This window comes from Leopardus geoffroyi, chromosome B2 (assembly GCF_018350155.1).
Source record: "Leopardus geoffroyi isolate Oge1 chromosome B2, O.geoffroyi_Oge1_pat1.0, whole genome shotgun sequence".
Classification (NCBI taxonomy): domain Eukaryota; kingdom Metazoa; phylum Chordata; class Mammalia; order Carnivora; family Felidae; genus Leopardus; species Leopardus geoffroyi.
The window spans coordinates 57544740-57605687 of record NC_059332.1 but is presented as its reverse complement, the minus strand read 5'-3'; the positions used below and the strand labels follow the sequence as shown (position 1 = coordinate 57605687).

At 38.5% G+C, this 60948-nt stretch overlaps 1 protein-coding gene and 2 pseudogenes across 5 annotated transcripts; 1 reads left to right on the top strand and 2 right to left on the bottom strand.

The window, feature by feature from the left end:
- The first annotated feature begins 6288 nt into the window (after nt 1-6288).
- On the top strand, nt 6289-6721 carry LOC123609751 (annotated as a pseudogene).
- Nucleotides 6722-15211: 8490 nt separating this feature from the next.
- LOC123609750 lies at nt 15212-16817 on the bottom strand (annotated as a pseudogene).
- Nucleotides 16818-45178: 28361 nt separating this feature from the next.
- On the bottom strand, nt 45179-54490 carry PTP4A1 (protein tyrosine phosphatase 4A1). 5 transcript variants are annotated; one of them, XM_045498661.1, is made up of 6 exons: nt 54241-54490; nt 50152-50696; nt 48833-48925; nt 48308-48438; nt 47041-47115; nt 45179-46593 (listed from the first exon to the last, which is right to left on the bottom strand). In XM_045498661.1, the coding sequence occupies exons 2-6, from the start codon at nt 50254-50256 to the stop codon at nt 46392-46394; spliced, it is 606 nt and encodes a 201-aa protein (XP_045354617.1). In that variant the 5' UTR covers nt 50257-50696; nt 54241-54490; the 3' UTR covers nt 45179-46391. The 5 variants fall into 5 exon arrangements, with proteins under 5 accessions (XP_045354617.1, XP_045354613.1, XP_045354614.1 ...); XM_045498657.1 differs by having other exon boundaries at nt 45179-46597; nt 54241-54488; XM_045498658.1 differs by having other exon boundaries at nt 45179-46597; nt 50152-50693; nt 54241-54488.
- Between the last annotated feature and the right edge of the window lie 6458 nt (nt 54491-60948).

Genomic DNA, 60948 nt, shown 5'->3' with positions numbered 1-60948 from the left:
CAAGGAGGGGGATAGAATGGTAGCAGTCTGTTGTTGTTGTTTGTTTCCCTAGAAGGGAGAGAGATGAATGATCTAGAAGAAGCTGCAGTTGAGAAAAAGAAAGCCTAGTTTAAGGTAAGAGGGTTGTGAAAAATATATAGCCTCTACTTGGAAGGGTTGCAGAGCAAATAAGGTTCTCAGGGAATATCAAATTTCAGTTAAATCAATGACAGTGAAAGGTATCTGCTAAGAGGCAGTTAACTATAACTTTCAACTAGTTAGAAACTGATCTCCCAGTTGCTAGAGTTGTTATTTGTACTCTGAGTACATACAGAACCAGATTCATCAGGTGCGATTAAGATAAGATTAAGTTTTGGGGCGCCTGGGTGGCGCAGTCGGTTAAGCGTCCGACTTCAGCCAGGTCACGATCTCGCGGTCTGTGAGTTCGAGCCCCGCCTCGGGCTCTGGGCTGATGGCTCAGAGCCTGGAGCCTGCTTCCGATTCTGTGTCTCCCTCTCTCTCTGCCCCTCCCCCGTTCATGCTCTGTCTCTCTCTGTCCCAAAAATAAATAAAAACGTTGAAAAAAAAAATTAAAAAAAAAAAAAAAAGATAAGATTAAGTTTTATGCTGCCTACACTAGGCCCAGTCACAGTGGGAAGGCAAAAGGGTAAGTACATAGCCCAAAAGCACAGGAAGGTTTACAGCTCTCTACACACCAGGCACAAGATAAAGAAGGGGGTGGTAGTCATTTCTGTACCTTGCAGTTTCCAAAGATGCACTAAGTCTATGTCACTCACTCCATCAGTGGAGAAGCAAGTTCAAAAGGAAGCTCAGCAAATTACGGCAACAACAGAACATAGGTCCATGAGGCAAGACTGCTTTGGAATGAGGTCTAAGAGACCTTTCTTATGGGACTAAATGTAGTCATGTAGGGACCAGTCCTAACATTCCTAGGCTAGGTTGCCCATTTATAACTTTTTCAAATTATAGCACCAAAAGCTAATAACTTGTTTATAATTTATGTTTGAATTAAAATTATTGCTGAAGAACAGAGTTACAAAATATTATAAACAACTTAATGTATACAGACACAGAACCTCAAGAAAGTGTAGCATTTGCTAGAAGCATCCAGGCTTTATGAGAAAACTTCTCTCATGTAGTCCCATCAATTGTAGGAAAACTTTGTAGGAAAAAATATGTAGGAAACTTTTAAAAAGGGGAGGGGAGCTCCTGGCTGGCTTAGTTGGTAGACCGTGCAACTCTTGATCTTGGAGTTGTGAGTCGAAGCCCCATGCTGGGTGTACAGATTACTTAAGAAACATAATTTGTTTAAATTAAAAAAGAAATATGTCGAAAACTTTACTGATCCCAAGTTGGAATTTAGAGCCCATATTGGAAAGTTGGAAGGGGGGACCAGGGAAAACGATTTCACGAGACTAGAGAAAGTAAGGGGATGAGACTGTGTGACAATAGACAACTAAGGAGGTCACAACTAAGGAGCTCTAGAGAACAAAAATGTTAATTCAAGACTGTGATAGTAATGAATTTGGGATGCTCTAGAAACAGAAAAGGCTAGTGTGAATAGAGCATACGGTGCAAGACAGAAAGCCAACAGATTGGCAAGAACCTGGTAGGCTAAAGCAGGGAATTTAGAACGTATTACAAACAAAAGTAGATGCCACTGGGGAATTTGTTACGCAAGGAATGACATGATCTGTTTTGTTTTGTTTTGTTTTGTTTTGTTTTTTGGTAACAGGTTTATTGAGATGTAATTCACATATCACACAATTAGCCCATTTAAAGTATACAATTCAATAGTTTTTAGCACATTCACAGTTGCATACCATACCACAATCAGTTTTAGAAGATTTAGATCATTTCAAAGAGTCATCTCATATCTTTTAGCCATCACCACTGAACTCCCATCCTCCCACAGTCCTAAGCAACCAGTAATCACTTTCATTAATCTAATTTTTCTGTCTCTAGATTTGTCTATTCTGGATATTTCATGTAAATGGAATCATGAAACTACACAATTTTTTGGTTATAGCTCAAACATCACTTCAGGAAACCTCCTCTAACTCCCTATACCACAGACCCCCCATTATTTTCTCTTGGCTACCCCTCAGCTTTTTCTAACTGTGCCCACTTGTAATTATTTTATTAAGCATGTGTTTACTAATTGTTTAATGTTCCTTCTCTATCCTGGATTGTAGGTTTCAAAAGAGCAGAGACTATATACTGCTCAAATCTTTATCCCTAGCCCTCAGCACAATATTTGGCTCATAGTAGTAATTTAATAGATTTTCTATGGTGGCGCCTGGTGGCTCAGTTAAGCGTCTGACTCTTGGTTTCGGCTCAGGTCATGAACTCACGGTCTGTGAGTCCGAGCCCCACGTTGGGCTCCATACTGCTGGTGCAGAGCCTGCTTGGGATTCTCCTTCTCCTTCTTTCTCTGCCCCTCTCCCACTCGTTCTCTCTCTCTCTCTCTCTCAAAATAAGCAAATAAACTTAAAAAAAAAAATAAACATTCCATGACTTGATGACTTAAATATGCCAGGAATGGATTTGCAGAAAGACTTTAGCCTCTACAAAAGGATTTTTGTTGTGTCTCACAGTCATGCTTTCCTCTGTCTTTATCCCATCAGTACCACAATCACCCCACTCCAACATCCCCCAGGCCAGGGGTCAAAAAGAGTGGAGTCTGAACAGTATATTGTCTCATGAGCCAAGGAGAGTATAATTCTGTCCCAATGCTTCTGCAGGCAGAAGCCAAAGGAGTTGTTTTCAATGAAGGAGTTCATAAAATGTGAAGATACAAAGCACTGCTTCTTTGGTATCCATAAGACTAAGTGTGGTGTAGAAGGAGGTGAAGAGTATTCTTCCATGCCTGGAGTAGAACATAAACAGTTTTGGCACCTATCTTCAGGTAATGTGGTTTTTTGTTGGTACCTTAAGTGTCACAGGTTTGTATTTTTTTTATTTGTTTGTTTGTTTAGAGACACAGAGAGCAGGGGAAGGGCAGAGAGGGAGACAGAGAATCCCAAGCAGCTTCCACGCTGTCAGTGCAGAGCCCTATGAAGGGTTCAAACTCATGAACCCATGAGATCATGACCTGAGCAGAAATTAAGAGTTGGACGCTTAACCAACAGAGTCACCCAGGCTTCCCCTTATTTAGATTCTGATTTGAACAAGCTAATAAATGGTTGAACAAACTAATAACTGAGCCACAAAAAAGACTTTTAAGGTAATTGGTGAAAATTGAACACATACTGGGTGTTCATGAAATTTAAAAATATAAGTATGATAATTTTTTTTTCTTTTTTAGAGAAAGAGAATACAAGCAGGGGAGGGGCAGAGAGAGGAAGACACAGAATCTGAGGCAGACTCCAGGCTCTGAGCTGTCAGCATAGAGCCCAATACAGGGCTTGAACCCACAAACCATGAGATCATGACCTGAACTGAAGTTGGACACTCAACTGACTGAGCCACCTAGGCACCCTTGATACTGGTATTTTTAAAGAATCCTTATTTTTTAGAGACACATGTGGAAATTCATATGGATGAAACCATATGATATCTGGAAATTTATTTATTTATTTATTTATTTATTTATTTATTTATTTATTTATTTATTTATTTTAAGTGGGCTCCACACCCAGTGTGGGGCTTGAACTCATGACTTTGAGATAAAGAGTCGCATGCTCTACTTCCTGAGCTAGCCAGGAGCCCCTGGAATTTTATTTAAAAGACTCTAGAAAATATAAATAGATTTAAAAGTTAGTGAATGGAGATTAGGTAAGAGTAGTAACATGCTAGTAATTGTAGATAATTAGGTGACCAGTCCTAAATGGTTTCTTCTACTGTTTTTTCTTATGTGTATTTGAAAAGTTTTAGGATAAAAAGTGAATTAAAAAAAGCTTTCTTTTACAGATACACATTTAAAAAATATATTTTTGTGAACTACTTCCGTTCCACAAAAATTTGGTCTGTATGCTTTGGATTTAAAACTGTGGCAATGGAAATGGATTTGGTTTTAAGGAAAACAGAATCACCATTGAATTTCCATTTCCTTCTCAGCATTCATGGCAAGCATACCAATTCCAGAATGTTCTTGGAGTTAAATGACAAGAGGATCTTTACACTAGGTATCATGTGAGAAAGGCTTGCCTTCTCCAGGAACATCATTTTATTTCTTCAGCAGCAAATGAACTTCTTCTACAGGCAATTAGTGGGTGTTAGTAAACCCTGCTATGCTTGTATTTTAATCTGAAAAGTATGGGAAAAGGCTTTATTTGGTTCCATCAGCCTTTTATATATGTACTACCAGATATTCCATCTTGCTTGAATAGTTTGTAAACAAGCAACTCCAAATCTGAGTTGACAAAATTAATATCCTGTTTAATTCTGCCTCACAGAAATAAAAAATTCTCCAAAGGGTTTTTTTTTCTTCAAAGATTTTTTTAATATAAATCAAATTAAATAGCTAAAAGTAAAATTCAATTCTTGAAGATTATTTTGTTTGACGCTATGAATTCTAATATGTCAAATGGTTCTACCAAAGTTCTACAAAGATTACAACTATCATGATGATAAAATGCAATCTCTATTATTTATTATTATTCACATTTTTAAAAGTTTATTTATTTTGAGTAAGAGAGAAAGCACGATTGGGTGAGGGACAGAGAGAGAAGAGAGAGGAAGAATCTAAAGCAGGCTCTGTTCTGTCAGTGTGGAGCCCAATGAGGGACTCGAACTCACAAACCATGAGATTTTGACCTAAACCAAAACAAAGAGTTGGACGCTGAACTGACTGAGCCACCCAGACACCCCATATTATTCACTTTTTAATTAACATTTGTTAGCTAAAAATTGATATAACATTCTTCTTAAAGTTAGCAAATATTTTCTCTTAACAAAATTCAGACGTTGAAGCCCAAACTTTCAATGGGACTGTATTTGATTAAGGTCTTTAAAGAGAGAATTAAGGTTAAATGAAGTAATAAGGATGGGACCCTAATCCACTATGACTGAGTCTTTATAAGAAGAGGAAGAATCCCCAGAAATGCGAGAGCACAAAGAAAAGGCCATGTGAAGACACAGACAGAAGGCAAACATCTGCAAGCCAAGGAGTGAGGTCTTAGGAGAAACCAATCCAGCTGACACCTTAATCCTGGATTTCCATCTTCTAGACTGTGGGAAATTAATTGCTGTTGTTTAAGTCACCCCATCTGTGGTATTTTGCTTTGGCAGCCCTAACAGACTAAAATATCTGACGTATAGTAAGTGTTCAGATTCTGCCAGCTCTTGCTAATATCTATTATTTTCTAAGCCCCTTAGGGGTCTAGTACCTCTCTTGTTAGGTTCTCAAGATTAAAAGGCTGCTCTAGGATGGAATTAAGATGACGAAGTAGTATGGGGACCCTGAACTTGTCTCGTCCTAAAAGGCTGCCCGATCTTCCATACTGACCTAACCCCGGGTATCACTTTTTACAGTTTTCTACTCTCTGAAGATATCTTTGATTCTGTATTCATTCCTTTAAATGGTCAGTATCATGTTTTTAGAGTCTCCATGTGGTAATTCCAATATCTGAATTCTCTGAGGATCTGCTTCTTGCTCATGGTAGTTAATTTTTTGAGGTGCTTGGTTAAGTACGGTTCCTGGGCATTATGTTTGAAAATAAAATACTTTGAAGTTATGTTCTTCCAGAAAAATTAGTATTTGTGTGCAGGCATGTTATAAGTCCTGCTCAAGTTCACGTCTTGACTTTTTCTGGACTTACTGGGGAATCTGACTGGGCTATAATTCTACATGGGCTCTTTCTCAGTTTGAAAGAAGTCCCTGTTTATTGCAGGGATGATCCTTTAGAGCACAGCACAACCTCCAAACCCTTGTTCCAGAGCTGGTGGATTTATCTGCCATGCAGTCCATAAAAATGTCAAATTCTACTCTCACTCTTGATCTTGGGAAAATGTTTTTGGCCAAAAGCAGCTTCCTTTTTAGAGTAACTGTAGATTTTTACTTTTTCCTTCAAATTTGGCCTAATAATTATTTTCAATAGCTTGCTATTTATTCCATATTTTTAAGAATATGTGGAAGCCAGACTGGAAAGGAAGGTCAGGGTTCTAGAAAGGTAACAAACACCTAAAGGAAAGGTAGAAGGGAGAGAGAGAGTTTGGCAGCTGGTTCAGAGAGTTAATCAGCTCCATTGAGTTTTTCTTCAGGGGAGCTGTGGTTAGGAGGTAGGCTACAGGGCTCTTTGTGTCTCACACACATGAAATAAGAAGAAAAATTGCCCCTGGGCTGCATTCAAGATGTCAAAGCAAGGACATGATGGGTCTTTGGGTGCAAAGTTCCAGATTTCCCTGGGTCTTCTGGTAGGAGCTGTGATCAGCTGTGCTGACAACAAAGGAGCCAAAAATCTATGTATCATCTTTGTGAAGGGGATCAAAGGATGACTCAATAGACTTCCTGCTGCTGGTGTGGGTGACATGGTGATAGCCACAGTGAAGAAAGGCAAACTAGACCTCAGAAAGAAGGTACATCCTACAGTGGTAGTTCAACAATGAAAGTCATACCAGAGAAAAGATGGTGTGTCTCTTTTTTTTTTTTGAAAAGGATGTGGAGTTCATAGCAAACAATAAGGACAAAATGAAAGGTTCTGCTGTCACAAGACCAGTTTCAAAGGAGTATGTGGACTTGTGGCCCAGGATTGTATCCAATGCTGGCAGCATTGCATGACTCTTTGGTATATTTCTTTTTAAAAAATTAAAAATGATTTGCTCCCCCAAAAATGGCCTTCCAGGAGTGAGAAAATCTACAGCCCAACAAACCAATCTTATGTTAATACTGACACCTGATATACACTCAGTAAATATTTGCAAAATGAGTAAATAAAGCTAATAGACTGATTACACTTATTTAATGCTCCTCCCCCCCCTCCATTATCATCAACTAAATGACAGTAAAGAAATGCATAACAGTAAATAAAATGGGAAAGTGGTTGATTACTTAACCAGAGTTTTCAATGAACTTCTGAAAGATGGGAAATGTTTGGTAGTTTCTTGACAAATGATACTTGGAGAAGCTTTACAAGGAGTAGAAAACTATAGTGTGATGGAATCTGAACTTTCCAGTGGAAACTAGAGAGGCTCTAGTTGTGGAATTGGCATGTTCTATCAAGATAGTTGTAAGTTCACTTCTGAAATAGATGTTCAGTTTGTCCTGACTTTACTCTCCCTGTAGGAACAGACTAATTAAAAGCCCTGAATTTACCAGTAGGGCTGAGTGGAGGCAGTTTTCTAAAGAAATTTAAAAAACTTCCTAGGGAGGTCCAAGGCTTCTAGTATAAGAGTTCTATCCCAGAGCAAAGTAACCCCCTTCCCACTTTTTACTCTTTAGTGGTTCTCCAAACTGTCTTCTTGCTCTCTATGTGAAAAGCCTAAATAAAGTTGGCCAACGAATACCTTTAACTCATCTGCATATACTAGTCAGGCCTACTGGAGTAACAGCACACAGCAATAGAAACCCATGCAGGCATGTATAAATCAATCTACGCTTTCATAAATATAAAAGGACAAATCTATATCCCAGAAATAGGAAGAAAATTAGCAGTCTAAATGCAAAAGGGCAAGATGAACAAACAAACAAACAGAAAAGCTGGCAAAAACAGAGCCAGTTTGTGATAGAGAACCTATAACACTAATAAAACTTGGGTATGGGGGCACCTGGTGGCTCATTCGGAGCCTGCTTGGGATTCTCTTTCTCTCTCTCTCTCTCTCTCTCTTCCTCTCTTTCCCCCTCCACCCACTTGAGAGCGTGCTCTCTCTTTCTCAAAATAAACAAACAAATAAACATTTTAAAAATTGGGTCTGTACTCTCTGAAAAGTTCAAAATGATATTTTATTCATAAAACTACTATGGACTACGCCAGAAACTATGAAAAATAATCAGAAAACACAAAAACTTTTGAAAAAAAAATTATTTTTAAAAAATCAGTAGAAGGACTGCAAGAAAGTCTCCCAGAATGAGAAGGAAAAAGATAAAGATGGAACGATGGTATTTAGAGGCTCATTCCAAGAACTCCAACATTTGACAAACCTATATTTCAGAAAAAGAGAATTGAAGAATTAGGGTGGAGGAAATTATAAAAGAAAAGAAATGTTTGGGGACTGAAAACAAAGTTTTTATTTTATTTTATTTTATTTTATTTTATTTTATTTTATTTATTTATTTAAATGCTAATTTACTTTGAGAGAGAGAGAGTGTGTGTGAGTAGGGTGAGAGGCATACAGAAAGAGAGGAGAGAAAGAGAGGAGAGACAGAATTCCAATCAGGCTCCATGCTGTCAGCACCAAACACTCAGGACTCAAAGTTGCATCTAACAAACTGAGATCATGACCTGAGCCGAAATCAAAATTTGAACACTCAACTGAATAAGCCACCCAGGTGCCCCTGAAAACAAAGTTTTAAATAGAAAATACCTATGAAGAATTGAGTAAGCTACATGTATATAATATATATATTATATATAATCTATATTATGTATAGAATATATAATATGTATATAATACAAAGTTATATATATAATTACATACACATATGTCCTCTTTATATTTCAAATTACCAAGAATAAAGATAAAATTCTAAAAGCCTCCACAAAGAAAATCCAGGTTCACTAACAGAGTAATGAGTATCCAACTGGGATCTGTCTTCTAATTAGCAGCACTGGATATGAGCAAATAATAAAGAAATACGTTTATAAACTTCTGGGGGAAATGATTTTGGACTCAGTATTTCATGTCCAGTTAAATTATCAGACAATTATGAGGGCAAAGAATACATTTTCAGACATGCAAGACCTCAGAAAGTTTACCTCCCAATCATCTTTTTTTGAGGACGTTATTTTATGTACTTTAGCAAAATAAGGAATAAAGTGAAAGATGTGGAAAGCATTAAAACAATGAAACTAAGCCATAGGAAAATCAAGACAAAGTTTGTCCAGATGGAAGCAGGAAATCAGAAGATTCCTGGGATAGTAATACAACAGATAGTAGTACGTACAAGGTGGGTAATCTATAGCATATGGTGGAAGGTTATGTTTCTTTTACCAGCAAGGCAAAAGGAAAGCAATTAGAAATAACAGTGAAAAATAAGAGCCTTATTAGAAACAATGGTTTAGGGGCACCTGGGTGGCTCAGTCAGTTGAGTGCTGATTCTTGGTTTCTGCCCAAGGCATGATCCCAGGGTTGTGGAATTGAGCCCTCTGTGGGGCTCTGCACTGACAGTGGAGCCTGCTTGGGATTCTCTCTCTTCTTCTCTCTCTCTGACCCTCCCCTGCTCAGGCACGCATGCTATCTCTCAAAATTAAGAAATAAACATTAAAAAAAAAAAAGATTCTCTCCTTCTCTCTCACTCACTTGCACTCTCTCTAAAAAAACAAAACAAAACAAAACAAAACAAAAAGAAAAAAAAAAAAAACAGAATCACAATCCACCCCCAAACAAAATAAAACAAGTTTAAATATAGTAAACTAAAATACGGAATGATTTGAATATATGATTGAATGTGAGAAGAGGAAATATTTTATCAATGTTTGGAATATCATTTTTTGATTGGTGCATGGTAATGATTTTGGACTTATAAAGATGTATATCATCTAGTTTACTGTTTAGTAAACAATGTTCACATCACTACCATAATGTAAATGCTGTCTTTTGCGGGGAGGGGTTCAATTTTTAAGATCATTCCTTACAAAACACAGAAACCTCAATTGGTTACAAAGCAGAATTAATTATTGGATTAAATTAACACATTTAATTAAATTAATTATTTTAATTCCTATACACTTGGAAGGGCAAAGTCAGAGGCCAGATGGAGGAAAATGCAAGAATAGCTCATTGAGTAGGGAGCCAGTATATATTTTCTAAACTGATGGAATGAGAAGTCAATATTTCAGAATATGGGGCGCCTGGGTGGCGCAGTCGGTTAAGCGTCCGACTTCAGCCAGGTCACGATCTCCGGTCCGTGAGTTCGAGCCCCGCGTCAGGCTCTGGGCTGATGGCTCAGAGCTTGGAGCCTGTTTCCGATTCTGTGTCTCCTTCTCTCTCTGCCCCTCCCCCATTCATGCTCTGTCTCTCTCTGTCCCAAAAATAAATAAACATTGAAAAAAAACAATATTTCAGAATATAATGTTAATTATAAATGTAACCATTTGAAGGAAAACAGCAACAAGAAGTCATTACTTATCTAATATTTACTGTGTGCTAAACACAGTTCTTTACATATGTATTAACTCATTTAATTTCCACAGCAATTATATGAAGTACTCAGATTTTCTTTATTTGGGAGTCAGTAAAACAGAGGCAACAGAGGGTTAAGTAACTTACCCATGTTTACCTAGTAATGGTGGATCAATAATGGAAATAAAGCAACAACTTAATTTGGCAGAAGGTGTGGATGGGAAAATTAGTATGATAAGTAATTTGTATTAGGGGTCAAGATGTAGTGCATATTAAACAAAGATGATAAATCTAGAAGTAATGAACTATTTAGAGCTATGGAGCTATAAAGGCAATTATTAGAAGGACTGGGGGCAGAGCAGCAGAGTATTTTCCATTTTAAACATTTACTTAATATGTGCATAATAAGTTTTTCTTTAAATTTAAACTCATCGCTTCCTCCCAAACTTCCCACTCAGTCACATTTAATAAAATGTCTCGTAACTGAAAGACAGCTTCCTCTCAATCTTAAGTATTAAATTATGGTCATACTTGGGAAGATTGCAAATAACAAAATAGAGCTCTTTTGTAAGTGGCCATGTGTCTGCATAGAATTCGTTTTATGTTCATAAGAGATGACATTAAAAATATATTACAAAGCTATGAAAGTGTGTCATCATATCACAGCAGTTATAAAGGTAGCGTAGAGAAGATCTCATAGCCTTAGAAAGTTAAGATGATGGAGGCATTATAGCAAGAGCCATACAGTGAAACTACTAAAGAGTTAAAGATGCCAAATGAAAGAGAAACCAAAGCAGTCATCACAGAGTTGTAGAAAGAAAGAGAATGTTTATTCACCCTCTTTTTCAACCAATATTTCTTTATTTATATGTTCTTAATATTGATCAGATGTCAAGTGGTGGGCTTATAAAAAATTAAAAATACAACTTGTTCTTAGCTTACAGTCTAGCAGAGAATATGAAGGACGTGTGTATACATACCTTTTTTATATGAGGGAAATTGATAAGTACCATCAGGTGGTAAAAATTGGGTATGATATCAAAAGTAAGGGAGAGATGATCCAGGAGATAATAAAGAGAGCAATTTAGCAACTGTGTTTGCATTATGTGCTCCATGACACTCAGAAATCAAGGTAAGGTCTATCACTGGGGTGGACAAATATGAGTTACGAGATAAGAAAATATTATGCGATGCTGCTAATAAACCAACCACATGCAAAAGTAACATGTATTCTTGGCAAAAGACTCTATTTCCTCCCATTCTTTTTCTAGGACAGGATAGTTACCCACAACTCTGCTGGAGACGTGGCTTACCCAAAGCAGGGATACTATAAAAAGAATAAGGTAGGAGAAAAAAATACTACTCTTTGGCAAAATTACATACTAGATTCTGTATTAAGGGAAAGATTTGGTGTTTTCATGATTTTCATCTCAAGGTATTCAATTTTCCCTCTTCTCCATTGTGTGTAGGGTTTGATAGCCTGTAGTGCTCACAAACCTCCCACCCTCACTTTCTTTTCTCATTCTCTAGCTCAGACAGTTAGTTTGTCAGATTCAGAAGGACTTTGAGTCAGAGAATAAGGAAAAGGACGTAGGATGGTGGGACTGGGGAGGGAGAAGGTGGGAAGGGGTGAAGGACTGTATAAGGATCTTAAGGGAGGAGAGGAAGAGAGAGAGAGACCATGAGAAGGTAGCCTTAGTGCTCATCTGCAATAGACTCAGGATGATCTGGCTAGTAAGAACTCGACTCCTTGCAGGTTTTTGCTCACTTATCTGTAAGACTTCCTTTCTGGTAGTGGCTCAACTTTCTTTACCTTTCAAACATGGTTAAAGCTTTCATATTTTATGGTTCAATTAGTTGCATTCAATATTTCAGAGGATTTTGGAAATTGTAAGTGTGGACTTTAAGTGAGGAGGGCAGTATCTGCTCTCACTGCATGGATTGTTTAATTTATACCCTGCTGTTCTTAGGGTGATAAAAGCTATTGAGCATACCCTCCACATTTTGCACTTTATAGAAAGGCAGAACTAAAATTCATCAGAGCATGTTAAGAAATTGTTGTGCAAAGATATTTTGAGTTTCAATTAAGCAGCTGTCTTATGATACAGAAGGTTGGCTTTGGAACAACAAAAAGAAGTGGTGTGGTGTGAAAGCCAAAAAGCATATCTAGGTAAGGTAGCTCCGCTGAGTTAAAACTGATTAGTAGAGTAGCCTATGGGTTTTTCGGTCAGTTACTCATTGTATTTACTCCTTTCTCTAAATTACAATTTAAATAGCTGAAGACAGTTAACAATAATTACCAAATTCAATAATTATGAATATATTTACTTTGATGTTGTCAATTCTGGCCATTTATCTGTTCAAACAGCCAAGTCCCCTTTTATTTCTGTTATTATCTCTCACAGATAGATTTCTACATTTCCTAGTAGGACTCTGGCTATCTCATGGTTTTATAAAATACAGCCATAATCAAGATACATAGTTTTACTTTAATTTACAAGTTTGTATCCATTTAACATTTATTTTAGTTTTAAAATAAAATTACAACAAAAGCCAACTTAATACATATACTTATTATATTTTCGTGGGCATATTTCTCACTTATTCATTAATTTATTCATTTAAACACTGTGTCAGGTATCATGCTAAATTCTATAAGTTGTCACATTTGCTAATTTTTAAAAATTAGCTCAAAGCCCCTCTCAATCTGTATTTTAATAACAATCTCAGGGCGTCTGGGTGGCTCAGTCGGTTGAGAGTCCAACTTCAGGTCAGGTCATGATCTCGCAGTTCGTGGATTTGAGCCCTGCATTGGGCTCTGTGTTGACAGCTCAGAGCCGGGAGCCTGCTTCCAATTCTGTGTCTCCCTCTCTCTCTCTGTCCCTCCCCCACTTGTTCTTTCTCTCTCTCTCTCTCTCTCTCTCTCTCTCTCTCACTCTCCCTCTTTCAAAAATAAACATTAAAAAAATATTTAAAAAAATAACAATCTCACCTATGAGGTAGGTAGGAGTGGACAGGCAATTCACCACGAGCCTTGAGCATCCATGTACATTCTTGCTGGGTATGCCAGAAATGCAAGGCTCTTTCTGTTCCTTCCCTGGGACATTTCTCAGGGTTGTGTTCGCAGTGAGTAACCCTGAAGGATGAGGTAATGTCTCCCCCAGACAAAGAGTAGGTTTGCTTACTGCTTACTATAAAAGTGATGAATTCCTTATGCTCAGTATTCCTCAGCCTCAGTGGAAACTCACTGCATGCATAGCATCCACCCAGAGCTCATGCAGCTTACTGTGCTGTAAAGAACAAAGTCCTTTCTTTCCAATCCATTAGTCTTGAGTTTTGGGCCAGGATCCACAAAACAGTAACATACTAACTTATTAGTTTGTAAGAAGAGTAAAAACAAATTTTGCAAATCACTTTCTAGGTCCTCAAAACACAGACACCATTGCTTGGACTACTCAATTATGGATGAGCTTTAAGGAAAGGGCAACCAAGTTGTAATGACTTATTCAGTGCCTTCTACGTTTGAGGTGCTGAAATAAGCACAAACAGTTGCTATTATCCCTACTTTAGAAATGAAAAAACTAAGACTTATAGAGGTTAATAACCTTCCAGATCAGGGGCACCTGGGTGGCTCAGTTGGTTAAGCATCTGACTCTCCGTTTCAGTTCAGGTCATGATTTCACAGTTCGTGAGTTTGAGCCCCGCATCAGGCTCTGCACTGACAGTGTGGAGGGACCCTACTTGGGATTCTCTCCCTCTCTTCTGTCTCTGCCCCTCCCCCAGGTTTTTCTCTCTCTGTATCTCTTTCTCAAAATAAATAAACTTTAAAAAATTAAAATGAAATAAACTTCCAGTTTAAATAGCTTATTAGTAATGAAGCAAGGCTCCAAATGCAAGACTTTGTAACTCTAAAATCCAGGTACATGCCATATATTTAGAAGAGAAAAGATATTGCAACATTATTAATTGCATCAATGTCCTATTTGAGATTTGGTAAGTTATAACTACAGAAATTATTTTGCAATGTCAGCTTGAGATAATTAAACCAAAAGAACAGTTAAAGAATATTAAAAAAAAAACAACCCCTTTGTTAATTGGCTTAAAACACTTAACTCTCAATTGCATTCAATCTAGTACCTGTTTTAGTGGACATGAAAAGGTTTTATACCTATAATTACAAAATACCGAGTGGAACCTAAATGTTCAAAAGCATACAAATTGAGAGCATAGCTGAAGCTTCTTAAAGTGCTCTCCTCATGCTCACTCAGAAAAAAAACATTCCAAAATTTTGGCATCAGAAGTTAAGGATGTCCTCCTGAACTTTCTCTGGAGGTTGGGCTCCAAATCTGTGGTTACCATGGCAGTGGAAAACACGTTCACCACTTTTCATTGTGAAGTTTTAGCTATCTTACTCTCCCAGCAGACAATGGGTTCTGACAAGGTTAGATTCAGGTCTTACTTATTTTTCTAATATTATTAGTTTGTGCTATACCAGATTTCTTTTCTTTTCTTTCCTTCCCCTTCCATTTCTTCTTGCTTTCTTTTTTTTAAAAGAATGTAATACAATGTTCCTCAAAGGCCAAAAAAGCACAATAGGAAGATCCCTTAATTAAACACAAGCCTTCATTTTGTATTCGTTGCGTCATTGTTTTCATTTTCTGTGATGCCAAAGGAATTTTAAGTAGAAGGCTATAAGACAAAAATTTTATAAGTTAATGTTACTAAAAAATACTATAATATTGTGTAACAACTAATAACTGCTCCAATCCTATAAGGGGAATTATTCTACCTAATTCCCCTTACATTTGTCACTGTAAAATTTCAGTTTAGTGATAGCACAGGGAAATAGTTACAATTTTTAAAAGTAATGAACTACATATGCAATAAGACAAAACGTTTACCAAGTCAAAGTCATTTTATGCTTCATGTAGTTAACACCACTATTTGGGGCAGATAATTTTATGAATTCAAAATAAATAAGCATTCTTTATTTTTCATTTAAGACAGGGAATTCTTTATTCAAATTCATCAGAGAAATGGACAGCTTGGATCTATAACAAAGCGTTGTGTTTTAAAGCATAGGTCAGTAATTGTATATGAGAATATACACTGCTACATAAAAATTAACTGTTCAGAGCACAACTTCCCAATATTCAAAACAGAATAAGCTTCCCTGTAAAAGCAGCACCTTGTGACATTGTTAATTTTAGTATTCCTCTCCTTCTTCTACACCCTTTCCCTCAACAGAATCCACACCAACCTCCTCATAATCCTTCTCAAGGGCAGCCATGTCCTCACGGGCCTCAGAAAACTCTCCTTCCTCCATGCCCTCACCCACATACCAGTGAACAAAGGCATGCTTGGCATATATTAAGTCAAACTTCTGGTCCAGGGGAGTCCAGGCCTCAGCAAGGGCTGTGGTGTTGTTCAGCATGTGCACAACTCACTTTACTTTGGCCAGGTCTCTATCAGGTACCACAGTGGGCGGCTGGTAATTAATGCCAACTTGGAAGTCAATGGGTCACCAGTCCACAAACTGGGTGGTACTCTTGGTCTTGATAGTGGCAATGTCAGCATTGACATCTTTGGGAACCACATCACCACAGTACCACAGGCAGCAAGCCAAGTATTTACCATAGCAAGGGTCACGTTTCACCATTTGGTTGGCCGGTTCAAAGCATGCCTTGGTGGTGGTGATCTCTGCTACAGAAAGCTGTTCATGGTAGGCTTTCTCAGCCGAGATGACAGGGGCATATGTGGCCAGAGGGAAGTAGATGCGGGGATAGGGCACCAGGTTGGTCTGGAATTCTGTCAGATCAACATTCAGGCTCCATCAAATCTGAGGGAAGCAGTGATGGAGGACACAATTTGGCTTACCAGCCTATTCAGGTTAGTGTATTTTGGGCATTCAATACCAAGGTTTATTCGATAGACGTCGTAGATGTGGCCCCATTGTCTAACATGAATCAGAGTGCTCCAAGGTGGTGTGGGTAGTGAGGATGGAGTTGTAGGGCTCAACAACAACAGTGGAAACATGGGGGCGCTGGGTAAATGGAGAACCCCAGCTTGGACTTCTTGCCATAATTGACAAAGAGATGTTCCATCAGCAGGGAGGTGAACCTAGAACCAGTTCCCCCTCCAAAGCTGTGGAAAACCCAGAAGTTCTAGGACCTGTGCACTGGTTGCCCAGTTTCTGAACTCAATCCAAGACAAGGTCAATGATCTCCTTGCCAATGGTGCAGGGCCCTCAGGCATAGTTATCAGCAGCATCTTCCTTGCCTGTGATGAGCTGCTCAGAATGGAAGAGCTGGCAGTAGGTGCCAGTGCAAACTTCATCAATGGCCATGGGTTCCAGGTCTACAAACACTGCCATGGACACATGCTTGCTAGCATCTGTCTCACTGAAGAAGGTGTTGAAGGAGTCATCTCCTCTCCCAATGGTCCTGTCACTTGGCATCTGACCATTGGGCTGGATGCCATGTTTCAAGCAATAGAGCTCCCAGCAGGCATTGCCAATCTCGATGCCAGCCTGGCCAGCGTGGATGGAGATGCATTCATGCATAGTTGCTGCTTTGCAGCTGCTGAGCAGATAGCAGAGAGGAAGAAGAGAGGTTGTTGCTTCTTACAGCACAACTCAGGCAATCAGTGTAAGAGAACCTGCCTCTTTTTTTTTTTTTAAGTCATCTCTAAACCCAACATGAGGTCTGAACTCACGACTCCTAGATTAAGAGTTGAATGTTCTTCTGATTGAGCCAGCCAGGTGCCCCTAAATAAGCATTCTTACCAGATTTATAAAATCATATTTGAAAGCAGTGTATCAGGAGAGTAGGAATCTTTAACCAACATTTCCAAAAAAAATGTTAAGACAGCAAACTCATGTTCAGGTATTAGTTTTTTGTTTGTTTACTTCGTAAAACAAGTAAGCAAATATTTGAACCACGCTGCTGATTGCAATATAAGAATATAATATATATTATTCCTAAATAAATTATATGTACATAGTATTTTTTATACTATGTCTTATGTTACATGTATGTATATACATCTATGTGTATATACAAATGCATTTTCTCTTATAATGCCTATGTTTTATGTGATTAAGATAAATCAAATCAAAAGTAATAACACAATTATCGTGTACTCCTTTTACAATTGGATTGATTTTTTGTATAAACTTATATTGTAGTATAAAAGTTAACCTATTAGGTAAGGAGAACTTAGCACATTATGGTTATTAATATTAAAACAAAAAATATTTCGGGGCTCCTGGATGGCTCAGTCGGTTAAGTGTCCAACTTTGGTTTACGTCATGGTCTCACAATTTGTGAGTTTGAGCCCCACATCGGACTCTGCTGACAGCTCAGAGCCTGGATCCTGCTTCAAATTCTCTCTCTCTCTCTCTCTCTCTCTCTCTCTCCCTCCAAAATAAATAAACATAAAATTATTTTTAATAAAACAAAATAAAAAAAATATTTCATGTATTTAATTTATGCTTACCATCAGATTCTTTTCAGTATTGTTGGGATACCTTTGTGGGCATTGACCTCAAGATGACATCCAATCTGCTTTACTTCAATTTTTTTTTTTTTCTTCAACTTCTTTTTAAATGATTTTCATCTTAAATTTTCATTATTAAATTTTCTTAAATTTTCAAAATCACTTAATAATAGCAAACTGGAGTTAGGATTTTTCCAATAGTTTTTATCTACTGAGACCATAACAAATAGTATGAGACCAAATAGTTGAGACCAAACAAATAAGTATGATTTAATCACCACAAATCATAACTCAGTTAAAGGAGGGCTAGTTGGAAAATTTGCTTTATACTTGACCCCCAAGTTAAAAAATATCAAGCTCAGGGTGCCTGGGTGGCTCAGTTGGTTAAGTGACCAACCATTGATTTCAGCTGACGTCATGATCTCATAGTGGTGAGTGGTGGCAGAGAGTGGAGCCTGCTTGGGATTCTCTCTCTCTCTCTCTCTCTCTCTCTCTCTCTCTGTCTCTCTCTATGTCACTTCCCCGCTTGTGCTCTCTCTCAAAATAAATAAATAAACTTAAAAAAAAAATTGAGCTCATGGGATGCCTGGCTGGCTCAGTCAATAGAACATATAACTCTTGACCTCAAATCCATGAGTTTGAGCAAGGCACGGGGTGTAGAGATTACTTAAAAATAAAAAACATCTTAAAAAAGATATTGAGTTAATTTTCAGGTGACTGAAGATTGGAATACTTGCTATTCTGGGCAGTATTACTGGTATTTGGTGGCAACATATTTGTGGAAAATGAGTAGCTTGATTAGGGAAACAGAAGTGTGGTTGTCAAGCCTTGGCTTCCCCGTGGAGGAGGATGTTAATTTCTTAAGAGTGATATAATCCATGAAGTGTATTCTTCTTGATAGGAAAGGACTTCATCAACCAAGAATACTAACTGCTAATGGTGATGGGTCTGGGTAGAGTTATTGGGACTTGAGACTTTTCAAAATTCATTCTTCTATCAGAGCCTAGGTTCAGTCAGGGTCTTGGCAGACCAAATTAAGGAAGGTTGGGTCCCAAGCCCAGGTAGATTCAGAGGTTAGAAAAATCCTGGCCTTGGTGGCTCATTCAGTTAAGTCTCTGATTCTTGATTTCGGCTCAAGTCATGACGAGATTAAGCCCCATGTTGGGCTCTGTGCTGACAGTGCAGATCCTGCTTGGGATTCTCTATTCTCTCTCTCTCTGTCCCTCTCTCTCTGCCCCTCTCCCCACTTGTGCTTGCACTCTCTCTTTCAAAATAAATAAATAAAATTAAGAAAAACTTAAATGAGAAAGATACTTAACCAATACCAAAATCCTCTTATTGGGGCGCCTAGGTGGCGCAGTCGGTTAGGCGTCTGACTTCAGCCAGGTCACGATCTCGCAGTCCGTGAGTTCGAGCCCCGCATCAGGCTCTGGGCTGATGGCTCAGAGCCTGGAGCCTGTTTCCGATTCTGTGTCTCCCTCTCTCTCTGCCCCTCCCCTGTTCATGCTCTGTGTCTCTCTGTCCCAAAAATGAATAAATGTTCAAAAAAAAAAATCCTCTTATCATAGAGGTGATGATTTTTTAAAATCAGTCTGTGAAGTTATTGCAATTCTTATTGTACTTCCAATGGAACCTGAAAAACCCAGTCTAAAACTCAAATGGAAAAAGCCAAGAAGAACCAGGACAATTTTGAAGAATATGGAGGATTACCCTTACCATTTATTGAGTCTTATAAGATATCTATAATAATTACGGGGTGCCTGGGTGGCTCAGTTGGTTAAGCGTCCGACTTTGGCTCAGGTCCTGATCTTGCAGTTTGTGAGTTAGAGCCCCGCATCAGACTCTGTGCTGACAGTTCAAAGCCTGGAGCCTACTTTGGATTTTGTGTCTCCTCCTCTCTCTGCCCCTCCCCTGCTCACGCTCTGTTTCTCTCTCAAAAATAAATAAACATTAAAAAAAAAAAAGAAATCTATAATAATTAAAACATGTCCTTGTTACAATCAATTAGATAAGCAAAAGACCAATAAAAAATAAATAAGAATCTAAAAACAGACCTGTGCATACATGGATTTTGATTTATGACAGAGGAGGTATTATTAATCCGTGGGGGAAAGGTGGACTACTCAATAAATGATGCTGGAACAATTGACCCTCCATACAGGGGTATAAAAGAATATTTGGCTAACCCCACCCCCAAAAAGCAAATTCAGATGGAATAGATGGTGAATATGGAAAAGGAATGCTAGCATATTTATCTGAATATTTTAGCCACTGTATACTTGAAGAACAAGTTTAGTTTAGAGGGATTGTATATATTATGGCCCTGGGACTTCTTTCTGTGTATGGTTATTTTTCATCCTTCAAACAGTGGAATAACGGCTGAAGAAAGGTTAGGAAGCAGGATTTCCAGGGATTAAAAATTAACTTTAAAATAATCAAATCGCACATTAAAAAAAATTGAAACATTAGTTTAACTGAGATTAGTTAACTAAGATGTAATTAGTAACCGGTAAATTTCCAGAGTATTTGCCTTGTTTATAAATAGAAGAATCCCAGTTTAGGGGCACCTGGGTGGCTTGGTCGGTTAAACTCTGATTTTGGCCTAGGTCATGGTCTCGCGGTTCCAGAGTTTGAGCCCCGTGTCAGGCTCTCTGCTGTCAGCATAGAGCCTGCTTTGGATCCTCTGTTTCCCTCTCTTTATGCCCCTTCCCTGCTCATTCTCAGTCTCTCTCCTCTCTCTCAAAAATAAATAAACATTTAAAAAATTAAAAAAAGAAAATCCCAGTTTAGGGGATTAATTTAGGCAAAAAGGGGTACTTGTCGGCTTTTGTAAACAGACCCTAACAATATCAGCAATACAACTAGCATCAGAGGTATCTGGAACCAGAGACTCAGCTGACATTAGGGTCTCCTTCCTACCCTTTCTTCCTTTTTCTTCTCTCCCTAATTCATTTGTTTTTCCCTTGTTTTTGATCTCCACACCATCCCAAAGATTGACTTTCTTCTAAGGGCCGGGAAAATAGTTCTTAGCTCTTAGGCTCACGTCCTCAGAGATAAAGGGATTCTCTTTGAATAGCTCCAATTCCAGAAGTTGTTTCTCTCTCATTAGGTCATACCAGATTCTTCCTTTTGGAAGAAATAGTTTTCGTTCTCTTTACTTCTACAGTACTTCATCTGTTCTTCTAAGACACTTTATCATTCTGCCCTCTACTGCCTCCCTAGAGAGCTTATCTTTCTTAGTAGACTGTAAATTCCAAGAGGATGGTGATTATGATTAGGTCTTGTTCTTTGTTTTGTTTTGTTTTCTAGTTATTATAATCTATAACACTAACAGTAGTTAAGAGGCTTAAGAATATTTCAAATGAACATTTATTTCTAAGGCAGTATTCAGAGTTCAATCTATTCATCCAGAAGATAAACATTCTTCACATAGTTTTGTGATGCAGCAACTTTATTCAGCAGCATAGGGTAAGGTACATGCAGCCCATTGAGTATCTCACTTCAGGGAAGAGTACAGCAGAGTAACAATTCACCACTATGTGGGGGATGGGAATGTTGGTGGGGAGGGATACATGTAGTTAATAGGGCAAGAACACCACGAGTCTATAGTTAGTGATATAAGAGGTTCCAGCAGGCAGACATTTGGTATAGTGGTTGAAGTCACTGAGACCAGAGCACCTGGGTGGCTCAGTTGGTTAAGCGTCCTACTTCGGCTCAGGTCATGATCTCACAGTTTGTGAGTTCGAGCCCCATGTCGGACTCTGTGCTGACAGCTCAGAGGCTGGAACCTGCTTCGGATTCTGTGTCTCCTTCTCTCTCTGTCCCTCCCCAAATTGTGCCTGTCTCTCTATGTCTCTCAAAAAATAAATAAACGTAAAAAAAAAAAATTAAAAAAAAAAGTCACTGAGACCCAGAAGCATCAATACAGATCTTGGAAAGGGACTGACAATGAAAAAAATGACCTAAGAAAGAATGAAGATGCCAGAGAGATAGCCAAGGATGACCTAAACTGGTAAAATACTCTAGCAGAAAATCATCAAAGGGGATTTACCAGATATTAGAGCTGACAATGCTAGAATACAGTGATTGGTGGTCCTGTGAACCAGAGGAAGGATTGAGTTTGAAGCTGGAGACCAAGGGACTTCACCTATGTAAAAAAGACAGAAACAAGCTTGGGCCCTACGAATATAGTGTAGAGGCAATATCCAGAAACATGTTTGAGAAACAAATGGGTGAACACAGATGCCACCTCTCATTCCCCTCTATTACACCTTCAGGAATTTACCTTTTATTGTGAGTATGGAAACATCATGTGTGGTGAAATAAAAGGGGAACAAATGATACTTCTATCTTGAGTTGTTTTTATTCTTCAGGATAATTTTTTCTCCTAATCACAAACTCCATCTTGTGAAAATTTATCTTCAATATATTGAAAAATTCTTTTAATGTTTATTTGTTTTTGAGAGAGAGAGAGAGAGAGAGAGAGAGAGAGAGAGAAAGTGGGGGAGGGGCAGAGAAAGAGGGGACAGAGAATCTGAAGCTGGCTCTGTGCCGACAGCAGATAGCCCAATGCGGGGCTCGAACTCACGTGAGATCATGACCTGAGTTGAAGTCAAAGTTGAATGCTCAACAGACTGAGCCACCAAGGCACTTGACAATTTCTTTTTTTTTTTTTTTTTTAATTTATTTTGATAGAGAGAGAGAGAGAGAGAGCACTCACATGAGTGGGGGAGGGGCAGAGAGAGAGGGAGAGAGAGACAATGTCAAGCAGGCTCCTCACTGTCAGCATGGAGCCACTAACCAACCTGAGATCGTGACCTTAGCCAAAATCAAGAGTCAGACGCTTAACCAACTGAGCATGTAGGTGCGATATGTTGACAAATTCTAACTAGAAAATATCAAACTAAATGACACCATTGGCAGGTTTTTTGGGGGGGTTATTTAATGTTCTTATTGCTTTTTTTGATTCAGGGTTTAGTACAGTGCTTTGCAGAGGCTGGTAAAATGTGTCACATAGTACCACCTTCAATGATTGAAGCTTAACTTGAATTAAGTTCTATCAATCATTGGTCATGTGACACAGAAAATATTATTTCATGTCTCTGACGTGGGATTCTTTATCTGAAAAATAGGACTGATGCTAAATATCTGGTGGTTATGAAGGTGAAATAAAATGTTATTTAATACCATTGATAGAGGACCTGTCTTACAGTAGATGATGTGAATGCCAGCTACAAATAACTGTCTATGGAATTTAACAATTGTCCTTGTTTTTATCTTATTTTTGGAGATAATAAATTTTAACACTTGTTGGTTAACATACTATATTTACTAAATTCTTGGTAACTTGGAAACTGCAATGATATTTCCACTTCCAGTACATGAGGAGTGGTCCTGGGGGAAGTTCTGCTTCAGGTACTGATAGACGAGACCATTATGGTCCATCCTTCTGACTAAAATTGTTTTTAAAAGCTGAGGTTGACAGATAGTCAGTTTGAAGTCATTGGAGAGCAACCAAAGAAGTAAATTTTATGGACCAAGATTGAGGAGAGGAGGGAAACCAAGAGCGGTGCCTGGCGCTGGAGACTGCTTTCTTCCTTAAGGTGGTTGTCAATTTCAGAAGCAGAAGCTGAAAATGTGAAAAGTTTGGTTTTAAAATTATTTTTGAAAAGGTAACATATTCGTAAAGTACAACATTTACAGTATACATGGAGAATAGTGAAAGTTTCCTTTTCATTCCTCTTCTTTAGGTACTATTTCCCTTTCCACAAGGCAACCAGGATTACGCACGGTATATCCTTGTGTATCTGAAAATTAGATTATTCTTATAGTAAAAAGTGCTATATATATTTCCAACGAGTGGCATGGCAGATCCGTCAGTATCTGTTTGAAGCCAGTTTACTACTCAGATAGAGCTATTGCTCAGGTTAGTCACCTTCAACCAATATTCTTAGATATTTGTGTAAAATATATTGAGGGGAAACTCATTTCAAAGTAAATATTGTATGTAGACACTAATCCACTTATTTATTTCCATTTGTAACTTAGCCAATGCTCCAAAAAAAAATTGTAGAATACTTTCTGTAAGTTTTGTAGTTTTCTTCTGTCTCCTGTTTTCTTTTATGAATTTTCCAAACAACATAAATTTGTGAGAGCCTTGATAGGCATTGCGTGTGGGTCTTGCAAAAATACTCAATGGTATTTGACCAGCTGATGCCTGAGTGGCTCAGTTGGTTAAGTGTCCAACTCTTGATTTCAACTCAGGTCATGATCTTCCGGTTGGTGAGATAGAGCTCCACACTGGGCTCTGCACTGACACCACAGAACCTGCTTGGGATTCTCTCTCTCCCTATCTCTCTGCCTCTCCCCCTCTATGCATGCTCTCTCTTTCTCTCTCTTTCTCAAAATAAATAAACATTAAAAAGATACTCAATGGAGATATGTTGGCACAATAAAACTTCTTAAAACTTCTATAACTGTTGTACAATACAGTGGGGTCCATTTAACTTTTTCTTAGTGTTAGTTGCCTAGGAAAACCTGAATTAATTATAATTTATTCTATTGATGACTTAATCCTGCTCAAGTTACTCTCCTAATGTTTTAATTAATATCCTTACCTAAATTTATGCTGTTTTTTGTTCCTCTTTTGTATTCTTCTGTTTTACCATCTAGCTTTAATATTAGGAGCCTCCTGTTTTAATTTCCCACCCATTCTAATTTGCCCACTTATTGAGTGCTTTTAATTTTTAATCAATCTTTATTTTTAATATCAATCTGCTTCTTTAAATTTTAATTTATTTCACTAAAAAAATTCTTCTCAACATGATAGACACTTTTCCAAAGAAAACATCCAGATGGCCAACAAACGTATGAAAAAATGTTCAGCATCCTCATCATCAGGGAAATACAAATCAAAACCACAATGAGATACCACCTCACACCAGTCAGAATGGCTAATATTATTAACAACACAGGCAACAACAGATGCTGGCGAGGATGTGGAGAAAGAGGAACCCTCTTGCACTGTTGGTGGGAATGCAAATCAGTGCAGACACTCTGGAAAAAAGTATGGAGGTTCGTCAAAAAATTAAAAATAGAATTACCCCACAACCCGGTAATAACACTACTAGGAATTTATCCAAAGGATACAGGAGTGCTGATTCTTAGGGGCACATGCATCCCAATGTTTATATCAGTGCTACCAACAATAGCCAAATTATGGAAAGAGCCCATTGTCCATCAACTGATGAATGGATAAAGAAGACATGGTATACACACACCCACACCCACACCCATACCCCCCCACACACAATGGAATATTACTCAGCAATCAAGAAGAATGAAACCTTGCTGTTTGCAACAAAGTGGCTGGAACTAGAGGGTATTATGCTAAGCGAAATTAGCCAGTCAGAGAAAAGACAAATATATGACGTCACTCATGTGTGGAATTTAAGATACAAAACAGATGAACATAAGGGAAGGGAAGCAAAAATAATATAAAAACAGGAAGGGGGACAAAACATAAGAGACTCTTAAATATAGAGAACAAACTGAGGGTTGCTGGAGGGATTGTGGGTGGGGGGATGGGCTAAATGGTTAAGGGGCATTAAGGAAGACACTTGTAGGGATGAGTACTGGGTGGTATAGGGGATGAATCACTATATTCTACTCCCGAAATCATTATTGCACTATATGCTAACTAACTTGGATGTAAATTAAAAATATAATACATAAATAAATAAATAAAACATTTAAACTTACAAAAAAAGAAAAGAAAGAAATTCTACAATCCAGTGTGTTCAAGGGATTTTCTTAGGAAAATGGTGCCATGAATAAATATGTTTGGCAAACAATGACTGAAACCTAGATATTATTTACTGCTATATCATTTAGTGCCTTTAACATCCTAATGTGAATTTTGAATCTTTCCAAGAGTACAATATAATATGTAACTATTGAATAAGTCAGTTCCTGGAAGGAAATAGGTGGTACATTCACAGTGGGTAACTGAGAAACATTTAATAGAAGGAAGCCAACATGGGAGAATAGAGTACTGTTACCATCTCCAGGCCTAAAGAGGCAACTAAATGGAGATGACTGTCTCACAGAAGCTGTGACTCTGGTAGGAAGACAGCCAACTAACTAGTGGCAATCCAGCAGAAGGGAAATAAGAGAGTCAGGAATAACTGGCTATCTTCATTTCCCCATCTCCTTTAATGTCCAGCTTATCTCCCCATTTTCCTTTAGCCCTCCTCCCCCTTAGCCAAATCCAAGAGGAAGGCAGAGAGGGCAAAGGAACCTATAGTCCATACAGATCAGCTCTTTGGGCACAGAGCAGAAGGGAGACTGGTAAAGAGTGGGAAGCAAAATATTCTGTACAACTGCGGATTCCTTTTTTTCACAGATGACTGTTTGGGACTACAGTATTCTGCAGAACACATTTTCAGAAAACTTGACATTATCCATTTATAAAGATATCCAAACTGATACATATGAACACATGTTTTAAAAAGCGATGACGGAAGGTGCCTGGGTGGCTCAGTCCATTAAGTGTCTGACTCTTGGTTTCACCTCAGGTCATGATCCCAGGGTCAGGGGATGGAGCCCTGCAAGGCTTGCTCCCTGTTAGGAAGGCACTGTGCGTGTAGCTTCTTTGGGATTCTCTCCCTTTCTCTCTGCCTGTCTCCTGCTCACAAGCGCTCTCTCTCTCTCTCTCTCTCTCTCTCTCCCTCTCTCAAAATAAATAGTTAGGGGCACCTGGGTGGCTCAGTTGGTTAAGCATCTGACTCTTGATTTTGGCTCAGGTTGTGATCTCACAGTTCAGTAGTTCAAGCCCTGCAAGGGGCTCCACACTCACAGTGGGAGAATCCCAGCTTGGGATTCTCTCTCCCTCTCTCTCTGTCCCTCTCCCACTAGTGCTCTCTCTGTGTCTTTCAAAATAAATAAATAAAAATTTTTAAAAAGGCTGTTGGGGTGCCTGGGTGGCTCTGCCAGTTGTAGCTCCGTCAGTTAAGGGTCCGACTGTCTTGATTTAGGCTTAGGTCACGATCTCACAGTTCGCAAGTCAAAGCCCGGCATCAGGCTTTGCACTGTCAGTGCAGAGCTTGCTTGCGATTCTCTCTCCCTCTCTCTCTGCCCCTCCCCCACTCATGTGCACCTGTACACACACATTCTCTTTCTTTTTCAAAAATAAATTTCAGGATGTGAGGGCGATCTGGCTGCGACATCTGTCACCCCATTGATCGCCAGGGTTGATTCGGCTGATCTGGCTGGCTAGGCGGGTGTCCCCTTCCTCCCTCACCGCTCCATGTGCGTCCCTCCAGAAGCTGCGCGCTCGGTCGAAGAGGACGACCTTCCCCGATAGAGGAGGACCGTTCTTCGGTCAAGGGTATACGAGTAGCTGCGCTCCCCTGCTAGAACCTCCAAACAAGCTCTCAAGGTCCATTTGTAGGAGAACGTAGGGTAGTCAAGCTTCCAAGACTCCAGACACATCCAAATGAGGCGCTGCACGTGGCAGTCTGCCTTTCTTAAAAAAAATAAATAAATAAATTTCAAAAATATTGACCTAGAACTTAAAAAAACAAAAGGCTGCAAACAAACATTTAAAAAACACTCGTATAGAAAAAGTGACAATGGAAGAATCTACACTAATATGAAATATTCATTCAATTTCACTTTAATGAATCAAGTGATTTTGGAAGGAGCAGAGTATAATTTCTCCAACAAAATGGTAAGATAAACAACATAATGTCCATTTCTTTTGACTTGTGAACTAGGATCACAGAGTTGGTCATTTTTGCAGAAATATTCCAGGGCTTTAATTTTCCCAGAGATCTTTATTAAGATCTGGTTATTCGGATAATTTGTCTTGAAGCATCTACTATGGCATCCATATAAATTTTCTTTTTTCCAGTTTTTAATTGATTTAACTCTACCAGAAACTCATCTGATAATAACTCTTATGGTGATTTGAGCAGTTCTTCAACAACACTTTCACTGACTTCAGGCAATCCTGAAACTTAAATTTCACTTGCATATGTTTACATTGTGTGACTGGCTACGCTGGCAAGAAAATGACCAACAAATGGGTTTGGTTCTAATACACAGCACTAATGTTATTTAGGGAGAAATACTCATAGACTAATTTTATAAATGGATGTTCATTAATGAAAATACTGCATTTTGCTTCCCTAGAACTTAATTTATATAGGGGATCAAATAATGAATATACATCTTTAGAGCCCTTAGTCCAAAGGAATAAGTAAGAGTTCAGCTTCTATCTGATCTAATGAGATCTGGATAGGTGTGACTCACTATAATTCTGTTCACACTAGAAGCCCAACCATACTGTTGATAAGACAGAGAACTTCACCAATAACTCCCATTTCTTGTCAGCCAAGAATTCAGTCTGAGGGAAACAACCCATCAGTTGGTTTCTCTGATTGTGACAGCGCAAAACCTATCCTCCCCCCCACCCCCTTTTTAACGTATTTAAATATCTATTTCTTTTGCAAAGGACAGTGTTTCAGGGCAATATCTGCCAGGCTATTTTCCTAATTTGAAGTCAGTCATTAAAAAAGTTAGCATACTAAGAAAAACAGTCTTGTAAGACAAATTGTTCTGTTTTACTAGTTAGTATTTTATGACTTATTATGTTTGCTGGGATTTATTCAAGTATTAAATGCCAAATATGATTACTAGGTGCTTTTTGTCAATTTAATACATACATATTCTTTTAAGAAAGAAGCGGTTGGTTTGTTTGTTTGTTTGTTTGTTTTTAAATAGAGATTCTTCTAGTTTGTTGGCAGGGCTAGAGGCAAGGAAGCAAAATTCTCCTAGCCTTGAGAGAGCTATTGAGTCTTTCAATTGACTAGAATCAAGAAATTGTGTGTTAACTCCATAGACATTCATGGAGTGAGCATTATGTACCATGTGTTTGGCACTGAAGATGAAGTAGTGAGGACCAACTTGGTCCCTGCCTTCATGGAATTTAGGTAGGCAGATCAAAATTTAAACCTGAACTTCTGGGTATAGCATAATAAAAAGTGTTTCTAAGCAAAAACAACCCCTCCCTAAAGATTCTGTGTTGCAAAAGAAGTATATTAGACTGCTTCTGTTGCAAAAGTATATTCAAATAATTTTCATGGGTAGCTATCAGCTGAATGTCATTAAAACACAGATTCAAAGAAAGCAATATATTTAAACATTAGTGATAGTTGTAGTTATGACTGATACATATGCTGTGCATGAAAATTAATACTGCCATGCTTGTTTGATAGGACTTTTTGGTGCATCTAAATACTCAAATCCATCACAGAAGTGCAGCTTAAACAGCAAGAACTTGATCGGATGAACTTCCAACTTGGCATTGAGTTGCTTAACAAGTTGCACATACAAAGCAAGTTGCTCTTTATGGAGAATCTAAAATTACCAATGGTTTCTATTTGAAAAATGATTCTGCCCACCAATGCTACCTCTTGATGGATAAAAACAGTTCATTCTGACAGTGTAATCAATGCAGATCATTTTTCTGACTATGTTTTCTTCCTTTGAAAATTTCTTTTATGCCTGCACAACATAGGCAAAGCCATTACTAGTAACTTTTCATTTGTTGACAATAAGTGGTATCATCAATCCCAAGCATTTGTGACATATTGGATGTGAATATTACAAATTTACCACAAGAGAAAAATATTATTTGTTTGGTGACTTACTTTATTGAAATCCTTCTCACTATTCTCAGTTTTCATACAGGTTGCTTCTTAGTACTTTTTAGGTTTTGATAAGTTAAAGAGAAGCAATTTGCCTCACTTACTGCTTTGCACTCACCTGAGAGAACTAATTTCCATGATAGTATGGAAGGTACAGTTAACAGCGTTCACAAAACTAAATAATATGCTGTTCTTTTGAAATCAGGCCTTCTTGGGGTGGTCTTATTATCCTATCTGAAATATGCAAAAAAAAAAATTCCCAGACTCAACAGAAAGTAAAATAGGGGTGTCTGATGGGCTAGGTAGGTAGCACGTGTGATCTTGATCTCAGGGTTGTGAGTTCAAGCCCCATGTTGGGTGTAGGAATTACTTAAAAATAAAATATTTTTAAAAAAGTTTATTTATTTTGAGAGAGACAGAGATAGCACAAGTGAGGAAGGGGCAGAGAGAGAGGGAGAGAGAGAATCTCAAGCAAGCTCCACACTGTCCATGTGGAGCCCAATGCAGGGCTCAAACTCACAAAACCATGAGATCATGACCTGAGTCAAAACCAAGAGTCAGACACTCAACTGACTGAGTCACCCAGGGGAACCCAAAATAAAATATTTTTTAAAAAGAAAGTAAAATAATTTTTCTAGCCCTCTCAACATTTTGTTTCTTTCGCCTCTTTGTACAGTTTTCTTATGTTTTTAGGTTTTACCCAAAATAAGTGAAAGCAAATAATTTTTGAAAGCAAATAATGATACAAGAAATCTTCAGACATGTTGAAACTACAGTAATCAAGTGGCTTTTCTACCTTACCTGTATTCACTAAGATGAGGATTCTCAAACAAGCCTGCATCAGAATCACTGGAAAGCTTGTTAAAAACACAGGTTGCTAGGCCCTATCTCCAGTATTTCTAATTTAGTAGATCTAGAGTGGTGTCTGAGTATTTAAATTTCTGAGGAGTTCTCAGGTGCAGCTGCTGATCCTAGGAAATCCCTTTCAGAACCACTGCCTTAGAAAAAGCTATTTGAATGTGTAAGGAAATGGGAATGTTGACATGGATCTATTATATGCAACCTGAACCATAGCTTCTATGGTAACCCAGAAGACCTGCCATTTACCAAGGCATTAAGAAATAGGTTGGGGAGGGGCTGATTTCAGCTGATCTCATGGGTCATGGGATTAAGCCCCCTGTTGGGCTCTGCACTGGCAGCACGGAGCCTGCTTGGGATTCTCTCTCTCCCTTTCTCTCTGCCCTTTCCCTGCCCATGCTCTCTCCCCCTCTCTCTCTGCCGTGAGTGCTCTCTCATAAAATAAGTAAATATTTTTTTAAAATGAAGAAATAGGATGGGGATGATGACATCACTTTCTGTAATGAGCCCTGTGGTAGGTGTCTTCTGTATACAAGAAATAATATTGTGGGGGGCACAATATTATCAGTCGGTTGAGCATCCTACTTCGGCTCAAGTCATGATCCACAGTTCTTGGGTTCAAGCCCCACGTCAAGCTCTGTGCTGACAGCTCAGAGCCTGTAGCCTGCTTCGGATTCTGTGTCTCCCTCTCTCTCTGCCCCTCCCTGGCTCACACTCTGTCTCTTTCTCTCTCTCAAAAATAAATAAACATTAAAAAAAATATTTTTAAAGGATAAAACCAAAAAAAAAAGAAAGAAATAATATTGTGGGATACCACAAAGGAATTGGATTGGCCAACTCCAGGGGAACAATGAGATCTTGGAGAGTTAGAGGTCAGGTGACAGTGCTGGATAGATAGAGATAAAATAGGTGAAATTACTACAATAAGCCACAGGGATGAAATGGTAATTAATATTTTGTTTCTGGGTTCTATGGTGGTGACTAATTCATCATGGAATTCCCAGAAACAAAATGGATGGGCACCTTACCAAGGTGCCACCTGACATATAGATATAGGTCTTCTGGCCAGAAGACATAATTCAATTCCCTGTAGTGGGATTCATGATCTCTTTCAGTTCCCAAATCTAAGCCAGTTCAGAGTCTGAGGGAGTCCTGGTCTCTTTAAGAAAGGACCTTGCCACTCTTCTATCAGTGTTTATGGTGAATTTTCCTTCAAACCTTCCCAAGAGTCAGTTTAACAGTTGACTCTGCACTGAGGAAAGGGAAATACCCCAAAATTCTGGGAATTATATTAGATAATCACTCTGAACTTACACTGAAACCAGAAACCAGAAATACCATTATGGTCCTCCAGTCAGGGTTTGGGTTTATGAAGGCCAGAGAATGGATGGAAGGTAAGCCTAATCCCATAAAACATTGGGTCAATGTGGTAGCCAGTTTCTAAGATGGCCCTAATGATCCTTATCTCTTATTATTTATTCCCATTAGTGATCCCTTTTTATATTGTGTCAGGGTTGGTCTCCATGACTAATAAAATATGGCAGAAGTGATGATATATCAATTTTGAGATTAGATAATAAAAAAAGACTGCAGCTACCATCTTGGGCTCTGCTCTTTGGGAAACCAGCTGCCACATCTTGAGGACACCCAAGCAGCCTATAGAAAGGAAGGAAAATGAGGTGTTTAGCTAAAGCCAGAGAAATTGAGGTCAGCCAACAACCACTGAGTAAACTTGGAAACAGATCCTCCAGTCTTCTGATGACTATAGACATCCTGAGCCAGAGCCACCAAGCCAAGTACCTAAGCTACTTCTGGATTCCTGACCCACAGAAATAGTGAGATAAATGTTTGTTGTCTTAAGTTGCTAAATTTTGAGGTAATTTGTTATACAGCAATAGATATACTTAAAACAACAATACCCTACTGGGTTATTTGAAGCAACTGCCTGATAAAACGTCATTATATCCAAATATATTTTGACGTGCATTGCTAAATGATAATTTATCTTTTTGAAACGTACCACAATATTATTACCGTACCTAAAAATTGGCAATAATTGCCTAATGTTATCCATTCAATCACTGTTCAAATTTTGCTGATTGTCTCCTGAATTTTTTCTTTAGTACTTTAGAGAGAGGGTCAGGGAGAGAGGCCAAGGAAGAGAATTATTTTAAGCAGGTTCCAAGCCCAGCATGGATCCCACCTCAAGGCTCGATCCCATGACCCTGGGATCATGACCTGCACAGAAATCAAGACGCTCAACCAACTGAGCCACCCAGGGACCCCAATCTCATGAGTATTTTTTAAAATTGTTAAAGATTCACATAAATTCCATGCATGGCAATTGGTTGGCTTTTTTTTTTTTTTAATTTATAGATTCTCTCTCAATTACTTTCTTTTCCTTTGTAATTTATCTGTCGAAGAAATTGAATTATTTGCCCTTATTTGAATTTTCCTTATTCTGAATGCTGCCTACTGCATTCACATGGTATCATTTAACATGCTTATCTGTTTTGTTTTTTGTGTTTTGTGTTTTGTGTAAAGTGTTAGTGATAAAGATTTGTTCAGATCAAGATTTGTTTATTCATTTATTTACTTTGGTAAGATGTCATCATAGGTACTCCTTTTAAATTCTGAACCATGTCAATATATTTAAAAATAAACATATACAATTTTAAAACCAGTTTTCTTTCTATGAAAAAAACCAATCATGGTGCTCGGGGCACCTGGGTGGCTCAGTCGGTTGAGTGTCTGACTCTTGATTTCAGCTCAGGTCACGATCCCAGGGTGCTGGGATTGAGCCCTGTGTCGGGTTCCTCGCTGAGCATGGAACCTGCTTAAAATTCCCTCTCTATCTCTTTCTCCACCCCATGACCCTGGCTTGTTCGTGGACACGTGCTCTTTCTAAAAAATAAATTAATAAAAATTAAAAAAAATGTTTTTTAAATCCTTAAGAAAGAAAAGCAATCACGTTGCTCAAGTAAAGCATAGCCTGAAACTTCTCCAATTTATTTGCAGACACTGATTAAGCATGATTTCATTTTAAAAAGGTGAGATTTGCTTGCCAATCCTTAGAAAGCTGGTCTATTGAAAGTTATGATTCTAGGGGTGCCTGGTTGGCTCAGTTGGGAAGGCATGTAACTCTAGATCTTAGGGTTGTGAGTTTGGGGCCCATGTTGAGTGTAGAGGTTACTAAAAAAAGGAAAGAAACTTGAAAAAAAAGAAAGCTATGATGCTAATGAGTGATACGGTAAATAAGCCAATACTTTAGATTTGATAGATTTCTGGAGTGAGCCTTTCAGGACAAATATTCTTCCTCTCCCCCCTTTTTTTATTTTTTTATAAGTGTTTATAGATTTGTAAAAGAAAGAGGGAAAGTGGGAGAGGGGCAGAGAAAGAGGGGAACAGAGGTTCCGAAGTGGGCTCCCCTGACAGCAGCAAGCCCAACTCAGAGCTTGAACCCACAAACTGTGAGATCATGACCTGAGCTGAAGTCAGATGTTCAACCGACTGAGCCACCCAGGCGCTCCTCAGGAACTAATATTCTTAGTAGCTGGATTTGATCCTAAAATGAAAGGCCCTATGTGTTTTCTTTTCTTCAAGTCACCTGCATATCAGAACACACAATTTCTTACAAAGTTATACTTTTTTATTTTCTTTCTGTGAGTCTTAACAAAAGTATATGTGGCAAAGATATAGCTGGTCTGAGATCAATATCAACCTCAAAAAGCCTTTAGCATTCTATGGTTTATTTAACTGGAATATCTTGTCAAATCTTTGACAAGACTAAATGAAAATTCTAGAAATCACTCAATATTTTTCCTGATAAGGGATGTGTATGTTTATTTAGATTTTTTAAAATGTTATGTGCCCCTCAAAGGAACAGTTATTTCTTGAGCCCTGTGAAATATAGTTTGGTAGTGAATTCAAGATGGATTTACCTCAAGTAACTAAGGAATGGAAGAATAGCTGCCCTATTTATTGTCTTTCCTAGAGTTAATCAAAATGGAACATATGCATTAAATAACATATAAAATATGGTAGTGCTTAAAAATTTTATGTGATGCAAATGATAGAGATTTTAGTCATATTTCTGTCTATTCTATAGATATCGTTAAGTGAAATAATTTAGATAGTAAAAAAATACAAAAAAAAAACCTCACAAAAAACAAAAAACAAAACCTGGAGTGCCTGGCTGAGCATACAACTCTTGAACTTGGGGTTGTGAGTTCAAGCTCCATGTGGGTGTAAAGATTACTACAGTAAATAATATTTTTAAAAATCCTAAGACACTCTTGATTGCCTATCCTACAGCCACTTCTGTGAACTTTCTTGTACAGAACTCTTTTTTTGTTTGTTGTGCAACAGCTCCAGAGAATGAATCATGTTTGATCTAAGCCATGGGAGAATTTTACAAATACTAGGGCACAAACCCAGAGCAATTAAATCAAAATCTGTGCAAGTTGGGCACAGGTGAAGATATGTTCTAAAAGCTTCCCAGGTTATCCTTATATGCAGACAGGAAGTAGGGCCACAGGGCCAAACCAATTATGGCAATCCAGTCTCTTTTTCAGTGGCTAGAGGAAGATGTGTAAACGCTGTTTTGTCTGAAGAGACTTAAGGAAGACTCTGCTAAGGGCTTCTGGTAAAATTTTTCCCTGAAATAGGATAAGAATATAAAAAGAAAGATTTTTGCGTGCCAATACTCCTGCTACTTGCTTGTGGTAATGTCATGTGAGAGCATAATGGTTGGTTGGTGGCCATTTGCAGCCATGAGGAAAGATATTATTGAAACAATAAAGACAACAGAGCAGAAAGATCAAAAGATTCCAAGTGTATCAGTAGGAAAACAGACGCAGTGTGAATATAATGAGGATTGGGTATTAATTATAATAAATCTGACCTTACACAAATAGAAGAGTTTCGAAAGTAAAGGTTTGGTAAGGGAGTCAGAGAATCAGAAAAAGAGATAAGGTGTGAGTGGACAGATTGGAGAGAAATCCAACAAAGCAAGTTCAATTGCTTGCCAAGGTGAGACTGCACAGGGAGAACTCACAGAGAAGTCTCTTCAACTTGTCACCCTATAGGAAATAGTAGCGTTTGTGTAACTATCACCTCTGGGTCTGCAGCTGTGTCCAGTGGTGGGTCAGGGGCTCCTATTTGTTAGTAGGACCAGTAGGTGGCAAAAGAGGCAAGACACTGATTGGGGATTAAAAAAAAAAAAAAAAAAAAGACAAGGTAGGACTCACTAGGTACCTCTACCATCACCGATTCTGACAGCAATGACCTTCTGAGCTTAATGGTTTCAATTCCATGCACTTTGATACAAACTCTGCTTTTGTCCAATTCTAACCTGGAACCATGTGGGAAAAGGGATTCTGGGAAATACACTTCCCAGTCTTAGCCAAGAAATGGGATAAACAAGCTGTAATCCTTCTGGAAAGTCTAAATTTAATGGTTCAAATCAGTAATATAGACAAATGTCATTTGCAAATGACGTATCCCATTACATCTGTTACCTTTTAGTTTTGCTGATTGTTTCCTTAGCCGTGCAGAAGCTTTTCATATTGATGAGGTACCAATAGTTCATTTTTGCTTATGTTTCCCTTGCCCCTGGAGACATGTTGAGTAAGAAGTTGCTGCAGCCGAGGTCAAAGAGGTTTTGCTTGCTTTCTCCTCTAGGATTTTGATGGCTTCCTGTCTTATGTTTAGGTCTTTCATCCATTTTGAGTTTATTTTTGTGTACGGTGTAAGAAAGTGGTCCAGGTTCATTCTTCTGCATTCTATGTCCAGTTTTCTCAGCACCATTTGCTGAAGAGACTGTCTTTATTCCATTGGATATTCTTTCCTGCTTTGTCAAAGGTTAGTTGACCATATGTCTGTGGGTCCATTTCTGGGTTCTCTATTCTGTTCCATTGATCTAAGTGTCTGTTTTTGTGTCAGTACCATACTGTCTTGACGATTACAGCTTTGTAATATATCTTGAAGTTCGGAATTGTGATGCCTCCAGCTTCTGTTTTCTTTTTCAGGATTGCTTTGGTTATTAAGGGTCTTTTCTGGTTCCATACAAATTTTAGGATTGCTTGTTCTGGCTCTGTGAAGAATGCTAGTGTTATTTTGATAAGGATTGGATTGAATATGTAGATTGCTTTGGGTAGTATCGACATTTTAACATTATTTGTTCTTCTAATCCATGAGCATAGAATATTTTTCCATTGTTTTGTGTCTTCTTCAATTTCTTTCATAAGCTTTCCATAGTTTTCAGTGTATAGAATTTTCATCTCTTTGGTTAGGTTTATTTTATGGTTTTGGTGCAACTGTAAATGGGATTGATTCCTTGATTTCTCTTTCTGCTGCTTCATTATTGGTGTATTGAAATGCAACCGATTTCTGTTTTGGGTTTTCCATACAGAGTATCATGTTGTCTTCGAAGAGTGAAAGTTTAACTTCCTCTTTGCCTATTTGGATGCCTTTTATTTCTTTGTGATTGCTGAGGCTAGGACTTCCAATACAATATGAATAATAGTGGTGAGAGTGGACATCCTTGTCGTGTTCCTGACCTTTGGGGGAAAGCTCTCAATTTTTCCCCATTGAGGATGATATTAGCAGTGGGTCTTTTGTATATGGCTTTTATGATCTTGAGGTATGATCCTTCTATCCCTACTTTCTTGAGGGTTTTAATCAAAAAAGGATGCTATATTTTGTCAAATTCTTTCTCTGCATCTGTTGAGAGAATCGTGGTTCTTGTCCTTTCTTTTATTGATGTGATGCACACATTGATTGATTTGCAGATATTGAACGAGCCCTGCATCCCAGGTATAAATCCCACTTGGTCGTGGTGAATAATCCTTTTAATGTATTGTTGGAACCGGTTGGCTAGTATCTTGTTGAGAATTTTTGCATACATGTTCATCAGTGAAATTGGTCTATAGTTCTCCTTTTTAGTGGGGTCTTTGTCTGGTTTTGGAATGAAGGTAATGCTGGCCTCATAAAATGAGTTTGGAAGTTTTCCTTCTATTTCTATTTTTGGAACAGCTTCAAGAGAATAGGTGTTAACTCTCCTTTAAATGTTTGGTAAAATTCCCCTGTAAAGCCATCTGGCCCTGCACTCTTGTTTTTTGGCAGATTTTTGATTACTAACTTGATTTCTTTACTGGTTATGGGTCTGTTCAAATTTTCTGTTTCTTCCTGTGTAAGTTTTGCTAGTGTATATATTTCTAGGAATTTATCCATTTCTTCCAGATTGCCCATTTTATTGGCATATAACTGCTTATAATATTCTCTTGTTATTGTATTTCTGCAGTGTTGGTTGTGATCTCTCCTCTTTCATTCTTGATTTTATTTATTTGGGTCCTTTCCTTTTTCTTTTTGATCAAACTGGCCAGGGGCTTATCAATTTTGTTAATTCTTTCAAAGAACCATCTCCTGGTTTCATTGATCTGCTCTACTGTTTTTTGTTTTTTGTTTTTTTTATTTCAATAGCATTGATTTCGGCTCTAATCTTTATTATTTCCTGTCTTCTGCTTGTGTGGGTTTCATTTGCTGTTCTTTTTCCAGATATTTAAGGTGTAAGGTTACATTGTGTATCTGAGACCTTTCTTCCTTCTTTAGGATTGCTATATACTACCCTCTTATGAGCACCTTTGCTGCATACCAGAGGTTTGGGGCTGTCATGTTATCATTTTCATTGGCTTCCATGTACTTTTTAGTTTCCTCTTTAACTTCTTGGTTAATCCATTCATTCTTTAGTAGGATGTCCTTTAATGTCCAAGTATTCATTGTCTTTCCAAATTTTTTCTTGTGGTTGATTTCAAGTTTCATAGTATTGTGGTCTGAAAATACACACAGTATGATCTTGAGCTTTTTGTACTTGTTGAGGGGTGATTTGTGTCCCAATATGTAATCTATTCTGGAGAATGGTCTATATGCACTCGAGAAGAATGTGTATTCCACTGCTTTAGGATGAAATGTTCTAAATATATCTGTTAAGTCCATCTGGTCCAGTGTATCATTCAAAGCCATTGTTTCCTTGTTGATTTTCTGTTTAAATAATCTGTCCATTTCTGTAAGTGGGGTTTTAAACTATCCTACTGTTATGGTATTATTATCAATGAGTTTCCTTATGTTTGTGATTGATTGGTTTATATATTTGGGTTCACGTTGGGGGCATAAATGTTTACAATTGTTAGATCTTAGTGGATAGACCCCTTAATTATGATATAATGCCCTTCTTCATCTCTTGTTACAGTCTTTATTTCAAAATTTAGCTTGTCTGATATAAGTATGGCTATTCCAGGTTTTGTTTGTAACCATTAGCATGATAGATGGTTCTCCATCCCTTTACTTTCCATCTGAAGGTGTCTTTAGGTCTATAATGGGTCTCTTGTAAACAGCATATAGACAGATCTTGTTTTCCTATCCATTCTGTTACCCTATGTCTTTTGATTGGAGAATTTAGTCTATTGACATTTAGAGTGAGTACTGAAAGTTATGGATTTATTGCCATTGTGTTGCCTGTAGAGTTGGAGTTTCTGCTGGTGTTCTCTGGTCCTTTCTAGTCTTTGTTACTTTTGGTCTTTTTTTATTTTCTTTCATCTTTTCTCCCCTCAGAGAGTCCCCCTTAAAATTTCTTGCAGGACTGGTTTAGTGGTCATGAACTCCTTTAGTTTTTATTTGTCTGGAAAACTATCTCTTCTTGTATTTTCAATGATAGCCTTGCTGGATAAAGAATTTTTGGCTTGGCATATTTTTCCAATTCAGCACATTGAATATAGCCTGCCACTTCTTTCTGGCCTGCCAAATTTCTGTGGATAGGTCTGCTGTGAACATGATCTGTCTTCCCTTATAAGTTATGGACCTTTTTTTCCCTTGCTGCTTTCATAATTATTTCTTTGTGTATTTTGTGAATTTGACTATGATATGCTTTGTTGATGGTCGGTTTTTGTTGAATCTAATGGGAGTTCTCTGTGCTTCTTGGATTTTTATGTCTGTCTTTCCCACAGGTTAGGAAAGTTTTCTGCTATGATTTGCTCACATAAGCCTTCTAACCTTTTCTCTCTCTCTTTATCTTCTGGGACTCCTATATTTCAGATGTTATTCCTTTTTAATGAGCCATTGAGTTCTCAAATTCTTATGTTGTGCTCTTTTGCCTTAGTTTCCCTTGTTTTTTTTTTTTTTTTTTTTTTTTTTTTTTTTTTTTTGCTTCATTATTCTCCATAATTTTGTGTTCTATATCACAGATTCGCTGCTCTGTTTCATCCATCCTTGCCACTGTGGCAAATGATTGATATTGCCACTGATATCAAATGATTGATATTGCATCTCAGGTATAGCATTTTTTATTTCATCCTGACTAGATTTCACTTCTTTAATCTCCACAGAAAGGAATTCTATGCTTTTTTCAACTCCAGCTAGTATTCTTATTATTGGGATTCTAAATCCTATTTCAGACATCTTGCTTATATCTGTGTTGATTAAGTCCCTGGTTGTCATTTCTTCCTGTTCTTTCTTTTGGAGTCAATTCCTTCGTTTTGTGGTTTTGGAGGAAATAAAAGAATTAATAAGATTGCGGTGCCTTGATGGCTCAGTTGGTTAAGTAACTGACTTCAGCTCAGTTCATGATCTCACAGTTTGTGAGTTCAAGCCCCACATGGGGCTCTGTGCTGACAGCTCAGAGCCTGGAGCCTGCTTCAGATTCTGTGTCTTCCTCTCTCTCTGCCCCTCCTCCGCTCACGCTCTATCTCTGTCTCTCAAAAATAAATAAATGTTAAAAGAAATTAAAAAAAGAATTAGTAAGATAAAAAGTTATAATTAAAAAAATAAAAACAACACAAAAAATCAAATAAAGGAAGCTAGATCCTAGGTGTGTTGTGGTCTGGTTGTTGAAAGAAGCTTGATGGAATAGAGAAAAAAGGGAAAGAATAGAAAAGAAAAAAAGTAAGAAAACGTTTAAAAATTTAAAAAAATGTATACAATAAAATAGAATAAAATGAAATGAAGAGAGTAAAATAGAATTTAAAAATTTACAAAAAAATAAAGAATGTAGTAAAAAGATTAAAACTTTTTGATAAAATGGAAAATAAAAATAATTTTTTTCTTTCTGTATGCAAGAAAACAAAACAAAACAAAAAAACCCTGAATAGATGGACCAGTGAACAGAATGAAATTACATCCAGTTTCCCCTAGAAATCACACTATGAAGCACTTTATAGTCTGTACACTAAGCAGGCAGAGACTTGTGGTGGTCTCTAGGGCGTGGTTGGCACAGTTGGATGGGGCTTGGTGTAATGGCTCCGTCCCACACTAGGTGGTGCTACTTAGCTTACTGGGGTGAATCAGTGTGGTGTTGGTGGTGTGTATGCATATGCACGGGAGAGGTGAAAATGGCATCACTCACCTTCCCAGTCTCTAGCTCCAGAACTCTGTGCTCTCACGCCTGGGCAATCAAGCACCCCTCCTTTGTCTCCAGCTTCCATCCACTTCCTGCTTCTACATTGTCTGTGTCCAAGCCTTCAGCCTGCCAGGCGGCACCTCCTTCCAAAATTTTATCTCAGATGGGGCTGTTTCCAAACCCCTCACTTCTGAGGTCTCTGCAGCTTAGACCTGCTCTGACCCTCTGGGGGAGAATCTCGCTGAGCAATGGCCTGGTGCCAGCTTGCCCCCAGGAACGTTCCTGCGATCACACTGCTACGGAGGCTCAAAGATTGTGGCCAGGTGCCAGCTTGCCCCAGAAAGAGTTCATGTGATCATGTAGCAGCAGCGGTTCAGGAATTATGGTAAATGACAACACACAACCAGTGCCAGGTTTCAGAGCAGGCTGGTGTCTTTGTTCCAATACCAGCAATTGTGGCTTTTCTCCAGGGTCTGCTGAGGCTTTGCCTGTAGGGAGGTTATACAGCCTCTACCAAATGACCTCCTAGCAGGGGAACAGCTTCTCCCTGTGTGGCCCACAAACACCTTGGACCTCACTGCCTGTTCCTGGGGATTCGACCTTCCCATCAGAGCACCACTAGATATTGAGCTGTGGAATTTGCGAGTCTGGTTTCCCCTATATATAGAGTCCTAGTGGTAATGAAACCCTCTCCTTTCTCCCCTTCTTGTTCAGTCACTTGTGGGTGTTTCCATTCTTTCTCTCTCAGCTACTTTTGCGGGGGGGTGGGGGTGGGGGAGGTGCCTTTCCTGTACTCTCCCCCATTCTCTGTCCTCTGTCCACCAAAACAGCTCCGTACTCTCCGCGGTTTCTCTCACCTCCAGTTCACCTCTCCTCGCCATGTACCTGCTGAATTCTGTGGCTCGTTATGCAGATTGTTTGGGGTTGATCTAGCTGTATTTCAGGGACTAGAGAAACAGAGAACTTCCATGCTACTCTGCCATCTTGGCCAACTCATCTGGATTATGAAATTTCTGGCCTTGAAACATACAAAGCCAAATGTAATGGTTCGTAGTTTTGATGATTAAGGGTAATTATAAATACATGTACTTGTTCTGTGTTCTGTAGCGCTGATGTGTCCTCAATGGCTACTCTTTGAATTCAGCTTAGTTTTTTTTTTTTATTTGTTTTAATGTTTTTTTTTTTTATTTTTTTGAGACAGAGAGACAGACAGAGCATGAGCAGGGAGGCGCAGAGAGGGAGACACAGAATCCGAAGCAGGCTCCAGGCTCTGAGCTGTCAGCAGAGCCTGAAGCAGGTCTCGAACCCACGGACTCTGAGATCATGACCTGAGCTAAAGTCGGATGCCCAACCGACTGCGCCACCCAGGCGCCCTGAATTCAGCTTAGTTTTTACAGTCCAAGTCAGTCAACATCAGCTTGACAAGTAGATTTTATCCGTGTGCTTCTCTCCCCATGCTCTGCATCTTATCTATTATATCTAGTCTGGCAGGAAGCCAAATTATCAATGCTGGCTAGTTACTTGATAGTAAGATTAAATAGGCTTTATTTAAGCACCTTTGATTCAATGAGCACACACTTTAATGCCTAAACTTCCTGACATCTATTTTGGTTGCTTGAACTTTATCTCCTATGCTTGATATTTCAGCTATGTGACAGTACTGTGGATATACTCTTTAGGGGAGCCTGGCTGGCTCAGCCTGTAAAGCATGAGAATCTTGATCTCAAGGATGTTAACTAAAGCCCCTCATTGGGCACTGGGCTTAATTTTTTCCACTTTTTAAACTTTGAGAGGTAGTGGTTGCTGCTGTGTATTTCTGCCTTTTCAGCACAATAGAATTGCATTTGGTTGCTGGGTGGCTATGTGACCAGTTCTGTGCAGTGAATTTGATAGAAGTGTTATGTAGGATTTCTTAGTCAAGAACTTAATTATCAAAGCCCTTTTGGCATTTTGTCACCACTAGCATTGTTCTAGAGAGAAGATGCTCTATCCGTTTGGGTCCCTGTGATGCATATGAAGTTCAAGGAATAAATCTAAATTATTTTCAGGGTTGTTTCTGCAGCATTATTTTAGCCTATCTTGACTTACTTCAAAAAAAGTGCAAAAAAAGTAAAACATTCAATCTAAATGAAGAACTTTACAAAAATCACATGGCTTTCACAGAGAACACTTTGTTAAGGAAAATGAGTTCCATAGGCAGTTCAAGAACTCATAAAACCTTTTGTAGTCAGGCATACGTAGCCATAGCTGTGTGGTGTTGTACAGTCACGTTTGAATCTCTGCATTCTATTTATCAGTTACCTAACTGGAGGCTTATATCCCTTATTTATAATATTGGGAAAACAGGATTTTAAAATAATTGAATTATGAAAATTACCTGACAGTAAGATCTTTAATAAATGGTAGCTATTATAACAGCTATATTAATCGGTTGGTCTGGCAATATAGATCTAATTGTAGAGTTACTGTTAATCCTTCCATTCATAACTTAATGCACATAACTGGCTTAATTCATTGAAGGCAAACATTTATTTTCCTTTTCTTTCCAAGATTCTGTTTAGGCTAGTTACACCAAACATAATGCAGAAACATTGTGTCGGACATTTTTAAACCAGTCTTTAATTTCCAATTCAGGTATTATCACACACACACACACACACACACACGCACACACACTCTCAAGAAAGTCAGGGAATATACAGTATAAACATGTATAGCATATCCTACCTTCATGCATTCTTTTTAAAACATACTTTTAAAATGAAGTTCTTTTAAAAGAATTAGAAAATGTAGAAAGAATTACTTATTCTGCCACTTCCCTCTGAAATTCCATTGTCTTAAATTCTAATAGAAAGTGTTCTTAACTATGGAAAGGGCTGGGATATTCACTGGAGACCAAAATCTGGTGATACCATCTTTTATGTTCTCTGCTGTACTCTCAAATGCCTAGAAACAGTAGGTATTTGTCAGATAAATAGAATGACATTTAAAAACAAATCCCAGAGATAAAGGTTCTGAAGCCTAGTTGAGGGACCACAATATCATTTTGAAGTGCTCTGGCTAAAGAGGGGATGTGACCAAATGTAATCACATGCCTGGGCTGGATACTTCTAGGCATAGAGCTGTGTGAAGGTGTGGGAATAAGTGCACTGTTCTAGAAAAAGGGGGGCATTAGGAGCAATAACAAATGAAGGTTACAGTATACTGCAAAATGACCAAGCTCATTTTCTAGGCTTTGCTTTCAACTAGAAGATTGCACGGTCTCCTATAATTCAGTAATCATATTACTCCTCAGCATTATGGTTCCTAGACAGGCCTAGTCAACGTTATGATTTACATCATCCTATTGAGGGAAATTGTTATCCAAAACCAAGTAACCCAATTCTTGAACACCATCTGAAAACTTTTTATATTCAAGACCTCATTATTTCTATTTTATTTCTTATTAGATATAAGGAATCTTCCAGAATGTATTGTGGGTATTCCTATAATTAGTCATATTTACAAGACACAAAGTATTTGGGTAAAAAGCAAATTTCATCATTTGTATACTTACAGATGAGGTTTATAAATTGATTTTAAGCACCATATATATACAATCCAATACTACAAACCAACAATGTTTCAAACTCAAGATGTTTCATTAACCATGATGCCACCTCGTCTCAATAAACAAATGCTGTTTTATGGGCTATATGAGAAAGCAATCATCATTTAGTTATCAATTACACAAAATTATCTTGAAGGTAGACTGTATTTAAAAAAGAACAAAACAACCAAAAAAGCCAGGCTAAATAACTAGCCCCAATTACAAAAGATCAAAGATATAAAGAACTAAGGGTCCCCAGAGATGCCCTCATTCCTTTTGCCTTGGCTCTAAGTTTCAAGAATGGTGCTAAACTGGCATGAAGAGATGGAAGCAAAATCTTTAAAACACAATGTGGAGTACCTTTTTGAATCTTACTCAGTTGTAACTATTTAAAAAAAAAGTTCAAATAAGGACATCTGTCCTTTTTTAGATTAACATGAGCTATACAAAAGAAGCATTTTAGATTATTGAAAGAAATTTAACATTTATTAATCCCTCATGTGCCTGATACTCATGTTCAAATATCAAAACCTACAAAGGGATCTATTATTTGTAAATGATAAACCGGCTCAGAAGTTGCTCAAAACCAGTTATTAATTGTTGGAACTGAGCTTCAAATTAAGGCCTTCCTCTAGTTTAATTCAGGATAGCACACTGGTTGGCAGTGTACTAAGCCTGTAAAAAAGAAAGTCTATAATGGAAAGTATTTTTTAATATTAAGCAGTTCTCACGACCTTAACAAATTGTATCTATAAAGAGCTTACTAAATGTCAACTTCATTTAATCCTTCATTTGTTAAAGGAAAAAAAAAAGAGGACATACTTCAAATGGCACTAAGTGAAGCATACTTCATTTATATCATTTTCTACAAAATAAGTTAACTTTAAGCCAAACAATTTCAATGATGATAAATGCATTTCATTATTTATTTAGATGTTTAAGCTCTCGCACTAGATTTTTACAAGCTGGTGAACACTGACAAATTATTTCTCCCACAGAACTATAACCACACATTCCCAGACAGTATAAATATATGGTTGAACTAACATTAATACACATCACCATTTTATCAATTACATAATAAAACAAATTATCAAGTATCCAAATATTAAGTTACACAGCTCAAAAGGCATATAAAATATTAGATGTCTGCTCAATTCATTAGCAGAAACCCACTTTTTTTTTTTTTTTTTTTTGCAAGAGAGGTTGGGAAGAGAAGGAAAAAAAATCACACTTCAAACAAAAATAAGTTGGTAAACAACTTCAGATAAGAAAAAAAATACAAGAATTTCAGAAATTTTATGATTAAGAATTGTTTTAGCTACAACAAAGCATCTCTACCTTTTAAAAAAATATTTACTAAATTAAAGAGCATATTCTACATGTTCTGCACAAGACAAAGGCAACATTTTACTAAAAATACTTAATAGCCCCCTCCCATTCTTTTTTTCAGGCCCTCCCTGTAAGTTGCACCCCAAAGTGCAAACATTAAAATTAACTGTAAGGCTTTTTTTGTCTGGAGACATTAAAGACATGTGCTTCTGTACAATGTAGATTTTCAAAATGGAGGTTTTCCTTAACAGCACAAAATAAAATTTGTAGAAAGACATGAAACAATCATTGTTAAGACTTGGTAAAAATCCAAAAAAAAAAAGGTCGAGCAAACCTGATGTATACTGGTACAAATGTGGGAGATGTAAACATAAAGTGAGCAGGCAAATAACCATATAGGCCCTAATTTCTATGTTTGAAATGACTGAAGGAATAAACCACATAAGGTCCAGAGTGTTCATAGTTCCTGGGATTTTAGTTCTGTATAACACTAAAAATATACAAGTATTGTGCTGGGTATTTTGGCACCTAATCTTTCTAAATTTCATATATATTGATAAGATTCTGGCATGGGAATAGATTTAAAGACATAACTCAATACTGCATGATTTCAGGAACGGTCAATTGGTACAAGCGATAAGCACATTTTAAATGTTCAACAGCAAGAATCTTTTGCTAAGTGTCCAAAACAGGTTGATCGTAACCCAAGCATAGAGGTTGCAATTCCATCAAACTTGTGGCCTGATAAAACTGCTTTCCAATACTCCTATGGAAGCTTCATTAGACTTATTCACTAAGCCAACACGTTGGCTACTATGTATGACAAATTAGGTCCTGTTTCAAGTTCCACTTCCAAGGCAATGACATCAGGCACCCCAGTTTTATTGAATGCAACAGTTGTTTCTATGACCATTGGAGTCTTTGAAGCGCAGCCGCATTTTAGGACGATATTTCTCCAAATACAAAAGTTGCTTGCTGTTAAAAGCTCCACGCCGCTTTCTGGATGGAGAAAAACAAAAGATGAAGCAACTAAAGCAAAATCCCTCTGTATTTCCATTTACCATGTTATAGGCAATTAATTATTATCTCTTTTGTGGCAATTAATCTTTTGATTAGTATGCTGTGACTTAATGCAGAAATATGGATAGGCATACATGTGTAAATGAAAAAAGGGTAGTAAAAAGTTCAAAATCTTGGGTGTTTAGTTATAATAGTCAAAATTTATATATCCATTTACATGAGGTGTAAAAAAAGACAAATTTATTGGATTAGAACCTCTGTAATATGAACAATTACATGAAATTCAAAAAAGGTAAGATCTTTATTTCCTGGCTTTAATACTGTCTTAAAAATGAACTTAATGGTTAGGTGGACCGTGGGGGAAAATTGTAATATAATTAAACTCACTAACAATGATGAAAAAAAATTCATTACACACTTACTGTCTTATGAACTGTACTGCATCTTCATATTTCATTCCACCTTCAATTAATGCTAGGGCAACAAGCACTGGAGCTCTGGTAAGGTAAGAATTTTGGTAAATCACTTAAAAAAAAAAATAAAATCCTAGGAAATTCAATACTCCAAACATTCCCCAATCCAAAAGTACTATAATTTACTACCCTTCCTATGTAATACCTTATAATAAATCTTGACTTCATGTTAAAAAATTAATAAAGTATCAGCATTTTCCTACCAAACCCAGATTTTTACCTGGAACCAAAAATGAAATATGCCTTGAACTGTTGCAAATAAGTCTAGAAATTAACATTTGTATTATTGGAGGGCAATTTTGAAAAAATTTAGGAGGGTAAATCTTGATAAATGCAGACAATTTTTTCCTGAATTCCAAGCAGTGAAAAGTATATTCCATTAAAAAAAAAAATAAATTGTTTTTAAAGGTCACGAACTCCTCTCCTAAAGATCTTCTGCAAATGTTTGCTTTAACCCCCCTGCCCCCCAATCACTGGGCCATCAGTGTTCATTTTACTTCCCTCCACTAGAATAGAACTTTTTTTTTGGTGCAGGGCATGGAGGGCAGTGGTAGTGATGCACAAATCTGGACATGAATATTTTGGTATTACTGGGTAAGGAGTTCTCATTGAATCAGAATTCAGGATCAAGCACTCTATCAAAAGCACACCATATGCAATGCAAATTACCTTAGAAATGATTCATAGTTCTTTTTCGCAATAAGTTTGGACCATGACTCTAATACCATTGATATAACCTAGCACACACGATTAACTCTGTAAATAATTGTGCCCACAGAGACAAGTGTAAATTACAACTATAGTGTCTGTTAGTTCCAGACTGGAATAATGTACTGGAATACATTATAGTTACATTCATTTATCTTTTTTAAAAAATTTTTAAAAAAATGTTTACTTATTTAAGACAGAGAGGGACAGAGCATGAGCAGGGGAGGAGCAGAGAAAAGAGGGCGACACAGAATCCGAAGCAGGCTCTAGGCTCCGAGCTGTCAGTACAGAGCCCAATGCGGGACTTGAACCCACAAACTTGAGCTGACGTTGGGTGGTTAACCAACTGAGTCACCCAGACACCCCCACCTACTTTTTAGTTTTAATATGTAACATAACAAAGCAAAATGACTCAAAAAATGATAACGGAGTCTTTACTGGAATCAAAAGCAAGTTTTTACTAGAATTAAGACCAATACCATCAAACGGATTTAAGAAATTCTCTTACCTCCCAAGACCTGCAACACAATGAACAGCAATACAACAACCAGGTTCTTCACGAAACTTAATTTTTACAAGGCTTAACCAGTCATCAACAATCTGGTTGGATGGTGGTGCACCATCATCAAAAGGCCAATCCTAAGTCAAAAGAATATTTAAACAGTTTAGATTTTTTAATAAAATACCAAACTAGTAATTCTAAGTTTCTAACACTCCAATGTCTTCAGAAGCATTTTAATATGTCTAAACATGTGTTTTATGAAACCCTACTGTCAATGAAATGCAAATAAGTGCTGAACCTTTGTAAAGATCTCATTACTTCAAAGCTTTACTTAGCTTTCACCTTTATTTAGAAATTAAGATAATGCATTCTCTTGTAATAACTTAAAAAGCTTTACTTAGCTTTCACCTTTATTTAGAAATTAAGATAATGCATTCTCTTGTAATAACTTAAAAAAATTAGGCATTTTGAAGTCGGTCATTTTTTTTGTAGCACAGTATCATAAACACATAGGAACTATTATATACTTACGAGAACATGGATGCCCTCTTTCTCTACAAGAGTAGTGTCATAAGTTGCTTCACATACTCTTACTATTGTGGTAACACCATACTTCTTAAGTTCCTGGATAAAACATACATAAAACACACTTAATAAGTCTTTACAACAATGTTACTATTGCTCACCAACTGTCCAACAGGTATTGCTAGTTAACAGAAATTCATTCATGGAATCACTAATATAACCTAGGTATGTTTAATAGGGAAGTGAAATCTTGTTTTAAGTGACAATACCAGAGCAGCATAAAAAAGGGGAAATACTAAACATCACATATTTTTAACAAATGAGACGTTAAAAAAAAATCCTATGGCCCTTCATACATGGAAGTTGTTTATAGTCATGGTAACACAAGCTGGATGGAGATCAAGTACTACCAAAAGAGGATTAGAAGCAATTCAGGGACAAAGATAAATAAAATAGAACCCAAAGGAATCACTCATGACTATAAGTAATCTGACCTGACATGATTACATTAGTTCCTTAAACTTTTGCTCATTTGCAGTACATACTGTAATTTAGAACCTTAGAAGTAAATTCAAAGACTCTAAAATCCTGAAACTACAGTGTAAAAAAACCAACATCATTTAAAACTACAGGGTATAAGACTCATAATCCATTATTACTAATTATAATTGGTAGCTAAAAATTGGCTTCTAAGCATCAAATAGGGTCCAAAACATAAGCTAACTTTGGTTATGATATTAGTCATTAGGCTAAGCAGATACATGAAAAATGTCTACGTGGTAGCCTTCCTCCTATAAATTTCTTGTGAAAACCATACTGTTATACCACCCTCACGGAAATTTAAATAAGCAAACTGTGAGGCATGAACAACTAAATTATCTTATTATAAATCCAAACTAATTCAAGTACATGTCCTTCTTTAGATGTAAAAAATAACCTAAAGGGAAAAACCTGATATTTCATTTCTGGGAATTGAACTGCAGTTATACCAACAGAAATTTTCTTTCTTTTTAACATTTATTTATTTTTAAAAGAGAGAGAGAGAGAGAGACAGACAGACAGACAGAGTGCAAGTGGGGGAGGGGCACAGAGAGAGGGAGGCACAGAATCCGAAGTAGGTTCCAGGCTCTGAGCTGTCAGCACAGAGCCTGACAGGGGCCTCAAACTCACAAATTGTGAGATCATGACCTAAGTGGAAGTCGGACACTTAACTGATTGAGTCACCCAAGCGCCCCGCTCCAAACAAAAATTTTCTAAACTAATATTTTGTTAGATAAAAAGCCCCACCACCAAACTGTAATCAATATAAGAGTATCAAACCTTACCTCTATAAATTTGTTTAAGGTCGCATTGGTTGGATTGTGTGTAATGAGAAATCTCATGTTCTTGTATGTGACTTCCACAGGAGCTGGGCGGTTCATTCGAGCCATGTTAATTTTGTTAAAAACACTCAATAAGGTTATGAAAGAATTTTAAAAATTGAAACAGAAATGATGCAAAGAAACTGAGTCTACTTCGATATACTCCACTTGAAATTCTCAGTGCTTTGAGTATGAAGTTGGGAGTAATGGGAAATGAAATGAACCTCCTAACAAGAAGCAGCAATTCTTCAATCCAGTAATACTGAGGCAACAGAAAGGAAGTGCACTGAGGTTTACCCCATCCAGGTCAGAACTCTTGTAAAATGCTCTGTGGATTTCAATTCAACACTCTGTGTCCAGGTTAACCACTCTTATGGGGGCTTCTTGGTGGAGTAGTAATGAATTTCTACAGTTCACTTGTCTGCATAGAGGTCGTGCTGTGCCTGGCAGTAATCTCCACTGCCCTTCAGAAACTCCATAAATGTGTGACCAAGAACACCACAGAACTGCTGTTTAAAAGAAAAAAAGAGAGAGAAAAAAAATTGTTTTCTAATTCAAAGGAATATGTTACACTTTTGTAGTATTTAAGTGCACAACTACCTTCAAATATGGGCCCAACCCACCTCTTCAACTTTTACTGAAAATACAAAAATATAAGAGTGATTACAGATTAAAGCAATAACCATAAAACAAGCATTCACAAGTAGATTACTTTAAATTGAAATTACTGCCCTAAAACAGAAAACCCTCAAATACCATTGTTACCTTTGGTCAATATCACTTACATGTATTTTTCAATTAATTATTCATTTTAAATAGTTATTGGCTTTACACTGTTATAAGCTCTACCTACGAACAGCTTTCTATGTAGAGTTTTCCAACTAATAAAATATTTTTACATATTGTAAACTTCATGAAAAGTTTGGAAGCTGTTAGTTCTTGCATAGTTTACTTACTCCTCTAAAGACTCAACCTATGTGTGTGTGTGTGTGTGTGTGTGTGTGTGTATATATATATATATTTTTTGTTTGTTTGTTTTGTTTTTGTTTTTGTTTTAACCTTTATTTTTAAAGTACTCTCTGCAACCAACATGGGGCTCAAACTTACAATCCTAAGGATCAAGAGTCACACGTTCAACTGACATAGCCAGCCCGGCTCCCCTCAACCAATATGTTCTTAAGAGGAAAAACAGAAACTAGTTTTCAAATTCTTCCAGATACACTATCTCATTTGATTCTTAGCAACCTAATAATTCCCTTTCAACAGATTTTCCTTATCTGAGTCTTTGAAAGTCAATCAACTTATTATATGAAGTATCATAAGGATATACATTTATTAAAAAAAAAAAAAAAGACTTGTGTTTGCATGTGTGCTTAGGAGTAAAGCCAGGAGTAAGAAAAATTCATAGGTTAATAAAAGCACCAAGTACCAGGCACTGCCTCAAACACTTTATATGTATTTCCAAAGGCAAATTACCCAATAAAATGTATTCTTTTAAGAATAAAAGATTCTCCTAAATTTAAACATTTAAAAGGCTTAAAATTAAATTCAATCTATCTGCTATTTTCATTTTGCAACTTTAAATAGCATTTTGCACCATGCCAGTTATAGGCTCCAGAATAACTTTGCTACATTTTGAAGAATTCACATATGGCAAATCATTGAAACATCAAGTCAAAAACCCAGTTCATTTTTCCTGTCAAAACAAAGGAACTAGCCTCAGGAGTCATTTCTTACAAGATTGTCCCAGAAGAAAGAGGACTTTCATTATTCCAAATTTGTTTAAATGAGCCCTCAGAGGTTATTCCTTCACCTATTTGCTAGCTGGGTTAAAACATTAGTGACTACCATTAAGGACTTTGCTCTACTACAGCAAACACAGACTGCAGTAATCTGGAAAATAATTTCAATTATATATTTTCCTCAAATCCTAAATATTATTTCCTTAGAATTGAAAAAAAAAAAAAAAAGTGATTCTGGCAGCTTTTCCATGACATACAAGGAATTTAAGAATCTTTGTAAAGTGTTAAGTGCAATGACCCGTGTAGTTCGGTATTCTGATTTCCAGATACTCTTTTGTCAACTGAAAGCAAATATGTAAGACAGTATTTCACATCACGATTTCTACATTTAACAGCTAAAATTCTCGTCACATCTGAGTCTCGACACATCTCTTCATATAAGCAACTTTCATCAGGGAGCAAAGAAAGCAACAGAAATAATTCACTTAGTGGAGCCATCCAGTGGCTGGGGGGGAACTTCCACCAAAATAGCAGTCACCACAGCTACCTAACACCTTTCCTTACTGCCTAAGACATTTCCTCATTACCAATTTCCTTTCCACAGGAGAAACTATCCACAATAGGCTGCTCAGAAATACCAAGGAACGTCTCTCCCCTTCCACCTAGCAGTGCATATAATCACAATAATATACACAGAGAGAAGAAAGCAGTTTCTGTGCAGAAGCTTAAGTTGGTCTGTCAGACTGCAGTCAAAGCAATTAATCTGCAGGACCACTTTGTCCAGTAGTTCGTTGGAAAGTTTGTTTCAGATCTACTTGTATCTTAGGTAACGCACCTGGTACAGAGCATATGTGAAATGCATGGGAATGATCTAGCTTTTAGTTTTCAACCGATTTACTGCCATCAAACAAAATTCATATAAAAAGAATAACAGGAAGCATTGCCTCAGAATCTGGATCCCAAGCAGGTCGACGGTTCCAACTACAGTGCAAATAACAACTTAATACTCTTGGAATGGCAGAAGGCTTCCACCGACAGAAGATAAACCTCAGAATTCTGGCTCTGGTTGCCTGCCGTTGCCACAAGCCAAAAGCAGGCAACAACACATTACACCAAGGATTTCAGGAACAGTTCTAAATAGTCCCCTATTAAAAGGCGCCATCCAGGGCCCCAAAGATTGGCAGGGAAAGTGCATACTGGTGCCCGGCCGTGGACTCCTTCGCTTCAGTGCAACAGTAGTCCTGGCAGTTTCCAAGGCGCTCAGACCCAGACCATTTCTCCACCGACTTGTCCCAGAGAAAGGACAAGACTCGACTTGTTCCCATTATCCAGAGCCCGAAGTGGGGCGTTAAATCCGGAACAGCTCGAATTACCAGGTGGAGACTGAGGGAGCAGGGCGGGGCAGGGAGTCGGTGTCCTCACCTAGCAGAGCTGCGCACTAGCCCCCGTAAGGCTGCAGCTCGGGGAAAGCCCCCGATGGCCGCAGCTCAGCACACGCGGCCGTGCGCGCCGGGGCCCGCCCGCGGCGCTCCCTCTCCGCGCCGCAATCACGGGTTCGCGCCGCGCCTTTAGTCAGGCGCGGACGCCGAGGCCATTTTGTCTGAGGCGCCGGTCGGGCCGCGGAGCACAGGGGTGGCGGCACCAGGCTCCTGTCCCGCTCCGGGCCGCGAGCCCGGAGACCTCCCGGTCGAGACCGTTATCAGCCTCGCCCGCTGCCCCGCCTACTCCACGCCCGCCCGGGTCTGGTGGCGACCCCGCCGCCGCACCCTCCCCGTATCCGGCTCCGCAGTGACACGCGCAGCCCTTGCCCCACCCCGGGCCACGTCTCCCGCTTCCCAGGCGGGCCGCTCTCTTTCGGCCAAACAAAGGGGACTCGGGACGCCGCGGAGCCCGCCGGGCCCCGGCCAGGCGCGCCAGACCCGAGGGCCAAGGGCGGAGGCGGCGGTCACAAAGCGGCTTTTGTGCCGCCCCGCCCGGCCTGCTGCGGTGGCCGAAACCGCCCCCGCCCGCCGCGCAGGCCCGGCCGCACCGCCCCCACCGTCCCCGGCTCGGCGGGGATGAGGAAGCCGGTGCCTCTGGCAGCCAACCGCCACTCCGCAACCCCGTGGACCCCAGCGTTCGCCTCCCCGCAGCCAGCCCCACCGGCCGGCCACAGGCCCGTAGTCCGGACCGCTCCTGCCAGGGACCCACCGGAACTGCGTGCTGGGGCGGTGGGGAGCGGACGCCGGGCTCCGAACAAAGGCGACGGTGGGGATGGGGGGGCCGGCCGTGGAGCCCCGGCCCCAGAGGCGGCTGTGCGACGGATACTCACAGGAATATGTTTACTCATTGAAGATTGTGGCCTAATCATACAGCCGGTCCCGAGGCGGCGGCGACACAGGCGGTGGCGGCGGCTGCAGGGCAGGGGGTAGCGGTGGTCTTCGCGGGGCGGCGGCGGCTTTGCAGGCGGCGGCGGGGGCACCAGACTCTACCATGCAGTGAGCGGCTCCGAGGAGAGCGCGTAGCCCAGCCGGCCCGCAGTACAGGGAGCCAATACGCGCGCCGAGGCGCCCTTGCGTCACAAACCCTCTGTTTTATAGCCGGCACGACGTGTGAACTCCCGGCCACCAATCACCGCCGGGGGCCCCAGGCCGAGCGCCGACGAGCGGGGGCGGAGACCCGCCCCTTGCGGACGTCACCGCGCGGCGGCCGCTGCCGGTGAGAACCGGTTGATGAATGGCGAAGCGCTGGAGTCGTAGCATCTCTAGGGCGGGGGAGGGAAGGGGCAGTGGAGGGACTCAGGGGTGGACGAAGTCTAGGGTGGGGAAGGAATGGGAGCGGGAGAAGATTTCGATCGACTGTAAGGAATCACGCCGGAAGCCCTGGTTGTCATAGTTAAAACCGCCGAGGAGTGCGTAGATGTCACATGGGGAGCTTTGAAGTTGCCTCAAACTTAAAATGCAATCCCTTTAGGGCTGGAACCGTGCCTTAGCCCCGACCCTACTTTCTTCTGCCATAAGTCAAACCACAGTCATCTTTGTCAGCGGTTTACTTTGGCACCTGCGCCACTACGATCTCCGTCATCAAATAATATTTATGTCGCACGGCCGCTGTACCCGGTGACTCAACACCTTGAATGCCACGGCCCTAGGCTCGGACAGGGTGGATACTTGTCGCCGGGGGCACTTTCAAGCGGGGAGAAACTTCGCAAACTTCTGCTAGGGGAGACTGGGAGAGTACCTTGTGAGACAGATAAAGCCCCATGCTTCCTATAGTCTTTTTTGGTCACGCCTCCATACTACACACGCGGGCGACTGCAGTTGGCTCAGTTGTGGCATTTCGAAATCACATGCATCCTTTGTACTGCTGCTCACTTGATGTGTTGTCACAGATAATGAAAGGTTAGTCACTGCTAGAAGGAAGCGTTTTAAAAATTAAGAATCTTTGGTTATGTCAAGGACTGCTGTAATTTTTTGTGTCAAAGCTAAAGCTTGCTTTCTTTTTTCTTTCTTTCTTTCTTTCTTTCTTTCTTTCTTTCTTTCTTTCTTTCTTTCTTTCTTTCTTTCTTTCTTTCTTTCTTGTTTTGTTCATTTTCAGTTCTGTTCCACTGTTTTCATAATTTAGGCCCTTAAGAAGTAAAGCTTTATAATTGTTCTGTGTTACACAAGGGCAACTTTGTCACAATCTGGAAACCCTTTCTCCTCTACTTTATGGAGGGACTAAACAGGACTTTTACCTGCTTTGAAGAACTCGATTTTCTACTAACACTGAGGCCTTTTGTTTGCTGTTTTCACAGAGCAGTAGATTGAAAACGGCTTTAGGGATCAAACTGTGTTCTTGGTCAGTGTAGTGCACCATTTTAGGATTTATTAGTACTTCTATTCAGAGACCGTGCTTGGGTAGTTATTCAACATTCTTATAAACATATACTCTGTAAACAAAGTAAGTAAGCACTTTTGAAAAAAGGAATTGGACCAGGCTCTTACCGAAGCAAAAATAAAATCATCTTCATTTTAAAGAAATTCCTCTCCTAGGAAACTTTGAATCCATCTAAATCAAGGAAAACTACAGAGCTGAGAAATATATAATGTCCTTTTACAAATACACTGTAACAGAAGTAAATATTTTAAAGTGTTATGTAAAAAAAAAAAAAAGGAGTATAAAAAAAATCTTGGGGTGTGAGGGACCTTCCTAAGTAGGTCAGGGAACTCAGTCACACAGAAAAGGATTTTCATTATATAAAAATTAAAAACTTCTATATGGCAAAAACTTTTAATAAAGTTTAAATATTAATGCACACTATGAGAAAATATTAACAACATGTCATGGGCAGAATTAACTTCATAATAAATGCAAAACTTGACCAACATGTACAAGAGTGTAGTTGAAAAACAATCAGCTATTCTCACTCCAAAGGTGGTCAACACAGTGATGCTAATTGGAATGGTGGAAAGTTTTTCATGTAATGACTTTTCAAAAAATGAATGTGCTGGACAAGATATAAATTCAACAAATAGTAAGCAGAGACAAATCAGCCTTAGCCAGTTTTCTTGCAAAACTTGTGATACAAGTTGTGAGCCTCGTAAGGCACACATCTTGTAATTGCCGTAAGTAGTACTGACATGAAATATCCAGTCAGTTACGTTCATCAACCTCTAAAAGCCGGGCCCAAACTCACAAGTGGATTAATCAGCTTCCAGACATCTTAGCCTCTCAGATGAGGTACCACCTTCTTCTATTTTGAAAAGGACATAGGTCAAGGATGAAAAACTAGAGAAAGCTTTTGCTGTTGAGAGAAAGGACACACTTTAAACGAGATATAAATATGGTCTTGCTCAGGGTAGTCATGGGCCTGTCACTCTGGCAGCTGTCATGTTTACAAGTGTCCTGTGCCATTGTGGTTCACTGCTGTGCTGAGGGTGTCTGCTCTAGTCAGCCCAATAGTTTAAAGGTGTTGACTCTCACAGAGCAGTAGTCCATCCCCCACATCGGTCAGAGACTCCTGTGGTCTGAAGACTCACTAACCTCTATTGATTTGCATTTGGAGCATCAGCACCTGCACTTATTAGCAAAAGGTCTCCAGACTGAGCCAACATGCTTGCAAATAGTGGTCCAGACATCTACAGGTAAGAAAACCCAATGCTGAAAGCCAGTGCTTTTGCTAAGCTCCAGAAGAAGCCCTGAAATGAAAGGCTTCTGCCACTAAACAAGACGCCCAGCTATAAGTTACTTTACTCAGCAAAACATGTCCTTGAGCTCATCAAGGTAGGTAGGACTTTTTATCAACATATTCAAAATGCAAAATCCGACAGTTGGGAGATAAAAATGTCTCTAAGACCATTATGAGGAAGATCCTTATGGAAGAGGAAATACCACAGAAGACAACAAATCAGCAAATCCTGATGTTGACGAACAGAGAAATCCTTACGAGTGTGGCAGATCTCATAGTAAACATGGGATGATTTCAGTTATACCAGACATATAAGAGGAATGGAGGATTTCATCCCTTTCAATCTCCTTAGGTCGATTGAGACAATAGAATGGTGATTTGGGGCTGTGAGGAAGTCTGATTAAAAACATTTAATAGGGGCACCTGGCTGGCTCAGGAAGTAGAGCACTTGACTCTCAATTTCAGGGTCATGAGTTCAAGCCCCACATTGGATGGAGCCTACTTTAAAAACAAAACAGGGGCGCCTGGGTGGCTCAGTCAGTTGGGTGTCTGACTTCGGCTCAGGTCATGATCTCACGGTTCGTGGGTTCAAGCCCCATATCAGGCTCTGTGCTGACGGCTCAGAGCCTGGAGCCTGCTTCAGATTCTGTGTCTCCCTCTCTCTCTCTGCCCCACCCCTGCTTGCTCTCTGTCTCTCAAAAGTGAATAAACATTAAAAAAAAGTTAAAAACAAAAAACAAAACGAAAAACCTTCACATTTAATATGATATGTTTATTACCATCGCAATAATAGAAAGGTCAAATGTGACAATACCAACCCAGAAACAAACACTAGACTTCAATATATAATAATGTGCCGAGTATACTTAGTAGAGGCAAATACTACAGTGGGTGTCTGGATACCAGTACAGAGGTCAATCTTAAGTATATTCCCATACTTAAGAAGTGTCCTAAAAATTTAGGGACACAACTGTAATTACACCACTGTAAAAGTTTTGTTTCCTTTTGCTGTTATAGAAAAGCCTATTACATTTTATATCTAGAATTAATCTTCCTATGTGATTGTAAAAAAAATGTTAAAAAATGTAGAGGACACTTAAATTTCTGTGAACATGTAATTGTCAGCATGAATGTTTAAAACTGAAGCATGCTCTATGTTAAAAAGTTTTCTTTCCTTAAGACACTGATTTAAAGTTTTATCAAGTCTTTTTTTTATGTATTTGTATGTATTTTTGTGTATTTATTTTACTGAGATATAATTGACATACAACATCATATTAGTTTTAGGTATCCAATCTAATGACTCAATATTTATATATATATTGTGAAATAATCCCCACAGTAAGTCTAGCTAACATCCATGGCCATGCATAGTTATATTTTTTTTTGTGTGTGTGATGAGGATATCAAGTCTTTTTAATAGGTTTGATGAATAATAAAACCAAACAATAGTACCACATCATTTCTGTGGGAATTTTAGACACAGAAATCTCCAAACAAGCACTTAAGCTTGTCACAACAAACCTTTCGAGGTCAAAGTCCATTGGCTAATCACTGTACTTGGGCTATTGTGTTTTGTATATGTCAGACATAGAAACTGTCAGAGACCTAGGTGGATGCTAAAGATGTAAATATCTTTAGGTAAGTGAGTCCTGCTGGATCAGAAATAAACATTTTATTAAGTCATCAAACCCAATCATTAGAAGTAATATTTTCTCAGTAAAATTAAGGAATTTTCAAACAACTTAAAGAAAATTGTCCACTTTAAGAAATAATTCTCTTCAGTTAATCTCTATTTTGTCCATCGTCTGTACCTTTTTAAAAAAAAATTATTTATTTGAGAGAGAAATTGAGAGATTAAGAGAGAGGAGGAGGAGGGGCAGAGAGAGAGAGACTGAGAGAGAATCCCAAGCAGGCTCTGTGCTGCCAGTTCAGAACCCAAAGTGGGGCTCAATCTCATGAACCTTGAGATCATGACCTGAGCCAAAATCAAGAGTTGGATTGGTTAACAGACTGAGCCACCCAGGAGCCCCATCCCTCTACTTTTCATAACTAATTTTAATCAACTTAAATACAAACCTGGAAATTGCTTAGGTAAATTCAAATCAGATGAGAATGTGTTTTCACCTTAGAGATCTTGCCACTTAATATAGTATTTACTTCTGTGGAGGTTCAGCATGCATATTACAATGTGATGGACAGATTAGTCAAAATAATATTTACATCTGCATGTTGGAAAGAACTGCTTCCTTGAGACAGTGAATAAAGGACTTATTATGGACCTATAATAATTCATAGCATTTTCATAGCATGCCATTATTATGACTGATTCACATACTGTTACCTGGAAGAATTTAGCTTGAGAAAACTCTTCTTATTTAGTAAACTTTGAAAAATTTATTTTGCTTTTCTAAAGTCTGAATGAAAATCCCTTGGGAATTGGAAATCAGGAGGGCCATACTTTCCATAGAACGGTTTAGAACATATTGAATTATGCCACAGTCTGGAGTGAGTAAAAAATTGCTTAGGAAAGGAGAATTTAATCTGGACAGAGAAAGGGAATGGAGTATAAATAAATTTTAAAGGTTGGTTATGCATGCTATGGCAAAGCTGTCACTTGACAGGTTTAATTTACAGAGTTGGCATTTAGGCTGCAGATAATCCAGACAGACACTGACCTAAGCAGCATTACTGGGGTAAGCCTTACATAAGGAGAAATGTTCTTGAACAGTTTCTGACAAACATAATAACCTTTATTTAACTAAAAGCTACAGTAGCCATACTTTTTTTTTCCTACTCTAACACAATTTTTTTTTTTTAATAACCAGGCATTTTGAACAAACATTGCTATCTTAGTGCATTTCTCATTGTAAGATACTGAGTACGAGTGAAATAAGTAAAATAAGCCAGCAGAGAAGAATGAGCATCATATAATTTCACTTATATATGGAATCTAAAAAACAAATGAACAAACAAAAGCAGAAGCAGACCCATAAATACAAAGAACAAACTAGTGGTTGCCAGACGGGAGAGGGTCTTGGGGGGTGGGCAAAATAGGTATCGAGGAATGAGAGTTATAGGCTTCCAGTTATGGAATGAATAAGTCAAGGGAACAAAAGCTAAAGCATAGGTAATATAGTCAGTGGTATTGTAATAGCAGTGTTTGGTGAGCACAGCATAATGTATAGAGTTGTATAATAATTTTGTTGTGCACCTGAAACTAATGTAACATTGTGTGTCAACTGTACTTCAATTTTAAAAAAGGAGGAACATTGGTATAGTAGCATTTTGAGATTTTTTTCTATTTAAGGACAGTTGTCATATTATATAGCCCTTGAATCCTCACACATATTAATATACATAGTAGACACTCAACTAACATTTTTTTGGATATGATCAGGTTACTTTTTCACTTAAAATCCTTTTGGGGCATCCCAGTCCTAGTTTTCCCAGTCCTAAATTTTCTTTGCAGGCGCCTTTAACAATGGTGTTTGCTGGCGTTTTGTCCTTCAGTCTCTAGGCCCCATTCTGTATGCTCCCTGGGGTTTTCACCTACCATAGCTTTGGTTCTTGATCTTCCCTCCCTCCTCAACACTTCCGGCACTCTGCTCTCTTATGAAGAGCAATGTAAATGTTGTTTTTGCCTCCAATATAACTTATATACAGACGAGGAAAGAGAAAATAGCAAGCGACTAAGCAAAGAATAGAAGTAGAAGTTGTAATATGTGTTGCGAAGGAGGTAAGCAGAATAGCTGGTGGGGTGACTTACTTTAGGCAGGGAAGTCAGGGGCGGTATCTCCCAGGAGACCCAGACCTAAATGACAAGAATGAGTCACGGTAAGAGGGAGAGGAGGAGAGAGATTCTTGGTG

What these genes read in the sequence shown, in the direction of transcription:
- PTP4A1 (XM_045498661.1), bottom strand. Translation starts at nt 50,256, where the DNA reads ATGGCTCGAATGAACCGCCCAGCTCCTGTGGAAGTCACATACAAGAAC. An exon ending in AAGAGGGCATCCATGTTCTC is followed by an intron (nt 48,439 to 48,832) that starts GTAAGTATATAA and finishes CTTTTGACTTAG; the next exon opens with GATTGGCCTTTTGATGATGG. An exon ending in TGTGTTGCAGGTCTTGGGAG is followed by an intron (nt 47,116 to 48,307) that starts GTAAGAGAATTT and finishes TTACCTTACCAG; the next exon opens with AGCTCCAGTGCTTGTTGCCC.